Source organism: Meles meles, chromosome 1 (genome assembly GCF_922984935.1).
Source record: "Meles meles chromosome 1, mMelMel3.1 paternal haplotype, whole genome shotgun sequence".
Taxonomy (NCBI): Eukaryota; Metazoa; Chordata; class Mammalia; order Carnivora; family Mustelidae; genus Meles; species Meles meles.
In genome coordinates, this window is record NC_060066.1 from 183,626,071 (window position 1) to 183,696,419 (window position 70,349).

Below are 70,349 nucleotides of genomic sequence, written 5' to 3' on the forward strand. Positions count from 1 at the left end.
GGTACAACCACAGTGACACCTATCATCCTGCACTGTAACTCTGGGTCTATGTACCAGTTTCCTGCACGAAGAAGATGAAGAGAATGAAAGAGGAAATTAGGGAAGTTAACAAAAAAGAAAGTCAGAAAGTGAGTTAAGTGGACTAGTCAGGACTCAAAGGCCTGGACCAACCCAGAAACCCTAGCCTATGAACTTGGTCAAAAAGGGGCAAATGGGGGCGCCTGGGTGGCTCAGTGGGTTAAAGCCTCTGCCTTCCGCTCAGATCATGATGCCAGGGTCCTGGGATCCAGCCCCGCATCGGGCTACCTGCTCAGCAGGGAGCCTGCTTCCTCCTCTCTCTCTGCCTTCCTCTCTGCCTAGTTGTGATTTCTCTCTATCAAATAAATAAAATATTTTTTAAAAGGGGGGGGGCAAATGATGGGGCACCTGGGTGGCTCAGTGGGTTAAAGCCTCTGCCTTCGGCTCAGGTCATGATCCCAGGGTCCTGGGATCGAGCCCCGCATCGGGCTATCTGCTCAGCAGGGAGCCTTCTTCCCTTCCTCTCTCTCTGCCTGCCTCTCTGCCTACTTGTGATCTCTCTGTCAAATAAATAAATAAAATCTTTTAAAAAGGGGGGGGAGGCAAATGAGATTGACCAGCAAGTCATGTCCCAAGATCAAAGCAACTGCCCAGTACATTGGTCCTGGGTCATACTGACAGCAGAGACTCCCAGAAAGTCACAGCAATTGTCACTAAGGCTCTAGGTCTGGAAGGATGGTATCAAGCTCTGCAGACAGGGGACCAGTAGACCTAACTTGGTAGTGGGTATAATGGAGAACATGGCCTTGATATCCCACACACCTAATTTGAATCACAGCTTAACCACTAGGTCAGGTCATTTAACCTCTCAGATTTGTCTTATCTCAAAAATGGGAACACTAGCACCTTACAGGACAGTTATGATATCTGTTATCAGAGAGAACAGATGCATGAGAACTGGTGCTCAGTGGTGTTTGATGGCAACTTTAACTATTAGAGAGTGTTTCAATTCATACATGCAAGTTTGGGTGACTATATGTTTAAAATATCTAGAGGCCCCCGGGTGGCTCAGAGGGTTAAAGCTCTGCCTTTGGCTCAGGTCATGATCTCAGGGTCCTGGGATAGAGCCCTGCATCGGGCTCTCTGCTCAGCAGGGAGCCTGCTTCCCTTCCTCTCTCTCTGCCTGCCTCTCTGACTACTTGTGATCTCTGTCTGTCGAATAAATAAACAAAATCTTAAAAAAAAAATCTTGTGTGCAGATTTTCAAGGAGCAGAAAATGTATATACGATGAAAGTGGCTTGTGGAATAAATACAAAAACATTAATTCCAAGGGATATATGCACCCCTGTTTAGAGCATTATTTACAACAGCCAAATTATGGAAACAGCCCACGTGTCCATCAGTTGATGAACATCAGATGAATCGATAAAGATGTGGTATATATAGACAATGGAACATTATTTGGTCATAAAAAAGAATGAAATCTTGCCATATCCAACAACATGGATGGAGCTAGAGATACTCTGCTAAGTCAGTCAGCTGGAGAAAGACAAATACTGTAGGATTTCACTCGTATGCTGGAAAGAAAAAACACAAATGAGCAAAGCGGAAAGAAAAAAAAGAGAGACAAAGCAATTAACTCTTAATTATGGAGAACTGGTTATCAGAGGGGATGTGTGGGGGGAGGGGGGAAATAGGTTAAGGGAATTAAGGAGTGCACCTGTCAGATGAGCGAGCACCAGGTCATTAAAATAAAAGCTTTTTTTTTTTTTTTTTAAGTGCTTTGTGAACTGTAGTATCCTACCTATGTCAGGGAATTGTTTGGGAAGTCTTTTAGAGCTGCAATGCAGGCTCTGGATTTAGGCAGAAATAGGTTCCATTCCTGACCCTGCCATTTACTTGCCAAGTAATCTCGGGTGAGTCACTTTCTGTCAGCCTACTTCTCCACCTGTCATATGTGGGTGATTCTTACTTCCCAGAGTTATGTGAGAATTCAACATGATGAGTATAAATCTCCTAGCACATCCTTTCCTGGGTGGGTGGCAGGATCCCATGTGATAGGTCAGGCTATGGGTGGTGTCCGAATCATATTCTGGCCATTAGCTCCAAGGAAGAACGCCCCTCCCTCTGGGAAAGCAGGACCAGGTCGGCAAGAGATGTGGAGAGGGGTCTTCTGTGTTTGTTGGAGGAAGTCTGGGTGAACATTAAACCGCCATGCAAAGAACACCAAAATCCGCCACATGGAGCCAGGCCTAAACCAGGAGGGCAGGAAGCTGGGAGGACCCCCGTCAAGCTGTCCCAGCCTTGGGAACTAAACTGTTGCCACTAAAGACAAGGACTCCCATGATGGGTTTATCCCAGCCCTCACCCCTTACTCCCGGACACTATCCTTTTTCCTAAGCACAGGGAAGTGCCAATCAAGAATCTGAAGGAGATAAAGTTCTCTGACTTGGCACTGACTTCCCACAGAGCAAAAAGTCCCAGGCCACATCAAGAGGCCATCCTAGCCCCCACTTCCAGGGACTCACTTGGGCCCGAGGCAGCCCCTAAGGGGCTCCTCCTTCCGAAGCCACTAGGTGCAAGCAGGGGAGAGAGAGCATCAGCTCGGAATCAAGGGAGGCCCAAGTGTGAACTCAGGCTCCACCAAACCCCCACTGTGTGACTCCTCTGAGGGCTGCCGTGCCAGGACACCGAGAAAAAGACTTCAATGTGACCTGCAGAAGCCACAGCAGATGTGGCTGCTCAGTGTTCCTTCCTTCCCGCCTCTTCCTCCTCAGAGGCCCCACAGACTCTGCCTGTTTTCCTCTGCTTTTCAGAGCAGCCACCCATTCTCTGGGCACCCAGCCCCCTTCCAGAGAGGCTGCAGCGCGACCAGCTCCCCAGCTCCCACTTCATTGATGCCCCCAATAAGTACACAGGGCCTTTTCATTGAAGGGTTTTACTGCTAATCACTCTGGGAACAGATGTTGGTTAGGGTGGTGGAACAAGTCACAGACGTGGGGGACTGGGAAGGTCCCTGGATCGTGGCTCCCTGAGGGCTTCCTCTTCATTCCTAAGGCAGGACCAGACCTCTTCTCCAGGCCAAGGAAGCCCCTTCCATCCGGAAGGCCGCTCCTCCCAGCGCAGGCGAGGCACAGCAGACGGGCACTGACAGCCACCACAGCAGGCCCTGTGTGGTTCCTATACGATCTGGAGGACCTTCAGGCGGTGATGCCCACCTCACATGTACGTGCTCAAAGGCCAGGGGATGGTTGCCCTAATGACAAGAGCCTGTGCTAAGCCTACCCTACTTCTCTTTCATCCCAAGGAGATGAAGCCAAGACCGGATCCTCCAAACTTTCCAAGGCAAGAAACTGGCCTGGAAAGAGGCAAAGCTTCTTCTTACTCAAGAGTCCCTTCTCAGATCCTCCCACGGATCTGGCTTCAGAGGCAACAGGAAACCATTCTCCAAAGTGGGATGAGGGTCTTGAGGTTGAGGGGGCAGCCGCAGATCCTGGAGATCTTCCTACACTAGGCTGGCGTCTCTCCGCCTATCTCCCTCTTTGCCCTTCAGCTGGCGTCTCTGGCGGCCTGCTCGCCTGTGTGCGTTTTCTGGTGGCGGATAAGATTCGAGCTCCGGGAGAAGTGTTTCCCGCACAGCGTGCACCAGTAGGGTTTTTCCCCTCTGTGGGTCCTCTGGTGGGCCCCAAAGTTGGAGATGTCGCTGAAGGTCCGCCCGCACTCGGCACACTCGTAGGGCCGCTCGCCGGTGTGCGTGCGGTGGTGCACGCCGAAGCTGGAGCTGTTGCTGAAGCTCTTGCCACACTCGCAGCAGATGTAGGGCGCGGGCTCCAGGTGGGTCCGGTGGTGCACGGCCAGCGTGGCGCTCTGGCTGAAGCTCTTGCCGCAGGTGTCGCAGCGGTACGGCCGCTTGCCCAGGTGGTCCTGCTGGTGTGTGGTGAGGTCCGAGCGCCGCCGGAAGCTCTCCTGACACTTGGGACATTTGTAGTGCTTCTCTTCCAGATGGATCCGCTCATGGCGAATGCGGTTGGAGCTCCTCGAGAAGCTCTTGCCGCATTCGGAGCACTTGTAAGGCTTCTCGCCCGTGTGGATGCGCTGGTGCGTTCTCAGGTTGGAGGTGTTATTGAAGGTTTTCCCACACTGGGCGCATGTGAAGGGCTTCTCATCGGTCTCGGGCCTCGGGTGAGCCGTGGGGCCCCCAGGCTCTCCGGCGGGAACAGTGACTTTCTGCCATGGCTTTTTGGGATGGACCTCTGGCAGACACTCTGAAGGGCTCTCCTGCCTGCGCTCTTTCTCCCCATCTGGGATCTGAAAACCCTCCGAGTCATCCACTCTCCAGGGCTCACCCCAGTCCTCTTCCTCAGGCAGGTGCTGTTCTGGATTCTGCTCCTTCTCACTGCCCATTTCTGAACCCTGAGAATGAACACAAACGGCCAACACCTTTATTCCCGGGCTCAGGCTCAACTGCAGGGAACCTTTGTTCTGGCTGAAGGGGTGTACCCTTCCCCGTGGAACTGTCCATCAGAAATAACCTCAATTCTCGGGAATACTTGGAGAGCATGCCTTTCCTTAATAACTCTCAAGTGACAAACTTCCGCAGATACGACAGCCACCCATCAGAGTAAAATGAAGGCACCACTTTTGTCCACTCCCCACAGATACTTGTCAGTGGGAATAATGTCACTTTTCCTAAGACCACGAAACCATGACAGTCTAGACTCTAATTCCCATGTGGGTAAAGGAGCTTCCAGCTGCAGACAATTCCTTTTCTCTGCCTAACTCTAAGCTAACTGAAACTCCTTTTATGTTTAATTAAAACAAAAACCAACCAAACAAAAAAAACTTCCTTAAAAGTATCCATTTGCCTGCTTTCAAAATGAACAGAACCTCTTATTCCTGAGGCTCTCCCAGCTGTTCAGAGGCCCAGCCATGAATTCTCTTACCTGTTCCTCCACCCTTCCCCTCCCTGGACCGCAGCCTAGCTAGCAACTAAAGGTTAACATCGGAGCCCTCCAAGACCGATTGCAGGGCCCAGGCTATGTCTGCTCTGATTGGTCAGTGCCCACTTCTGCTCTCCAACACCATACACAGCCATATACACACTGCATCTCTCTCTCTCTCTCTCTCACACACACACACACCCCAAACACACGGCCATCCTCACGTACCAGCCACACTCAACCACAGTTCTCACACCGTACACACAAACCACAGTCACACATACACAGTTACACACAGACACATACACACACACAACATACACTCATACATACCTGTAGCCACATATGGCCACACACATCACATACACAGCCCTTCTAAATATATAGCCACGCACGTGCCTACCCAATCACAAGTACAGCTATATTCGTGCCCCACACAAAACCACGCACACACACTCTCACATGCCACCTACAAAGACACAGACACAAACCGCATTCTCTCCCCCCCACACAACTACACATACACACTGCCAACTCAGGCAGGCAGCAATAAACGTTTGCCAGACCGCATGGGCTCTGAGCTCCTACAGCCCGGGCCAGGCCAGGAGGGGATGAAGTACTGCCCAGTGTGGGGTTTCCTCTGGGTCCTGAGGCCACCATGGCACTTTGGAAGGCCCAGTGCGGATACTGTGCGGTGGCACGAGCAAGGGACAAGGGGCAGAAGCACAGGCTATGACAGGACAGTGAGGGGAGAAGAATGACAGAACTCCTTCAGGTCAGCAAGTTTTTCTGAACACCCAGCAGTAGTCATGGAAGGGCCACAGACTACATTTAGGGCTGAATCCTGATGGTGAAACACACTATAGAACTGTGCAAATGATTCAAGTCTGAGCCTCGACTCCCACATCGCTAACACGCTAACACAATGATACCCGCCTACACTACAGGACCGTATGGCAGAGGAAACGTCTCCAGTGCTCTTGGGAACTGCGGGGCGGGTACCAGCGACGCAGCCAGTGACAGCTACTAGGACCATTGTGGAGGACGCTATCTTCTAGCCCTGCACAGATCACAGGAATGAAAAAGATTCCTTACGTGATCTTGTTAGGAAAGAAAAAAAATTTTTTAATTAAAAAACAGTACAAGAAAATAAATGGTATGAGGCTCTATATAATCTAAAAGGTGAAATACAGACAGAGCCTCGAATCTTTGAATGGAGGCCAGCAGATTTTTCTGGAAAGGGCCAGACGGTAAATATTTAGTGAATATTTGGGACCACAGGATCTCTGTTGCAACCACTCAACTCTGCTATTGTATCATAAAAGCAGCCACAGACAATTCCTTAAAGAAAGGAGTGTGGCTGTGTTCCAATAAAGCTTTATTTAAGACAAAGGGAGGTGAACCAGTTTACCAATCCCTGATAGAGAGTGTTTCTTGAAGAATCTAGAGACGTGAAGGAGGCTTGCTTCATTTTCAAAAATGCAAGTAAACACCAGAAACAATTTATTCCTTGATACTTACCCACTGTTTCCTGACAATCCTTTTAAAAATCACAACCCCTTTTCCACACTCCCAGTCCTCCTGCCCCACAACACTTCTCACCCACTAACATTCTATTTATTTCTTCTGTCTCTTATTTAGTGTCTGCCCTCCCTCTGCTAAACCATATGTCCCCTGAGGGACAGGGCCTTTGTTTTCTAATGTAACCCAAATTCCTCAAGTAGTGACAGTCATATATAGTAGATCTTTAATAAATATTCGTTGAAAGAGCTGAGTGAAGGCCAGGCCTGGCTCCAGAACCCATTTCATGCTTACCTGTATCTGTCTCACCCACTGTTCTCAGGAATCTGCCCACTCTTCCATCTTTATGCACCCGCAGAACCTCATACGTACTTGCTTTTACACTGATTTGCAATGATCTTTTAACATAATCTGTTTCCACTAGAAGTTAATAAGCAATTTAAGGACAGAGACTGGGTCATTTTGGCAATCTCTCCCCAGCACGAGGCACTGCTTAATGTCTTCTGATGTATGAATCAATGGATATGATCTGAATTCAGTCCCCAGTCCTGCCCACCCTACCTGGGGCTCCGGTACCACAGGGGGGCTACCTGGCCCCCACTCACATTCAATCCTGCTATTCTAAGAACCTGTAATGTACCAGGCTCTGACTCTACTCAGGACTGAATGCTGGATCAATATAAGAGCAACAAGATTTAGGATTATGATACTACCCTAAGTTTATGGCACAGCACAGGGAAATAGGCCATGACCTCCAGAAACTGGCATACAGTGTAGAAGGTTCAGTTCTGGGGGGTCAGGAACTGTGCCTTGGTCACCTTTGTATTGACTCCTCAATGCTTCACACAGCACCTGCCATTATATGGAAACCAATAATAATAAACATCCTGGAAGCTCATACCAAGTGCGAGGCCCTGGACTGAACACAATATGCAAATCATGTCATTTCATTTTCACAATCTGTTTTAGAGATGAGGAAACGGAGGCTCAGAGAAATTGTTAACTTGCTCCAGGGCACACAGCAAGTGCGTGGCTGAACAGGGACCTATGCCCATCACTCCAAAGCCAGTGCTTTAAGGCATGCCACTAGTAATGGAGAGAAGCAGGAAGGAAGACAGGGAGGGAGAGGGGAAGGGAGATGGGGTGGAGAGGGAAGGAAAAAGAACAGTGCCAAAGGAGTTCCGAAGAAGACACAGGCGTGTCTCCCTGAAGAGATCGGGGATGAGCAGCTGCATGGAAAAGGCGGTATCTGAGTTAGGACTTCCAAAACGGGTGAGCAAAATTGGAACTTGCAGAGCTGAGGAGCCCCCTATCTACCCACTGAGAATACAGCGGCAGGTAAGGTAGAGACGCACATTTCAAAGATTTGGGGAGAGGAGGGCCCATAGGGCTTGCCCTCCTACGAGGCTCAGACGTACAGGGAGGACCGAAGGTAGAAAGGACTGGGACACTGGAGAAGCGGCCAGGACTAAGGAGTGAGAGCCAAGAAGACAGGGCTGGTGATCACAGATGCTGAAGGTCAAGGGACTGGGTTTAGAGTGAAGGCGCCAAGGTGGAAAGTGGTTCGAAGGGCCGAAGTCCCGGTTCTTTAGGGTCAAGTCAAGGCGTAGGGGGTGAGGATGATGCGGAGCGAGGAGCTTACAAAGACCAGGAACAAGGCGTTTAAGAACAGGGAACTGTACTGGAGAGCTGCATAACAGGTCAGATAGAGGGGGCCAAAGGGGTCAGAGGGTCCGGAGGAGATGGGCAGGGGATTGGAGAGGAGGAACAGGCTGCAATCATAGGTGTCAGGAGACAGAAGCCCAGTAGGCTGGGTTGGGAGTGGCGGGTAGAAGCCGATCGCGAAGTCGAGGATACGGGCGTCCTAGGGCATAGGTCTGGGTTTTGAGTAGCCGGATGGCTTCGGAAGGGTAGGGGCTGGCCCCCAAAGTATGGTCTGTGCCAGGGGGGTGGACTGAAAAGCCAACAGGAGGGCTTGTGGGGAGGGCTGGGGTGGCTGCCTAGCCGCACGGGCCAGGGGCGGGGGCCAGGGGACCACCGGGTCCCATTTGCTCCCCACCGGGTCCAGGGAGCAAAGCCACAGCCTCTAACTCCCTGGAGGAAGAGAGGCGGCCATGCTCAGAGTTCCCCGCGAAGTCGTGCCCACTACCACCCCCGCGACCTCGGGCCCAAACCGGACCCACCTCGCTCCCGCCGCTCTGTCAGGGACAGCGCCGCCTCAGAGGGCCCGGGGGAGGAGCCGGAGCCGGAACCCAGAGAGGACCCGCCCTACCTCTCCAGGATTGGTTCCTGAGGAGGACCCTTTCTTCCCACTGGCTGTACTGGCTGCCACAACGCGAGAAACCCAGGCGGTACCGCCAATAAGCTTTGGCCTCGGGCAAGGCCTGCTGGGAGTTGTAGTCCTGAGGAAGAGCACAGACTCGGAGAAGGAATTTGCGAAGTTTAGAATTGAGCAGCTGGGACTGAGTTCCCTCCCGAGGTTCTCGGATTTCTTTCTACGTTCACGCGTTAAAAGCCCAATGTGTGAGGCCACCGGTCTGGCCAGTAGTAGAATACGTAGGGGTCATGAACTCAGTTTCTTCTTTACTGTGAGTTGGTGGCACTTGACGGTCCGGTAGACATCCCGGTAGACGTCCGCGCTTTCCTCGAGGTTTGTATTTTAAAGTCAAAGGATTGTAGAGCTAGAAGGGGGAGTAAAGATCAACTAACCCAGAACGTTTGTCAGAGAACTAAACGTTCCCTGTGTGAGGAGTTGCCTCTGGGTCCCCCAATGGGTCCTACCTCGGTAAACCTGACTGCCATTCATAAAGCCGGCGCAATAAGACTTCCAAGGTATTTCCAGGATGAAGATATTCCCCCCAGGTTTTAGTTTAAAAAAAAAAAAAAAGGTCTAACAATATTCTCATATCTGCAACGGTATTTCAGTGCAAAGAGCAAAGAATAGTGTCTTTAGAGCTAGATAAACTAGATTTATAATCCCAGTTCTACCGCCTAGTCATTGGGAGCACCATCCCCCCCTCCCCCCATAAAATCCCTGGCAGAATTATTTTAAAGATTAAATGAGTTAAAGCTTCTGTTTCTACAAATACCAGTTCTCTTTCCTGCTGGTAAATTTCTCTTGGGTGCAGCCAGTGTGAACAATGGGAATTAGTTTTAGGATTAAGATATTCAGGAAAGTATGTTTGAAACTGAGTATGAATGAGTGAAACATAAATCCCCCACATACACTATTGCTTATAAATTGATTAAAATGCTGAGAAGGCAAATCAGAAATAAAACTGTGGCTTTGTTTCTAACTGTGGTTAAAGTGTGCTTGGATGGATTCAAGGCTGTTCAAAAACCAATCCCGTAAGATGTTTTCCTGTTACCAGTGCAAAGCCCTTCCCCACAACATCTCATTCATGATGAAAATAACATCATGCCAAACAACAAATATCAAACTTTTATTTAAGAACTGTACAAAAGCAAATAAAAAATTTCACCCATGCATTGTGATGATTAAATGTATATATCAACTTGACCAGGCTACAGGGTGCCCAGACATTTGGTCAAACATTATTCTGTTTCTGTGAAAGGTGTTTTCCAATGAGATTAACATTTAAATTGGTAGAATGAATAAAGCAGATTTCTCTCCTGGATGTGGGTGGGCCCCATCCAATCAACTGAAGGCTTGAATAGAACCAGAAACCAACCTAACCCCTAATATGAGTTAATTCTTCTTGCCTGAGGGTCTTTAGCCGGGGACATTGACTTTTTTTTTCCCTCTACCTTCAGATTCAAATGGAAATATTGATTCTTCCTGGGTCTCAAGCCTGTCAGCCATCAAACGAACTATGCCAATAGCTCCCCTATGTCTCCAGTTTGCTGACTAACCCTGCAGATCTTGGGACATGCCAGCCTCCATAATCATCCAAGCCAATCCCTTACAGTAAATCTCTATACATATAAATATAACAAATATATATTGCCCTGGAGGACCCTGACTATGACAAGCGCTAACAGAGAACTTCCGACAGAAAGATCCAGTTTCCATCGGGTAGAACTGTGTACTCATCTGCGAACTGGTATCAGCCAGTATCTCTACAAAGAGGCCAGATCACATATGTGGAATGACTTGAAAGTGAGGATGTAAGGGCCTATTTAGCCAGAGCGGCCCCACCTCGGTTGAACAGCCATTTTGTTGTTTATGCAGTAAAATTTAAATTGACCCTGCCTCCCCTCCACCCCAAGGGAACTTACTTAAAAGCAAGTCCGGGAAACCAGTCCCAGGTAACAAAGCCCAAATACAAGGGTGGGTCAGGTCAGGTAGAGATAACAGTCCAAATGCAGGGATGAGTCGGGTCAGGTGGAGACATCCAATCAGTAGAGTACGCCTACTGTCTCCCTAGCTACCAAGGAAGGAGTGTGGGCCCCGCCTTTTGGGCGCCAATTCTCACCAAGATGATAGGCTAGTTCAAATGTCTACTATAGGGTAAATTGTAATTCAATTGGTCACTTATTTGTGACCTAGCATGACAGTGCAGCTTTCTCTGTGTGTTACAATCTCATTCGCCACCTGTGTGTGGCCAGGCCCAACCGCATGGTCTTTGCTCTATAAAAGTTAGTCTGTGAGGCAGGGAGGGGTCGTGCTCCCTGCAAGAGGCATGACCCTGGTAAGTCAGTTTGATTCTCGATGCTCAGCGGGGGAAATAAAACTTTGCTTGACCTTCGCTTAGTATCAGTCTCGCTCCTTTAATCATGGACCCATTATTGGGGGATCCAACAAGGAAGCTTCATTTTGCAAGCCACACTAACAAAGGAGGTTCATGGTTTTAACCTCACACATGAGCTACCGACTTCCTATTTGAAATCAGTACCCAAACCTAAGAGGCTGTTTGCTACACAAGTACTCAAGTCTTCTAAGATAATGGTCTTATGGGGGAAAATAGCCTCTACACTGGTGGTCAGAACTGCCACTTTTCTAGCTGGACCTCTCTAAATCCTGGGAGGAGATTCAAAACGACCAGAGTACAGACAGACTCATCCATGGCTGTCTTTCCAAGGCCACGCACAGCTGGGCTGCTGTGTTTGAAGCTCTGCATCCCAGCTCCCTGTCTGAGTTCTTGAGGCTTTTTGGGATTATTGCTACCACACTTAAAATCCCTGTACCTGGTTAGCATCAATAGGTAAGGTAGCTTTGAAAACGTGTACATTAGCTCTGGATGGCAGGAAACTATACTGTAAACAAGCATCAAGGAAACAGAAAGGGAGGGCATGTTTACTCTTCCAACTTCTCCATCCCATATTCCAGAAGAAGAAGGAAGAGCATGTGACCCAAAGGAGTTAGAGGCCTGCACTGAGAGAAGGAAAAAAGCCATTCTGGAGGAAATAAGAGACAAGTCAGGGACCAGGCACCATAACCTCATGACTAAAAGGTCAAGTGCAGGATGAGGCAGGGTGAAGTTCCTTTAACTAGCTCCTCCAGTAGAGAACCCCTGTATCTTGGGGACACACATTCACCATCCCATCATCCACTAAACCTAACCTGATGGTTGGTTTTCAAGAATTCTTCCAGAGCAATGGGAGCTTTAAGTCCCGGAAGGATGACAAAGTTTAGAACTGAGCCCTGGGTGGAAGGTGGTGTGATTTGAAATCACAAAGTCTAAGTCTGGGGAAATGAGATGGGATGTTTCAGAATCAGGTGTTGGGCCAGCAGATTGAAATCCAGGGCAGGGCGCTGGACCATCAGGGGAGAAGGTAATGAGGTACAGCCCTAAAAAGAAGGAACCTTGAGCCCTTGAAGTGCTGGGGCAAGGTCAGAGGGCCAGGGCAGGATCATATCCCTGGGTGGGAAAAGCTCCTGTGCCTGAGGGGGGAATAAGGAAGGGTTCACGTTCATGGTCACATCTCCATTCGCGTGACCTTTTTCTTCTGGCTTGCGGCCAGTTGGTGGCTCTGATTTCTGGAGTTCTGAGCAGATGATTAGAGGTGCTGTGTTTTTCCCACCGTCATGAAGGCAGGGCTCAAAGAAAGGGCGAAGGGGGCCAGAGAACGTGTGGGTGAAAGTAAAGATGTGGGATCTGCTGGTCACATCGTAGAAGGAAATGATGCCTGCCTCATAGTCCAGGAAAATTCCCACGCACCTCGGGGGCTCCCTGAGGCGCAGTGTGGTCTGCGGGGATGTGAGAGCTTCGTACTCCTTCTCACTACTCTGGCGAACAAGCCAGTGTCCATTGGCAGGCGTGGCAGTGATCTTCCCCTTCCTGCTCACAGACTCACTACACACCCCCAGGGCCCATTTAGTCTTGTCTCCGACGTCCACCTCCCAGTAGTGACAGCCTGCCGTGAAGTACTCAGCGCCCAAGACACTGACAACAAAGTCAAATCGCTGCGGGCCGTCGGGCACAGGCTGCCTTCTGTCTCCAAGCTTCACACGTCGCCGGTCCTCAGACAGGATGAGTTTGGGATGTGCTGTGTCCGGGTCCAGGGTCACTGCCACTGCAGAGAGTCACTGACAGGTGAGGCTGGGGAAGGCAAGGTCTTAGGGGATCTTTGGGTAGCTTTGGAGGGAAAGATAATCTCTAGGTCTGTGATCACTGTCTATTTGAGTTCATGTTTCCCCCTCCCCTATATGTATGGGAGTCGAAGAAAACTGTCTTCCAGTCTCCTAGATCTGCTGGGAGTGTATTAAGTTGAAAGAGGAAAAAGTATTTCATCTGTCTGTGAAGCTGCCTTTCCTTAGGAAACACTGCCTTCATCTTCGATGGTCCCAAGGAATGTAATGTATGATAATAAACATAGGCTTTGATGTTAGACCCCGTAGCCAGCAAGGATATGTGAGTCCCAGCTCTGCCACTTGCTGGTTATGTGACCTTGGGCTTGTTACTTATCTCCCAGCTTCAGTTCTTTCTTCTCTAAAATGGAAGTAAGGGCTCCCATTTGTACAAATTTTGCTAATACATGAGATGGTGCCTAATTCCCACAGTGAGTGTGTGATGCTCATTTTGTAGTTAAAGTCATTGCTTATAATTATCATTTTTAAAGGGTAATATAGATAGAAGGATTCTTCTTTAAAATTGTGGATCATGAGGGTCACAGTGAGTCTCCCCCTTTTGCCAAGCATAGAAAACAGGCTCTTCTTGGAGAGAGAACCCATGAAGTCTGTACTCAGTCAAGGTGGTGGGAGTGAGCCAGACCATGAGTGTCAGAAGGGTTTATGAGCTCCTTGAATGCCAACCAAGGTGATCTGGTGTTTTCTCAAGTGCCAACTCCTCAATTCTATTGTACCTGCCTGAAGGAAGCCACGTGAACAGAAGGGGGATGAGTAGCTGGAAAATTGATAAGGACTGCCAGTAGGTGAAAATAATAGGTCTCATTAAAATAGCAGCAAAAAAGGGGCACCTAGGTGGCTCAGTTGTTAGGCATCTGCCTTTGGCTCAGGTCATGATCCCAGGGTCCTGGGATTGGGACCCCGCATTGGGCTCCCTGCTCGGCAGGGAGCCTGCTTCTCCCTCTCCCACTCCCCCTGCTTGTGTTCCCTCTCTCGCTGTCTCTCTCTCTGTCAAATACATAAATAAAATCTTTAAAAAAATAGCAGCAAAAAAATTGCCAACTATTTAGGAATAAAATGAAAAGAGATATGCAAATCTTCTAGAATAAAACTAGGAAACCTTTTTGTAGTCTCTGCTGTGGGAGTGTGAGCCTCACACACTCTCTTCTCTGAGAATCTTAGTCACCACCCCCCAAGAAAACTGATCTTGGAAGAAGGACATGGCAGGTGTGTAGACAGAAATAAGAGCACTGGCTGTTGGTCCAACTGTGGGATAGGAAGAACTTCCCAAACTTGAAAGCATGGAAGAGACTACACAGGAAAAGACAAATAAATTTGACTACATAAAAACAAAACAATCAGGGGCACCTGGGTGGTTCAGTGGGTTAAGCCGCTGCCTTCGGCTCAGGTCATGATCTCAGGGTCCTGGGATCAAGTCCCACATCGGGCTCTCTGCTTGGCAGGGAGCCTGCTTCCCTCTCTCTCTCTCTCTCTCTCTCTCTGCCTGCCTCTCTGCCTAGTTGTGATCTCTCTCTCTCGCTGTCAAATAAATAAAAATCTTTTAAAAAAAATAAAAAAAACAAAAAAAAAACCAAAAAACAATCATACATCAAAAAATATATACCATAAGGAAAGTAAAATGAAAATGAAAAACTTGGAAAAATAAGTTGTGAAAAATATGACAAAGAACTAGTATACTTTATATAGAAAGAACCCTTACAAATCAAAAAGTAGTCAGGACAGGAGCAGACCAGTCACAAAGATGACATCCAAATAACCAACACACTTATGATAAATCTCAAAAATCATAGAGAACCCATAAGAAGATCATGAGATATATATATATATATATATATAATATATCAGTGTTTTAAATGAGGGGAGACGTTCCAAATCTAAATGTGACCCCCCCAAATCACAAAGATTTTTTTTAATTTGATAAGCAGATAAACAGATTTGATTTTAAAAAGCTTTAAATGACAGTCTGCAGTCCACAGGACCAGAGCTATGGGCTCTGACATGTGGATGCCCTGACTGGTATAACTTACCAAAGTGCAGCCTCGCCCGCCTCCAGCCTGAAAGACAGAAAGGGGATGCTTGAATTAAAAGTTAGGAAAACAGAGAACTCCTGGGGCATGGGGGCCAAATGCAGGGGAAGGTGTACCTCACCTGAGTTCGCCGCAGCTCTTTTCAACTCTATAAGAGAAGAAAGAAGGGGATGAGTTATTGCTGGAAATACAGATATCTCTCAACGGGAGATCAGGTGGTACGGGAGTTAGAAGAACATGGACACTTACTCAGTTCACTCCGGAGTTTCTCTGAAGAATAAAAACAGTTGGACCAATCAGAACAAGGACTTCCAGAGTGCTGCAGTCCCATCCCAACCACATTCCCACATCAGACCCTCAGTAGCAGTACGCTGAGCTTTCCCATGATGGGGCTTGCCACAGCCATGGCTCCCAGCCGTGACCAGAGCTCCCCGGGGACAAGGCGGAGGAGAGTCAGCCAGTTTCTGTGCCTGCCAGAACTTTCTGGCAGACCAAGTCAACAACACATCTTCTGCATCTAGGTCACCACAACGTAAACATTTGTAGGATGTTGTGGGAGAAGAATAAAGTCCAAGTTCATTTAAAACCATCACCCAATGTCCATTGGATTTCCTTAGGTATATTTTCTCAATGTAAAATAAAAGAGACATGTCATCACATGTCTGAAGGTTTTTGTGGTTATAAAGAGGTTCTCATACGTGAAGTGGTGGAGAAACACTCCTCCACACACTCACTTTAATGAGGATCCGAAAGGGAATGTCACACCTAGGGAATAAAAAGGGTCTCCCAGGAAACTTCACCCATGGGAGGTGAGCGCTTCCCAGTAAAATCTTTCCCACGTAGAGACCAGATAACAGTTCTATGGGAAAGAGGAACAGGATATATTTGAGAAGAGAGGACTTTGAGAGCCAATACATCTCCAAGCCCCATGACCTCAAGTACCCTTGCCCCCATCTTCTGCCCCAAGAAGCAAAACTGAGACACTCATCCTAAAGCAAAGACGTCAGCAGAAGGAGGCTTGTGCCATGGATGAGTGGTGGAACTTACTGAGGGCTTTATGGAGCCTTCCTAAAAAACAGAAAAAGGCACCAGTGAATAGATGGGATGCAGGAAAGCTCATCACTCCATTCCCCCCCACCTGACCAGTGGAAGGGGCGATGAACCAGCCTGTGGGCCCTGAAATCAGTCGCATCTCTCAAAGCTTGGACTGGAGAACCTGGTGGTACCAATGCCACCTTCCCGAGGACCTGGACTGCCTGGAACTTTGGGTTTGCCTTTCTTGGCCCTCCCTTTTTGTCCGGCTCTTTTTCTGTGGTCCCTGTTGAGTGTTTCTGTGTGTTTGTAACTGTGTGATCACGGACATGTGTCTTATTGTCCTTTTTTTTTTTACACAGAGAGATTGAGAGAGCACTAGCGGGGGGGACAATGGGGAGAGAGAGGGAGAAGCAGACTCCCCGCTTAAGCAGGGAGCCAGATGTGGGGCTCGATCCCAGGACCATGGGATCATGACCTGAGCCGAAGGCAGATGCCTAACCATCTGAGGCACCCAGGTGCCCCTCTTGTTGTCCTTTAATAACCTACTGTTGCTAATAGTGATACTGTGAGACTCCCAGTCGGAGATAGCCCCACCACACCACACCGTGCCTTCCGCCCCTGGACAGAATGGCCATAGTATCCCTGAGGTGGGCGCGCCCACACTTTCACCACCTTGAAGGAGATGGGATGCAGAAATTGGGGCAGACAGAGCCATTTCAAGCCAGGGATTTGTCTTCCCAACAAGACCTTCCAAGGGCAGAGCCCCGTTTTTTTTGTACCCCGGATGTGTCTGACTTCTACTCTCAGTGGTCCAGGGCAAACACTCAATTAACGAAGATGACAGGTGGGAAGGGAAAGGTGTACCAGGCTTTGTAATAAGAACTTTTGAAGTTGTCTATTTTAATCCTGAAAACAATCAGGTGAGGGGACTCACTGTCCCCAATTTACAGATAGGGAAACCAAAGCTCAGAGCAGAGAAGTGCCTTGTCCAAGGCCAGTAAGGGGCACACTGGTGATCTGAGCCGAGTGTCACTGAACCAGCCCTTTTCTGTAGAATCTGGGATCCTCCCATCATAGCACACTGCCTCTCTCAATGCAAAAGCTGTATGGAGTTCTGAGATGCTCATATACCCCATATGACCATAATGATACCTTTTCAAATAATAAGTAAACCTTCTTTTTAAGTGATTGGTGGAAAGGGTAATGAAGGGACCTCAGGACAATTCAGACCTGTGAATGTTAGCCAAGGGCATCCCCTCACCATGGTTGCTCTATAGCCCCTTGATATGGGAAAGGAAATTCCAATAATATTAATGGAAGGGGTGTGTGTGTGTGGGTGTGTGTGTGTGTGTGTGTGTACGACAGACTGTCAACATTCATGTAGAAGTCGAAAGAATATGTTCTTTGTTATTTGTTCCCTACTCTTTATTCAGTGCATATAATTACCTTTTTCTTTTGCGTGGTCTGAGAGAAGATTTTCTAGAGGAAGAAAAGTAAATGAGATTCTGTACCATTACTTTGAGGGTCCCCAACTCCTATTGAGTTCACCCGCCTTTGAGGGTCCCTATCTCCACCTCCTTGACCCAGGCCCTCACCATCTCTCATCTGGATGACAGAAATGGTGCCCACCACCAGCCCCCCTTATCCTGTCTTGCTTCCTCTGGTCCCTTCTTCTTTTTTTTTTTTTTTCAAAGATTTTATTTTATTTATTTGACAGTGAGAGAGAGAGATCACAAGTAGGCAGAGAGGCAGGCAGAGAGAGAGGAGGAAGCAGGCTCCCTGCGGAGCAGAGAGCCCGATGCGGGGCTCGATGCCAGGACCCTGAGATCATGACCCGAGCCGAAGGCAGCGGCTCAATCCACTGAGCCACCCAGGCGCCCCTCTCTGGTCCCTTCTTAACACTGCAGCCAGAGAGCTTCTCGAAGCACAATTCTGGTCAGGACTGCCCTGTTCACTGCTTTACCACTGCTCCGAGAAGAAAAACGAAAGCCCTTCACATGATCTACAAAGCCTCCCCTAGCCTGACACCTGCTAAGTCCACAGCCTCGTCCCCCGTCACCTTTCCCCTCACTTCTGCACTGTGTGTCTTTTGCATGTTGTTCTTTCTGCTGTGGAAAGTTTTCCGTTCCCTCTTCCTCCAAGTCTGCCCATCTTCCAGATCAAACATCCTCTGGGGACTCCACTCCTGTCCCTCAAGTTTGGTTGGTTGGTTCCTCCTGGATCTAGTCTTTACGGCCCGCAGAACTTCCTCTCATGGGATCTGTGCACATTTGTCTATGTAATTACTTCACTCATGTCTGCTTCCCTGACTGGACTGAAAGCTCCAAGAAGGCACAGACTGTATCTGCTTTTACTTGCCATTGTGACCCAGCGTCTAGTATAGTCCGGGGCACTTAGTAGACAATCACCAATTGTTTGTTGAACAAATAAAAGCTCCCCCCATGTTAGACCTACATGACTCCCACAGATCAAGCAGCGAGTTCGCATACAAAAATCACCAAACATACTAGAAGGCAAGCTCTGACAAGTAAATGTCTGTGAAAACTGGAAATGTCGGTAAAGATGTCCCACCACCCCTGCCTGTAAGGACAGCAGATACTGGGATTTTCAGCTAATCTAAAACTAACAAAATGAACAGTAACATCTCCATCCAACTCAGGACACTTACCTACCTCCATCACCTGTTCATAGAGAAGCTTCTCTAGAAGACAGAAAGAGAGAGATATGAGCTCAGTTTAAGGAAGGGCTTTTTTCTAATAGGCAGCGTTGTCCAAATATGGCCCAAGCTGCCCAGGAGGACTTTGCTCCTTGTCACTCTGGGCGTGTGACTATTTGAAAGGATTAGAGGGTCTTCAAGCCATCAGATAGAGAAGGAATATTGGATTCCCTGACTCTCAGGGTCATGTGCAACCCTGCAATCCTCTGAAATTCAACCGTATTTATGGGGTTTTATCTCATGGCTAGAATTGCGTTTCTTAATTAACTAACAGGCTGGCAAGATCAGTTCTTTCCTAATTTATCAAAAGATAAGGATTCACAGCTCTGCCCAGGATTTTTCTGCAGTTTCTCTGACCTTCTCTGCATTGGGAGTCCCCAAGCAAGGCTCTACCAGTTCTCTCTCTGCCATTTTGCAGGGTCTCCAACCTACAGGTAATTCACATCCATGTCTACTTCTTCCTGGACATTTCCTAGAGAAGCCCATCCCACTTCTTGTCAGCCGGGGCTCCCTTACCACTTAATTACCTTTTGATCTTCTTTGCTTCCAGATGAGGTAAATGCCCAAGATGATGAGAATCCCCAGGACAGGCAGGATGACAGCAAGAGCCACTGCTGAGGAGGAGATCCTCCCTGGAGAAGGGGCTAAAACAGAAACCACCAATGGCCACCCTCAAAGAGACATCCAACAGCTTCTCCCATGCCACAGACCCCGCTTCAGATGGCAGATGGCTCAAGCACATCCCAACCCTCTCTATTGGGTCTAGGGAGAGAGAGACTTCTCGCCAAAACTGCTAGGGGAATGACCCAGGGATGACTTTATAGTGAGATGTTCATTTCTTAGGGGTAGTTCTGATGGTCCTGCCTAAAGACAACAGGTTAAACTCCACTTTTCAACCACAACCTTGTCCTGCCCTAGATGGAGCCGGGGACTTTGGAGGATAGGAGGGGCTTCCTCAGGGCTCCTCTCTAGTCTTCTCATGAGCACCCACTTGTCTCCCCATCAAGTCCTCACTCTGTTGTGAAACAATAGTCAGTGAGTGACATCTTGGCCTTGAGCCCTACCAGCAGGGGCAGAACTATTTCTGTGGTGCTACAGCAGGAGACCTAAAGCCTGGGCAAGAAGAAAGGAGAAAGGAAAAGAAGAGAAAAAGAGCAGAAGCAGCTCTGTGACCTGTGGGAAGAGTCTCAGCTGGATGCGAGACTTCACTCAGCAGTGTGTGACCCTGGGCAAGAGACTGAGCCTCCCCAAGCCTAGCTGACCACCTAGGAAATAGAGATGATGTAATTCCTGTCCCGTTGGGTTGTTGGGAGACTTAAAGAGGTCAGGAGAGTAAAGCACTTAGCACTTCATGAGAGGCAGTGGCAGTAGTAAGGGAAGGGAGGGGGACAGAGAGAGAAAAAAAGAAGGGATTCACAGAAGTCCTGACCCCTTCTGATCTGGGACCCCAGGCCACAGTCTGTCTTTCCTGGCTCCCAAACCACTCTGCTTTATCACATGACTCCATGTTTAAAGGGTCTTTAAAAGATTCACACCCTTTGGATCCCTTAATTTTACTTCCAGAAATGCATTCTAAGAAAATAATCAGAATCACGTCCCAAAATATGTGCAAAGATGTTCACTAAATCATTCGTTATAATAGGAGGAAAAATTGGAGTCCACCCAGATGTCCAGAAATAGGGTTCTGATTAATTTTATTATGCTATAACCACACAACGAAGTACTGTGTAGCTCTTAAAAATCATGTTGCAGAGGACTACTTAAGGACATGGGCAGAAAATGCTCAGGACGTTGTAACTAAAGGAAAAAAGACCCAGCAGAATACATATATGAAAACACACACGCTCAAGAGATGGAGACATACAAGAATGTCTTGAAAGAAATATCCCCAGAGGTTAGCAGCAGTTCTAATTTATGACGTAATAGGCCATTTTCGGTTTCTTTACAATGTTCATCACTTTTTCAACTTTTCTACCACAAACATGTGTTCCTCTTAGAATTTAAAAAATCTGAAAATTCTTTATGAAGTTTCCACTCAGGTAGGAGTTTTCGGGCAGGGGCTTCGAGCCCGTTTATTGACCCGGCTTTTACCTGCTATGAGCATGGCTGTGGTCTTCTCTTGGCCGAGGGCCACATTGTGGACGGTGCAGGACACGTTCCCCAGCGTGCTGTCCCTGACTCTGCTGGACACCGCGATCCGGAAGAGCCCAGCTTCCAGGACATGGACATCGGACAGGGGTCGAAGCACTCTGCCTTGAGGGTCTTTCCACTGGGCCAAAGGCTGTGGAAACCATCCCGCGGACCTGCACACCAGCTGGATCCATCCAGCGTCGTAGCCCTTCACGTGGATGTAAGGGTCGGAGCCTAGAACTGGAGGGGGACGGGGAACAGAGCCGCCTGACAGTGGGGGCGCGGTCCCCGCCAGAGCCCTGGCCCCCTTCCCGCAGCCTCCCCGGGGGTGGCTGGGCTGTCCGCGCCACTTGCGGGCCCGCCCTCTCCGCAGCCCCGTGCTCCTCCCAACCCGGTGAGAGAGTCTCCGGCTTCATCCTCACACTTCGCAAATGCACCCCTGGGGTAACTGCATCCCACGATTCAGGTCTTGGGGGTACCTCTGTCCCCACTTTGAAAATGACTAACCTGCCACCTGCAGGGTCACGGTGCCGTCCCGAGTCAGGTTTCCGATCTGGACCTCGCATTGGTACAGCCCTCGGTCCTCCAGCCGGACTTGGCGGATCTCCAGGGACACGCTCCCCTCTCCCGGGTCCCTCCGCAGCGCAGTCCGCCCCTTGTATTCCGGCATCACGCCTTCCTCCCGGTCTCTCCCGTCCCGGAACACGTGCACGACCTGGGAGCGGTCCGGGCTTGGGGACCGCAGCCAAGTCACCGCGGTGGGCACGGTGACCGGCCACAGGGGGATGGGGCAGAGCAGTTCGGCTGTGCCCCCTAGCGGGGTCAGGTGGTAGTCGTCGGCGTCCCCTGTGTGGTGCGGACAGAAAACGGACGAGGGCGTGTGGGTGGGACCAGAGAACAGCAGCGCAGCAGGGGGTGAAAAGGTTGTCTTGGCGAAGAGCAGGGGAGCGGGGTTGGAATAGAACGCGGGAAGAAATAAGGCCTCTTGTTCTTGGAACTCGTTTGGCAGAGGTCCCAGGCAGGGAAAGAGGCTCACCAACTCCTACCTGACAACGGCAGGGGCAGCGGGAGGAACATAAGTGCCATGAGGCAGCTGGAGAGCCAGGAGCCAGAGGAACTTGCCATCTCCGTGGGAACTAGGAGGACAGACACAGGGAGACACCAGAGAGGGCTGGTGAGCTTGATGTGGGTGCTGGGACAGTGTAAGGAGGTGGGGTGCCGGTGAGCGCTGCTCAGCCAACGCTCTGGAATCACACAGCCCAGAGTTGGAATCCTAGCTCTGCTACTTATCTCCATGTCAACTTGTAACTTAACTTCTCTGGGTAACCTTGTAACTGAGACTCTGTTTCTCTGTCTTTAAAATGGGTATAGTAACTGTGCCTTCTGGCAGGATTATTGTGAGGGTTGAAGGACGGATGTGCTCAATGTGGAGACCAGGGTCATGGGTGTCTATGAATGCCATGACTGAGGACCATGGTGATACCGAGGGTGAGGCACTACGTGTGATTTGGAAGGCTGAGGGAGGAGTCTGGAAGAAAAAGAACTTACACCGGGGACTAAACAGGTGCACATCAAGATACTGGCTTCTTCTAGCACTTAGTGTCCCAAGACAGACTTGGAATGGGCCTGTGGTTAGCCTGTCTTCTACCCACAGTGGATTCAAGTCTTGGCTCCACTCATGTGCTAGTTCCATGGCCCTGGGAACATTCTTAATATCTGTGGGCCTCCAGTGCTTAATCTATAAAGTTGGAAACTTCTTCCTGGGTTCAAGGAGGCAATGCATGGAAAGATCTTGCCACAAAGGCCTCGCAGAACAAGTGCTCAGTAAATGTGCTATAGTCGTTATTACTGAATCAATGAGTGCATGAACCACAAGCACACCCCAGAGGATTCCCTACTAGAAAACTCTCTTCCAAGTCAAACTCTCACTCTTTGCAGATGAAATGATACTTTATGTGGAAAACCCAAAAGACTCCACTACAAAACTGCTAGAACTCATACAGGTATTCAGTAAAGTATCTGGATATAAAATCAATGCACAGAAATCAGTTGCATGTCTATACGCCAACAAGAAGACTGAAGAAAGAGAAATTAAGAAGTCTGTCCCATTTACAATTGCCCTCAAAACCATGAGATACCTAGGAATAAACCTAACCAAAGAGGCAAAAAATATGTACTTGGAAAACTAATAAAGTGCTCATGAAAGAAATTGAGGAAGACACAAAGAAATGGAAAAATGTTCCATGTTCATGGATTGGATGAACAAATATTGTGAAAATATGCTACCCAAAGCAATTTACACATTTAACGCAATCCCTATGAAAATACCATCAATTTTTTTCAAAGAAATGGAACAAATAATCCTAAAATTTAACCAGAAAAGACCTAGAATAGCCAGAGGAATGTTGAAAAAGAAAGCCAAAGTTGGTGGTATCACAATCCCAGACTTCAAGCTCTATTACAAAGCTGTCATCATCAAGACAGCATGGTACTGGCACAAAAACAGACACATAGATCAATGGAACAGAATACAGAGCCCAGAAATGGGCTCTATGGCCAACTAATCTTCAACAAAGCAGGAAAGAATGTCCAACTGAAAAAAGACAATCTCTTCAACAAATGGTGCTGGGAAAATTGGACAGCCACAGGCAGAAGAATGGAACGGGACCATTTCCTTACACCACACACAAAAATAGACTCAAAATGGATGAAAGACCTCAATGTCAGACAGGAATCCATCAAAATCCTTGAGGAGAACACAGGCAACAATCTCTTCAACCTCAGCCACAGGAACTTCTTCCTGGAAACATCGCCAAAGGCAAGGGAAGCAGGGGCAAAAAGGAACTATTGGGACTTCATCAAGATCAAAAGCTTTTGCATAGCAAAGGAAACAGTCAAAACCAAAAGACAACTGACAGAATGGGAGAAGATATTTGCAAATGACATATCAGATAAAGGGCTAGTATCCAAAATTTATAAAGAACTTATCAAACTCAACACCCAAAGAACAAATAATCCAATCAAGAAATGCGCAGAATGAACAGACATTTCTGCAAAGAAGATATCCAGATGGCCAACAGACACATCAAAAAGTGCTCAAAATCACTCAGCATCAGGGAAATACAAATCAACCATAATGAGATACCACCTCACACCAGTCAGGATGGCTAAATTAACAAGTCAGGGAATGACAGATGCTGGTGTGGATGCGGAGAAAGGGGAACCCTCCTATGCCATTGGTGGGAATGCGAGCTGGTGCAGCCACTCTGGAAAACAGTGTGGAGGTTCCTCAAAAAGTTGAAAATAGAGTTACCCTATGACCCAGCAATCACACTACTGGGTATTTACCCTAAAGATACAAAGGTAGTCCCCCCCCCACCCCCCACCTGTCTCTCTGTCTAATTGTGATCTCTGTCAAATAAATAAATAAAATCTTTTTAAAAAAAGATACAAATGTAGTGATCTGCAGGGGCATGTGTACTCAAATGTTTATAGCAGCAATGTCCACAATAGCCAAACTATGGAAAGAACCTAAATGTCCATCAACAGATAATGGATAAAGAAGATGTGGTGCATATATACAATGGAATACTATGCAGCCATCAAAAGAAATGAAATCTTGCCGTTTGCAATGGTGTGGATGGAACTAGAGGGTATTATGCTGAGTGAAATAAGCCAATCAGAGAAAGATAATTATCATGTGATCTCTCTGATATGAGGAATTTGAGAGGCAGGGCAGGGAGGTGTGTGGGGTAGGGAAGGAAAAAAATGAAACAAGATGGAATTGGGAGGGAGACAAACCATAAGAGACTCTTAATCTCAGGAAACAAAATGAGGTTTCGCGGGGGGGGGGGGTTAGGGAGAGGGTGGTTGGATTATGGACATTGGGGAAGGTATGTGCTATGGTGAGTGTTGTGAAATGTGTAAGCCTGATGGTTCATAGACCTGTACCCCTGGGGCAAATAATACATTATATGTTAATTTTTTAAAAATAAATTAAAAAAAAAAAAGAAGAAAACTCTCTTCCACTTACTTGCTACTGCCAGAAATTCCTCTAGTAGGAAACAAATCTTTCATGCCACAACTGGGGATGAAGTTTAATTGTAAAAATTCTGGAAAAGTGGGGCAACTGGGTGGCTCAATCAGTTAAGCATCAGTCACACTCTTGGTTTCAGCTCAGGTCACGATCTCAGGGTCATGAAGTTGAGCCCCTCACTGAGCCCCACGTTGGGCATGGAGCCTGCTTGGGAGATTCTCCCTCTCCCTCTGTCTGTCTCCCCAGCCCCAGTTGACCTCTCTCTCTCTAAAAAACAAATAAACAAAAAAATCCCCAAAGAGATAGTGTCTCTTGAATTCTCCTCAATATTTCAATCCTCTTCAAAGAGGAGGGTTTTTGTAGAAGTCATCAGGCCAGGACCCCGAAGGTTTTGGAATTGAGCAAAACAGGATTTGGAGGAGGTGGAACTGTCAAAGGGAGTTTGGGAAACTGAAGATGGACTTAAGCTTTGAACAAATGTCCAGTTGTTTCTCTCGTGGCAAACAGCACACTGCTTTAGGGTTGTTTTTGTTTTTCAATCATGATGCACGTAACATCCATCTCTAATCCCCTGGGGTTACAATTGGCAACACAACAGCAGGACACAGTGTGGTTAGGACTGTGTTACAGTCAAGACTTCCCCCCGCCCGCCCCGGCCCCATGCCACCCATTTTTCCCACAGGTTACCAGCTACTCAGAAATTGAACAAGAGAAGTTAGGTAAAGGAGAAAAGCTCTCTGCCTTATCAGTTATCATCCAAGGTGGAGCATCTTGGTGGCTCAGTCAGTTAAGCGTCCACCTTCAGCTCAGGTCATGATCTCAGGGTCCTGGGATCAAGCCCCACATCGGTCTCCCTGCTCAGTGGGGAGCCTGCTTCTCCCTCTCCTCCCCTATTTGTGCTCTCTGCTGCTATCTCTCTCTCTCTCTCTCAAATAAATAAATGAAATCTTTTTAAAAAAATTATAGTCCACGGTGGAAGTAGGCAGGGCCTGGGATCCCCAGCAGTTACCCTAATCCCCAAAACCCTCAACCAGAAGGTGCTTTGTGACATGCCCAGAGTGACACAGAGCTCCACGCTGAACCAGGGCTACTTGAAGTCAAGGGAGAGGAGACACCCACAGTCCCATCTTCCGAGATTCAGATAGATTATTAAGTGATTAAGAGGATGGGCTCTAGAGTCAGCTTGGGTTCCAGCTCTGGCTCTGCCATTACCTGGCTGTATGAGCTTAGACAGGTTAGTTATTTAGTTAGTTAGATAGTTGGTTGGTTTCTCCGAGTCTCCTTTTAATTCACACATGAAATGAAGCTAATAATAGTACCTATCTCATAGCTAGGGTTATAGTGAGGATAATACATGTGAAATCATTTGCACCAGATTCAAAAAATAAAAAAGCAAATGAAGTCCTTCCATCACTCTGTCACTCCGTAAGAGGACAGCTGAGGTGGCCTGAGGAGGGGAGTCTCCCTGAAGCACATTACCAAGTTACTGATGAACATAAAGTGGCTGTGGGAGCAGACTAACCCCGGGGAGGATGACATCAGAAGTAGGACATTCACTCTCTAGTCAAAAAGAGAAATGCAAACGAAGACCATGGTTAGATATGTTTTGTCTTCCTTTCAAATTATCTAATATTAAAAAAAAAAACAGAATTATCACACATGTGGGCAAACCAACTCTCTTGTTCATTGCAAAACAACCGTCACAAGGATGAGTTAGTCATAAGTATCAAACAATTTGTAAATACGCAAAAGTTTTAACCCAGGAATTCCACTTCCAGAAAAGAATCGTATAGGAATCAGTAAGGATGTGTATAAGGATTTACTGGTCAGGATGCTCATCACAAAGTAATTTTTTATTAAAGATTTTATTTATTTATTTGACAGAGAGAGACACAGCGAGAGAGGGAACACAAGCAGGGGGAGTGGGAGAGGGAGAAACCGGCTTCCTTCGGAGCAAGGAGCCCTAGGCAGAGCTTGATCCCAGGACCCTGAGATCATGACCTGAGCTGAAGGCAGACGCCTAATGACTGAGCCACCCAGGCATCCCACAAAATTATTTTTGAAGAGGAAAAACTGAAAGAAACCCAAAAGTCCATTAAAATGAAGATAGTGAACTATGTATGATACGCTCTTGGAATGAAATACTATGCAGCATTACATAATCATGTCAAAGAACAATCTTTAATAGCACTGGGAAATTTTTACTATAATCCAAGCCAATAACTTTAAATACAATATGCATAGTATGATACCATTTAGGGAGAAGGTGCTCAGGAAAAAAAGGGAAGAATGTAGATACTGAAAAAAAAAATGACTACTTCTAGGCGTAGCAGTGAGGATTAAAGGTGACCTTATATTCCTCTATATTTTCCCAGTTTTCTACCTTGAATACATATAACTTTGATGATCAGAAAACAAATACAATGAATATTAAAAGAAGGAGGAGGAAGATGGTGAGGAAGGAAGGAGGAGGAGGAGAAACAGAGTAAATTTTGAGCAAAGGCACACACAGTGCAGGAGGCAAAGAAGAACAGCTGGAAGTGCCCCCCCATCCCACCACTAACCCCCATCCCCCACCCCCCCCCAACCCCCCACTGCCCCGGTCAGGGTCCACAGCCAGAAGCTGCAGCCATAGCTGCTCAGCGGGCCCTCTTCTCAGAGCTTGGAATGGAAAATTAACAAGGGCTGCTAGGTTTTTTATTTCATATACTCTTACACTGATGTAATGACCATCGGGTCACCATACTGATCTCCAGGATCTATCCTTCTGATCTGGTTAGCCAGGATGGCCCCTCCCTCCATCATGTTCTCAGTTAACATGTATCAATATTATGATAATCAACATTGTATTAATGTAGGACTGAATGAATCCAAAATCCTAAATATATTTTTGGATTGCTAATATTGTTCTCTATTAACAGTAGCTCCCATTTACTATACCTATAGGTATTCTGCATATATTGTCTATGGTATTGATAATAACCCTGAGAAGTGGGTATTATATTCCTCATTTTACACTTGGAATAGGAAAGGCAATCATGCACACATCAGGGTATTATGCAAGCAAACTGACAGTAGAATGTCGAACAGGGATAAATAAATGAAAGAATGAATGAAGGCATACACCTGTAGCATGAGATACAAAATGGGCAAATGACTTCCTCACTTTTCTGGGTGATTATCATGGAAGTCCTTTATGAAGAAAGTCCCCCTAATAAATATAAAATATGATTTCACCTTCTAAAGTTCAATATGCATACACAATTCAAGGACCATTCACATCTTAACCACATCGAGTGTTTTGGCCAATGAATACAGTTTATCTCCCTGCTTCTTTCTCTCAGAATTCTCACTGAGAATTTTATGGTTCTCAGTGTATAAATCTTACATATGTTTTGTCAGCTTCATTCCCAAATATTTAATATTTGATGGTATTGTTATTAATTTTAATTTCTGGTTTTTCATTACTAGCATGTAAAAACACACTTGATTTTTGTATGTTGGTCTTATATCCATGACCTTGCTAGATTCACTTGTTAGTTCTCAGAGTTTTTCTGTAGCTTCCGTAGGATTTTCTACATAGGTGGTCACATCACCTGTGAATAAAGAAAGTCTTACTTCTTCCTCTGTAATCTGGAGTCTTGTATTTCCTTATATTGCCTTATTGCATTGGTTCCTTGCCTTGTTCCTGATCCTAGCAGAAAACATTCCTTCCTCACCATTGAGTGTAATAAAAGCTTTTCATGGATGTCATTTATCAAGTCAAGCAAATTCCTTTCTATTCCTAGTTTACTGAGAGTTTTTATCAGGAATGGACGTTAAGTTTTGTCAAATTATATTTTTTTATCTATTGAGATGATCAGATAATTTTTAATTTTTAGTTTGTTAACATAGTAAATTACATTGGTTGATTTTTAAAATATTAACCAACCCTTTCTGGGGATAAACCCCAGTCAATCATGAAGTAGTAGCCTTTTTTCTATAACTTTGGATGAAATTTTTTAAAATGCTAAGAATTTTTGCCTCTATGTCCATGAAAGATAGGGTCAGTATTTCTCTTGCACTATCTTTTTCTGATTTTGGTAATTAAGAGTAATGCTGTTGACATAGAATGAGAAGAGAAGTATTCTCTCCTCTTCAATTTTCTAAAAGAGTTTATGGAGCACTGATAGTATGTCTCCCTCAAATGTTTGACAGAAATCATCAGTGAAGCCATCTGGGCCTAGAGTTTTCTTTTTTTTTTTTTTTTTTTTGGGCCTAGAGTTTTCTTTATGAGAAGGTTTGTAACTACACATTCAATTTCTTTAATAAACGTAGGCCCATTCAGATTCTCCACTTCTTTTTTTTTTTTTTTTTTAAGATTTTATTTATTTGACAGAGAGAGAGCTGGCAGAGAGGCAGTCAGAGAGAGAGAGGAGAAAGCAGGCTCCCTGCTGAGCAGAGAGCCCGATGTGGGGCTCAATCCCAGGACCCTGGGATCATGACCTGAGCGGAAGGCAGAGGCTGTAACCCACTGAGCCACCCAGGCGCCCCCCTCCACTTTTTCTTGAGTGAGTTTGGTAGTTCTGGTCTTTCAAGAATTTGCTTCATTAATTAATTAATGTAGTAATGTCACCTCTCTCATTCCTGACATTGGTTTTGTGTCTCTTTTTTCTTAATCAGTCTGGCTAGAGCTTTATAATTTTTATTGATCTTCTCAAAGAACCACCAGCTCTTGGTTTCACTGATTTTCTCTAATGTTTTCCTGGTTTCTACTATATCAATTTCTGCTTGAATTGTTATTACTTCCTTTCTTCTGCTTCCTTTGAGTTTGTCTTTTTCCTGTTGTTTAGGTCATTGATTTAAGAACTTTTCTAATACATTCATGTAGTACTATAAATTTCTCCATAGTTATTGCTTTAGTGACATCCTACAAATTTTAATATGTGGTGGTTTTTATTTTCATTATGTTCAAAATATTTTCTAATTTCCCTTTTGATCTCTTCTTTGACCTGTGGGTTATTCAGAAGTGTGTTATCTAGTTTCTAAATATTTGGAAACTTTCAAGATGCTTTTCTGTTATCAATTTCTTTTTCTTAAGGATTATTTATTTTAGAGAGAAAGAGCATGTGCACAAGCATGGGGGTAGGGAGGGACAAAGAAAAAGAATCTCTTGGATTCTCTTGGAGAGCAGACTCTCCACTTGATCAAGCCAGACCCGGGACTGGATCCCACAACCCATGAGATCATGACCTGAGTTGAAACCAAGAGTTGGGTGCTAAGCCAACTGAGCCACCCAGGTACCCCTCTGTTATTAATTTTTAATTTAATTTCATTGTAGGCAAAAAACCTACACTGTATGATTTGAATCCTTTTAAACTTACTGACTTGTTTCACGTGCTAGCGTATGGTCTATTTTGGTAAATGTTTCATGTGTGTGTGTTTTTTTTTTTTTTTAAAGATTTTATTTATTTATTTGATAGAGAGAGATCACAAGTAGATAGAGAGGCAGGCAGAGAGAGAGAGAGGGAAGCAGGCTCCCTGCCGAGCAGAGAGCCCGATGCGGGACTTGATCCCAGGACCCTGAGATCATGACCCGAGCCTTCTTAAGGTGTATTCTGTTGTTGGGTAGAGTGTGAGTTGTGTGATGTTAGATCTTAGCTTTTTTTTTTTTTTTTTTAGATTTTATTTATTTGAGAGAGAGTGAGCATGAGAGCAGTGGAAGGTCGGAAGGAGAAGCAGACTCCCCATGGAGTTGGGAGCCCAATGCAGGACTTGATCCCAGGACTCTGGAACCATGACCTGAGTCGAAGGCAGTTGCTTAACCAACTGAGCCACCCAGGTGCCCCAGATCTTAGCTTTTTTTTTTTTTTAAGATTTTATTTATTTATTTGACAGAGAGAGAGAGATCACAAGTAGGCAGAGTCAGGCGGGGGGGGGGGGGGCAGGCTCCCCGCTGAGCAGAGAGCCTGATGAGGGTCTCGATCCCAGTACCCTGAGATCATGACCTGAGCCGAAGGCAGCGGCTTAATCCACTGAGCCACCCAGGCGCCCCAGATCTTAGCTTTTTAATTAACGATGAATTTCACGGGGCGCCTGGGTGGCTCAGTGGGTTAAAGTCTCTGCCTTCAGCTCAGGTCATGATCTCAGGGTCCTGGGATCAAGCCCCGCATCGGGCTCTCTGCTCAGCAGGGAGCCTGCTTCGCCCCCTCTCTCTCTCTGCCTGCCTCTCTGCCTACTTGTGATCTGTCAAATAAACAAATAAAATCTTAAAAAAAAAATGTGAATTTCACTCATGATGTCATCTGAAAAAAGCAAAGAGTAAGTCAGTGAGAAAATTCCAAAGAATCGAATACTAAATAAAACCAAATGGTAAAGGAAAAGCTAGTATCTTTGGTGAATGGAAGGCTAGAATCAGATGGCTTGGTTTTAGTCTTGTCTTAGTCCCTAACTTACTATGTGACTTTGTAACTTTGAGCAAATCACTTAAGGTCTTAGGCCTTGGGTTTCCCATCTTTAAAATGGGAGATTCACTTACATTTGTTGAGTTCATTGTAAATTGGGAAGTATCAAGAGGTAAACAAATGTATTTGCCTTTCAATCCAGTAGCAAATATTCTGAAACTCTACTCTAAGAAAGGAATCTGAAAGAAAAAATGTTACATGACCTCAGCAGTATTATTATAATAGTGAAAAACTGGGCTATCTACAAACACATCAATAAAGAAGATGACTAAATAAGTTATGGTTCATCAAGCCTATGTTTCAAGTGAAAACTAATAATAATGTGTTAAAATCAAAATACAAAATAACATATTTACAATGATTATAACTAGACTAAAGAGCATTTAAGAAAGGAGTTGAGAGTAAGTCCCATAAAATAGGAATGGTTAATAATTAAGGTGTTGGAAATACAATTTTTTCTCATCTCTATTTCCTAAATTATTAATAAAGCATACTATAACAATAAAAATATGTATCACAAAACTAAATTCAGCAAAAAGTAAATTCGTGTAATTAAGGAGTTTTGATAAGATGGAGCAGTAATCTTCCTTTCCAGTTCTAATATAATTCTGCTTCATTGAAAAGGAAAAGTTTTCAGTTCTTTGCTAGAAATAACTTAATTAGGAAATGTGATGCTCAAGTTTACAAAATTATTGAGTTAGAGGAAGATTAGTCAGAGTCTAATGTTGAGAACCTTCAGAGGGCAGAGCAGTGGTGAAGGAGAACCATGGTATTCAGTGCGCATTTCCAAGTCCGAAGGGGAGAAGAAACCTAAGAACAGGGAGGAAACTACAAGATGGTAGAGGGGAGACAGGATAGAAGAAAATGACTGGAAACAGAAAAGGGTGAACAGATAGTGTGCGGGAGTCCTCATCATTGGCTGTCAAGATGCCACCTCTCATATAAGTCCCCCATAGGACAGCATGTCCCCCAAGTACACTGTTATATGTAAATATGTATTTTTTCATTGTTATATCAGAATTCTAATTTTTTTTCTTTGTACTCATCCAACTTCAAGGAACTAAAATCTCTCTTTTCTCACTATGTCCCCAGTTGTGGCCTCAAATTCCCTCAGACTTTGTGAGCTTCTCACTTGCCCTCTGAGATAGGTTTTTCCTGCCCTGACAGGCACCCACCAGTCGGTCAGCTCCAACTCACCTCCAGGATAGCCCCATAGTATTTCAGCCATTTAAAAAAAGTTTTTAGGGGCAGCTGGGTGGCTCAGGCTATTAGGTGTCTGGCTTCAGCTCAGGTCATGATCCCAGGATACTGGGATAGAGCCCCACATAGGGAATCCCTGCTCAGCGGGGAGTCTGCCTCTCTCTCTCTCTCTCTCTCCCTCTGCCACTCCCCCTGCTTGTGTTCTCCCACTCTCTCTCCCTCTCTCTCACTCAAATAAATAAATAAAATCTTTTTAAAAGAGGTTTTTATTAAATAAAATATATTGTTTTTCTATCCTTATTGTAGAAAATCTGGAAATTACCCCCCAAAATGGTTAAAATTTTAAAAATCATTTGTAATCCCTCCACCCAGAGATATGTTTCTTCAAATATTTTTTCTGTGCCTGTGTTTTGTTTTTTTTTTTTTTTTAAATTGGACCACACTGTTGATATTTGCCAGTTTTCCTAAGTACTACATTATGTACATTTTCCTATACCATCAAATATTCTTTTAATGATTTAAGCATTCCATCATGGATATCAGAGAATTTTAAAAATGATTCTATATTCGTAGGATATTTAGGTTTTCCAACACGTTGTTATTACAAGCATTGCTACAATTGATAATGCATTGAGGATTAGAGTTAGAAGTCTTAGCTCTAATCTTGGTTTAGTTCCTAACTGTTGACTCTGTAACTTTAAGCAAGTCACTTAAACTCTTGGGCTTTGAGTTTCCCATCTTCAAAAGAGGCTCTTAATGTGCACTACCAAATTGCCTTCTAGAAAGGTCAGATCAAAGTTAGGAAATTGCTTGTTTCCCACAATCTTGCCATCACAGGATTTTATGTTTTTAAAAAAATCATTGTCATTTTAATGAGTAACAAAATGTATCTATTTTAAAAGAATTAATGGTGTTTTATTTTTATTTATATTTCTTGATTACTTAATTGTTATTTGGACTTTGTCAATTACCTGTCTAAACACTGTCCATTTTTTTTATGTGGTCATTTGCCTCTTTAAGGGCTTACAAAATTCTTCATACGGTAACAATTTTTTTCTGCTACACATGTTGGAAACATTTTGTCCCCAGGCACTCATTTACATTTGGGTTTTAAAAAGTTTAATTTCAAGCTTTGCGCAGTGGCAGTATCGTAGCCAATGAGGTTTATCCGAGGCGCGATTATTGCTAATTGAAAAAGTTTAATTTCAAAACTTTTAAGTCAGAAAAAAACACACAATGGAAGTTCCCTTGACAACTTCAAGCAGACTAAGACTAGATCCTGAAAATCTGCAGATGATCAGTGTAAATGCACACAATACAGGAGCCAGCTAATAATACGGGCTAAATAAATGATAGCTTTCATAATTAAGATTGATAACAATATTACTTCAATAAGAGTCTTTCGTCAAAACCCCCTTGTCCAGCCCCCTGGTCACTCATCCTTTTGTGCCGGTTTCCCCTTCCCCCATTTCATCCTCTAAAATGTGAGTGACGACAAGGAGGACAGTTTCTCCAACAAATTGGAGGATCCTCAGACAGCCAAAGACAAAAGAATGAAGAGAAGAGAGAAGGAGGAGGACTCACCACCTTTGGAATCGAGGGCCCTCTGTCCCTCACCAGCAGAGCTGGAGTCTCCAAGCTGGGAACGCTCCCTCTGGCCATTCAGGGAGATGAGGCCCCAGGCAGGGACATCAGGAAGGCCACGGAGATGAGCCTGGGAAGATTTCACCTTTTTATTCGAAGCCCGAAGCCAGGGGCTCCCCAAGCTGTCTCCTATACACCAACAAGCCACACCCTGCCTGTCTGCTCCTGATAAAGGAACAGAGCAAAGAGGAGGCTAAAAGCGAGGGAACATTCCCAGTGCCACCCAGCGTAAGGGAACTTTGCCCCTCAGCCCCCCTTTCCCTCCCAAGCTAACTGCTTAATGATTCCCTGCAATAGGTCTTGATCCTATCATACTCCTTCAGACAAGCTTGCTCCCCTTTACTTCCCATATTAGAGTAAAATTGAAGGTTGGTTTCAAAGACACCCACCAATTAGCTGCCTTCTTTAACCTACTACCTTTATCTCCAGCTGCACCCCGATGTGTGTTTTCTGACAAACGGACTTGCTTACTGTCTCCCAACATGTGATAAACCCTTTCCTGCCTGGCTTGCTTTCATAATATCCATACCTCTATATTCATAATATCCATAATTGTATCCTTAACAATGCGTTATGTATTTTTGAACTTTATACAGATGGAACACATTGTACTTAATTCCCTGTGATTTTCCTTTTTTCACTCAACCTTAGTTCCTGAGTCTAGCAGACACCTGTGCAGGCCCACACTATATGCCCTCAGCCCCGCCCCCCACCCTTGCCCCACTGTGGCGGGAGGGGGTAGCTGAAACTTGTAGGTGAGCTGCCAGCAAGCCACCTCAAAGGCCACAGTGTCTCTTTGCTTATCTGAATCTGGCCTCTACAAAGGCTGGGAAGGCTGTTAAACCTGTATGCAGCCCAGGAGTTCAGGAACCTTAATACCCCAGGGGATAAGCTGGGCAGTGACAGGCATCAGCGGAAAACGCTCCAGCCTCACACCTCTGGAGGGACAGTTCTGAGCTGTATTCTACACGACACCTCCGAGAGTTCCTAGAGGGAATGAGCTCAGTAACCCACAGACACCAGTAGTTCAATAATGCACATTTTCACACTTTTTCTTCCTTTTCTTCTCACTTACCATTTCTGATTCCTGGGATCACCTTTTTTTTTTTTTTAAGATTCTATTTATTTATTCAACACAGAGAGAGACAGCAAGAGAGGGAACACAAGCAGTGGGAGTGGGAGAGGGAGAAGCAGGCTCCCTGCTGAACAGGGAGCCCAATGCGGGGCTCGATCCCAGGACCCTGGGATCATGACCTGGGTCGCTTATCGACTGAGCCACCCAGGCACACCCTGATTCCTGGGATCACCTCCTAAGTAAACTCTTGCACAGAAGGACTCAATTCATACTCTCCTTTTTGGTGGAGTACAGATTAAGATACCAAATTTCATCCAGCTGGATTCACAGAGCTCTGGTACATTCATTCTCCACTGTGTGGTAGACACTGTAGGAATATGCCAACATTTTGTCCATTTCCTCATTGATAAAAATGTGTTTGTGTCTGGGCTTTGGCTTCTACAAACAGTGCTGCTAGGAACATTTTTTTTTAATTAACATATAATGTATTATTTGCCCCAGGGGTACTGGTCTGTGAATCATCAGGCTTACACACTTCACAGCACTCACCATAGCACATACCCTTCCCAATGTCCATCACCCAGCCACTCCATCCCTACCCCCCTCCACCCCCCAGAAACCCTTAGTTTGTTTCCTGAGATTAAGAGTCTCTGATGGTTTGTCTCCCTCCTGATCTGATCTTGTTTCATTTTTTTGCTAGGAACATTCTTTCCCGGTTCACGTGTGCAAGAGTTTCTTTAAGACAGCCATGTGTGGCGTCTGTGGGGTCCATGAACTCCAGAAGCCCCTGAGACCCTTTCATGAGGTCCCCCGGTATTCCTATGTTCATAATAATACTAAGCTGTTATTTAGTTTTTCATTGTGTTGACATTTCATCTGCTCCTGTGGGCTTGAGAGATCCCAATAACAACAGATCGTTCTCATGAGATTGGTAGTGACATTAAGGATTAGTGATTTTTTTTGATGTTGTGTAATGAAGTGTGTCAACATTTGAAACACCTGCATAAGTCCGTGAACCAATAACTTGCAAATGGTTAATGCATATCTTGACAAAATCATGCAAAGGTAAAAGATCTATTCAATATGCAAGATACACCAGTGGGTTTAACTGTGGCAGAGCATGAGAAGTTCGCTGGTGTATTATACATTTGAAAGTTGCTAAGAAAGTACATCTTAAATGTTCCCACCACAACAAAGGTAATTTTGTGACAAGATGGAGAAGTATCAGCTAATTTTATGGTGGCAATCATTTCCCAGTGTAAGCGTATCAAGTTTACAAGTTGTACGCCTATCTGTCAATTACATCTCAATCAAGCCAAGAGGGGAAAAAGACAAGAAATGTTTGCTGGTATGATTTTAGATCCTATGCTGCAGTAACCTTTCAGAGACTACCACTTGCCAAGTTTGGCTATATTATCAAAGAATATCCACAGTTATCTGAGGAGGTGATTGAAATGCCTCTTTTCCAGGTACATCCACTTCAACCACACAGCCTATTGCCACAGACCAAATGCAAGAGCCAGTATGAGAATCCAGTGGACTTCTAACCAGCCAAACACTTAAGAGATGCAGAAATATGTTGAACAGTGCCACTCCTCTCACTAATTGTTTTGTTTCGGAACATAGCTGTTTCTCATATAACATGTTGTTTATGCTAACATGTGTATATGTTATGTTTATGTCATGTTTATGTTAACATATCTATGTTAACAGAAGTGTTTATGTTAACGTGTGTATTGTTATTGTCTTCTTAAAATTTTTTAATTTAAATTCAATTAATTAACATAGAATATATTATTAGTTTCAGAGGTAGAGGTCAAGTGACTCACCAGTTTTCTGTAACACCCACTGCTCATTACATCACGTGCCTCCTTAATACCCGACACTCCGTTACCCCATCCCCACCCCCCTATAATTGTCTTTAAGTGAAGTAATAATTATATCGAAAACTTCTTCCTTTAATTTCTACTATGGCAAATTGCAAAAAAATATAACCCATATAAGCTGAAGCTCTTTAAGGTCCTCAATAATTTTTAAGGTACACACAAATACACACACAACTACACACATCATGCTATCACTACACCTACCAAAACTGGCAATAATCCCTTGATATTATTTGATATGCAGTCTACGTTCACACATTGTCAATGATGTCAAACATGTCTTTTTACACGTGGTTTGTTCAAATCTGGATCTAAGCAAGATACACATATTACATTTTCTGGTTAAGTTTCTAAAGGGTCTTTATTCTATAATGATCCCCCTGTCTTCTTTTAATTTTAAGATTTTATTTATTTATTTGAGAGAGAGAGAGAGAGTGCATCAAAAAGGGAGAGGAAGAAGTAGGTTCGCCACTAAGCAGGGAACCTGATGCGGGACTCGATCCCAGGACTCTGGGATTATGACCTGACCTGAAGGCAGCGGCTTAAACGATTAAGCCACCCAGGTGCCCCCTTTGCTCTTCTTTTAAAATTTTTCTTTATACTCTTGATTGTTGGTAAAACAGAAATTTGCTGGGGCGCCTGGGTGTTTCAGTGTAGCCTCTGCCTTCGGCTCAGGTCATGGTCTCAGGGTCCTGGGATGGAGCCCCGCATTGGGCTCTCTTCTCGGCAGGGAGCCTGCTTCTCCCTCTCTCTCTGCCTGCCTCTCTGCCTCCTTGTGGTCTCTCTCTCTGTCAAATAAATGAATACATTTTTTTAAAAAAGATTTTTTAAAAACTTAGAAATTTGCCTTGTACAATGTCCTACGTTCTGGATTTGGCTGATTGCTTTCAAGTGGTATCATTTAATTTATTTCTCTATCCCTCATATTTCCTGTGAATTGGAAACCTAGAGGTTTGATTAGATTCAGTTCATTCCTAAGCTCTGTGACCTGGGTGAGAGGCTAACTTCCTGTGTCTCAGTTTCCTTACCAGTAAGAATAGTTAACTACCTCACTGGGATGGATTAAGGATTAAATTAGTTAAAACATGTAAAATATGCAGAATAGTGCTTGACACCCAATATATGGTAATTATTATCATTACTTGAGGAAAGCCTCCAACTTCAAAGCCAAAGCCAGGGACCAAAATAAACAACAAAGACAATCTAGGAAGTAAAAGAAAATGGCAGAGACAATTGATGTCCTCAGAAATATGAAATAAGAGAAGATCCTGAATCCACAACATAGAGCAAGAGGTTTACCTAAAGGAAAGCTAGGGAACCAGGAAAAACTCTTGGAAATTAAAACCTTATAGCAGAAACTAAAACATTCAAGAGAAGAGCAAGGGGATAAAGTTCAGGAAAATCTCTTAAAAAGTAGAATAAGCGGGGTGCCTGGGTGGCTCAGTGGGTTAAGCCTCTGCCTTCGGCTCAGGTCATGATCTCAGGGTCCTGGGATCGAGTCCCGCATCAGGCTCTCTGCTTGGCAGGGAGCCTGCTTCCTCCTCTCTCTCTCTGCCTGCCTCTCTGCCACTTGTAATTTCTCTCTGTCAAATAAATAAATAAAATCCTTAAAAAACATTTAAAAAAAAAGTAGAATAAGCAAAACCAAGAGATTGAAAATGAGAAAGAAAAGATTTTTAAAACAAGGAAATCTATCATAGAGAACATCTCCCCAGAGGCTACACATTTCCTGAGTGCCTAGCACAATGAACGAAAAACTTACCTTAGCATATCATTATGAAGGTTCGGAGCACCAAAGATGAAGGAAAAACATATATTCTAAAAAATTCCAGTAAATAAAAATTACAGAGGATGTGGTGGAAATCAGATTAATCAGACTTCTTCAGAGTCTAGCCACATGAGAAGCTAAAGAACAATGGATCGATGCCTTTAAAATTCTGAGTATGATTTCCAATCTGGAAATCTATATCCTGTCAAACTGCCAAGTGTGAGAGTAAAATAAAGCCATTTTTAGACAAGCAAAGTTTCAAAAATTTACCTCCCATGAACTCCTTCTGGGGAAGTTACTGGAGAATGTGCTCTTCTAACATGAGAGAATAAATCACAAATGGAAGATCAGGAGATTTGGCACCAGAGAGTAAGATGGGAATCCCCAGAATGTGGTTAGGGGAAATCCTAGGACAACAGTTGGACAGTGAGGCCAGGATGGAGAGAGGAGGACGGGCCCAAGGAAGGATGTCTCCAAGAAAAAAAAAAAAAGACCCTGAAAGATCACCAGATTCACGTGACCAGATCAAGAGGTGTTTTACAGTCCAGATGGAAAATTTGGGGGCAGAATTAACAGAAGGATTAACAATAGATGCATAATTCAGGAATGGAAAAAAAGGAATTTTGGACTCTAGGAGGGAAAAGTTGTTCAATAAAGTGAAAGTAATCTTACTCTGGTATACAGCTCACGTGTAAAAATATTCCATAGTCATACTAATGGAAACTCTGACTCAGCCAAGTAGGGAATTGTGCACACTGGCCAAGTCTGTTGATGGTCATGGAAAGATAGATACAGAGATAGATAGATGATAGATAGATAGATAGATAGATAGATAGATACCATAAACTCATAGAGGAAGAACAAGGAGGGGACTTTCACTCCCTCCAGACTCCAACCTCACTTTCCTGATGAAGAATCCAAACCAGTGTCTCCACACCTGTACCTTTCTGGAGTTAGACAACTTCTTGCCACCTCTAAGTGTAAACTAACTCTCTCTATGGACACACGCACTCTCTACCTCAATCCTTTCCCAAGCCAACACAGCATACCTTCATTCCTAAAAGTGTCTCCACTATTTTTCCAAATATTCTCCTTTGGCTTTTCCACTCCTTCATACCCTATATCCAGTCTGTTTTAGTTGGCTTTCTAAAGCCTTCCAAAGGTTCCTGCCCTGTTTCCAGCCATAACATAGTATAATCTAATCTGACCATTTTTAGTGTTAACAATAATCCAATCGACATTAATACAGAAGCTTAAAATAATATTTGTTAGACGTTCCTCAATTAAAAGAAAGTATAAATCTTGCTAAAGTGTAAGTATTCTTTGTAGAAATTTTGTAAAATACAGAATGGCACAAAGAAGATAAAAATCCCCTCTGCTAAAAAAAAAAAAAAAAATCCCCTCTGCTCTTAGGGTGCCTGGGTGGCTCAGTCAGTTAAGGCATTCGACTCTCAATTTTGGCTCAGGTCATGATCTCAGGGTTGTGAGATGGAGCCCTTCTTTGGGCTCCACCTTGGGTGTGGCCTGCTTAAGATTCTGTCTCTCAGGGCACCTGGGTGGCTCAGTGGATTAAGCCTCTGCCTTTGGCTCAAGCCATCATCTCAGAGTCCTGGGATCGAGCCCCGAATTGGGCTCTCTGCTCAGCAAGGAGCCTGCTTTCCCCTCTTTCTCTGCCTCCTTGTGATCTCTGTCTGTCAAATAAATAAATAAAATCTTAAAAAAAAAAAAAAGATTCTCTCTCTCCCTCTTCCTCTGTGCCTGCCCCTGCTCGTTCACTCTCCCTCTCTCTCTCAAAAAAAAAAAAAAAAAAGAAAATACCCTCTGCCCTCAAAATAATCTGGATTTATGTTTTCATACAGCCTCTTTTCTCTATGTATAGAATACTTTTTTTGAGACAAATACTGTGATTATGTTGTATGTTCCTCTTTGTAACTTTTTCATTTAATAAAAATGTTTTATTATGTCAATAAATATTCTTCTATGTCATTTTAATGGGTGCATAGAATCCCATGTCAGCTATCCTATTGATTATTTAATCAACCCCTGTTACAATTATTTTGGTTGTTTGCAGTTTTTTTTTTACGCTTAAGAATAGTGCTACCTCTGGGGCGCCTGGGTAGCTCAGTGAGTTAAGCCGCTGCCTTCAGCTCAGGTCATGGTCTCAGGGTCCTGGGATCGAGCCCCACATCTGGCAATCTGCTCGGTGGAAGTCTGCTTTCCACTCTTTCTCTGCCTACTTGTGATCTTTCTCTCTCTGTCAAATAAATAAATAAAATCTTAAAAAAAAAAAAAAAGAACAGTGCTATCATTGATACTTAGGATAACCTAGAAGTGGAATTGTGGAATAAAGGTTGCGCTTTTTCAATTTTTGTGGTTAAAAAAAAACCCCGTAATATAAAATTTCCCACCTTATTTAAGTATAAAGTACAGTGGTATTAAATAAATGCATATTCTTATGCAAAAGAGCTTTAGTACTTTTTCATCTTACAAAACAGAAACTCCATATCCATTGAACAACCTCCTGCTTAGCATCCATCAATTGTTTCAATTCTTGCCTGATTCTTAGAGGAACAGAAGTAGGGGATCTGGAGGACATGTCCTCTCCTGGATAGGCCATTGTCCTAGCCTGAAACCTGGCAGAAGTACTTGCCCTGATACTTACTAGCTATGTAACCATGGACAAGTCATTTAACTTCTCCATGCCTCTGTTCCCTTATCTGTAAGATGGGGATAATAACATGCTATTACACATGTACATTACTGGATACATTTATCAAAAGGAATAAATGAGTTAATAAATGTGAAGCTCTAAGAACTGTGCTTGCAATGTCATAGGCTCTGTAAAGAGGCAGCTATTGTTTTTATTTTTTAAAGATTTTATTTATTTATTTGACAGACAGATCACAAGCAGGCAGAAAGGGAGGCAGAGAAAAGGGAAGGGGGCTCGATCCCAGGACCTCGAGATCATGACCTGAGCCGAAGGCAGAGGCTTAACTCACTGAGCCACCTAGAGGTCCCTGTTATTATTATTATATCATTATTATTAAACTGAACAAGATTTCTGTTGTCAAAGCATTTACATTTACCATTTTCTTCAATCCTGTTCTAATGAAAAACGATAGCCAACCATTTTAATTTGATTCTTTAAAAATAATTGCAAAATTCTAATTGTAAAACAACTGTAACTGTAAAATGATGTATTATCTGTGAGCTTGAATGTCTCTCTATACTTATACTGGTTATTTACATTTGTCCTGACATCCTTCTTCAAAATCCCGGCAGGACTTCACCTGGTGCTCCTAACAAGCTCGTAGATCCAGAAGGCGCAAATCACCATCCCTACTTTTCGAATTAAGAAACTGAGGCCCAGAATGTTACAAATCTCATCCCAGGTTTCCCATCTCACTCTTCAAAGCCTAGCAGCTGCCCCAGAAAATACTCCCGAGAAATGCACTGCTAAAACTCGCCAGTCCCAAGGCCCAGATCGGGAAAGACAGACTTCCAGATATGTTTTCTGCGCACGCGCAGCCCCCGGGGGCGGGGCCTCAGAGAGCGCCTTTCCCTCCCGCCGCCCCGCCTCCCTGCCCCGCCCCCGGGTCTCCGCCCCTGCCCCGCCCAATCCCAGGCGCGGTGGGCTCGCGACTCCAGACCCGGAGGTAGGGGAAGGCCGGGTTGTCCCACGTGGGGCCTTGCCGGCGACACGGCGGAATCCCGGATTACCGAGACGGGGAGGGCCGGCGCCGACTCCCGACTGTCGTCCGCCGCCATCTTGCACCCGGAGGGGGCAGCGGCGGGCGGGGGAACGTCCCCTGGGGCCGGGCTTGGGCCCAGGGCGGGCTGTGGCGGAGGGCGGGCCCGGGCGGGGGGAGGCGGGGGCCCTGCGGCCGAGCGGGGCGTAACTGTCCGGCCACCGGGAGGTGGGAGGGCCTGGCCCTGAGGCCGGAGAGGGCGCGAGACCCGGGCCTCCCCGCTGCCCCGCTCCGGGGCTGGGACTGGCTCGCCCCGCGGGGCCGCGGTGTCCTCACGGTTAGAACAGCTAGGCCCTGTCGCTTGGTCCTCACGCGAATGGGTTGTTGTCCCATTTTGCAGACACGAAACTAAGGCTCAGAGTGGAGAGAGCATTCTAGTTTAGGATTTAAGTATCTTAGTATTTAATATCAGGAGAAAGTTTGCCGCACTGCCTTCCGTCTATTAGTTTTATTCATTTCTTTTTCTTTCCTTAGAAATTAAAAATACAGAAAAAAATATTTAAATTTAAGAAAAATAGGCATTAAAACAATTTGCCCAGGGACACCCAGCGAGATCATGGCGGTGGGTTCAGTCCTAGTCCACCGAATCCAGCGCCCTTTCCACGAGGCCACTCTGCCTCACGTGTCAAGGGAGGAAGCTGAACTCTGGGATTAGTGAAGGGAGTGACTGGAAATTCTTTTTCTTTGCTTGCTTGCTTGCTTTCTTTTGTTAATCAGTCAGTCTCTTCTGCACCATCCAGGTCAGAGCTAACAAGTGTTCAGAAGTAAAGTCATGGATCAACCTACACGGAAAGAAAAATCCAAAGTTAAAGAACCTGTCAGCAGAGTTGAGAAGGCCAAGCAGAAATCAGCCCAGCAGGAGCTGAAGCAAAGACAAAGAGCAGAGGTGAGATTAAGGAGGAGGCCTGTACATCTGTAGTCTGCTGGAGATGATGCTGGAATAGAGAAAGAGGAGAGGGGAGAGCTGGGGGTGGGGAGTGCTACCTGCCTCCCGGCATAACAGCTTTTCTCCCAGGAGATCAGTGAGGTTCAGGATGATGAAGTGACAGCCCAGAGTCACATGCCAGGTTAGTGTCAGAACCCTGACCAACTCCAGATGACTCCTGGTGCAGAGCTTTCGTGGAAGAAAGAAAGGAAAAAGAGAAGGGGCATGGAAAGGAGGATTCAGAGTGAGACAACCAAGTGTTGGACACCCCCTAGCGCAGATGTTCAGGTGTTGGCCTGGAGAGTAGCTGCTCATAACCAGAAGTAGAGGCCCAAGCTCTACACACACCAAACCTGTTTCTTTGTGCAGTCAACACTTGGGATCAACTTCAGAATGAAAGCTAAACTGCTCACGCTACCCGTGTGGCACCACATACAGACATGTATTTTCATGTTAGTATTTATTATCAGAAGAAAGCTTGCTGCAAATTTTTCCCTCTTTCTAGGCATTGTATTTGTTTCTTTTTTGAGAAATTTAAAAATACAGAAAAACAAAATATTAGAACAAACACCAGGGTACTCAGCACGTCAGATTGGTAGTGGTTACTATTTTGTCATAGTCACCTGGAGCCTTTTAGATAAATAAAAATTACATATGGATTTGAAGTCCTCTTTGTCCATTTCCTGTCTTACACCCTTTTTCCCTCTCTATGGACATCCACTATAATTTTTTATGCTTTTTTATGCTTTACACTCAGATATATTATTAGATATCCTTGAGTAACATATAATATTCTTTTTCAAATTTTACATTAATAAAATTCTGTTTTATTTTACATTTTGCTTACATTATGTTTTTTAGAACTATTCATGTTAATCTATTGTATTATATTATATATTATATATTATTATATTATATATTATACTATTATTCCTCATCACTGCGTATAGTAGTTTTATTTTTATTTATTTATTTTTAAAGATTTTATTTATTTGAGAGAGAGAGAGAGCACAAGCAGGGGAGGGGCAGAGGGAGAAGCAGACTCCCCCCCGCCGAGTAGGGAGCCCCACGTAGGCTTCCATCCCAGGACCCCAAGATCATGACTCAAGCTGAAGTCAGACATTTAACTTACTGAGCTCCCAGGTGCCCCAGTTTTATTTTTATTTTCTAGGTTTTCATTTAAATTCCAGTTAGTTAACATACAGTGTAATATTAGTTTCAGGTGTACAAGACAGTGACTCGGGTCGGCACTTGCATACAGCACCCAGTGCTCATCACCCATCACACCCATCCCTCCCACCCTCTGGTAACCATCAGTTTGTTCTCTGTATTCAAGAGTCTGTTTCTTGATTTAAGAAACAAAACAAATAAGAGGCGCCTGGGTGGCTCAGACCGGAAGTGTCTGCCTTCAGCTCAGGTCATGATCCCAGAATTCTGGGATCAAGCCCCACATCGGGCTCTCCGCTTGGTGGGAAGCCTGCTTCTCTCTCTCCCACTCCCCCTGCTTGTTTCCCTCTCTCGCTGTCTCTCTCTGTCAAATAAATAAAAATTTTCAGGGAAAAAAAAAAAGAAACAAAACAAATGAGCATAGAGGAAAAGAGAGAGAGATACAGTCGTCCATTTTATGAATCTACTTTAGCATATTTACCCCTTCCTCCAGTGATGAACATTTAAATTATTTACAGTTTCTTCGCTACTACAAACATTGCTGTAGTGAAAAACGTAGATGTCTCCTTTGGCACTGTGCTAGCATTTCTGTGGAGCGTACATGACTAGAAGTAGATTTACCGTGTGTATTTCACTTTTACTAAACATTGCCAAATTGCTGTCAAATGGATTGTACAAGTGTGCAGTCTCATCAGCGGTGCAAGAGGGTTCTTATTCCTCACTTCTCCACCTTGATAGTGGCCGACTTTAAGTTTATGTTGATCTGATCCACCTGTTAAAAACTGAGCCACTGTGCACCCGGCGCTGTTGCCCAGCCTGAGATACACGAGTGGACAAGGCAGAGAAGAATCCCCGCCGTCGTGGAGCTTGCGTTCAGTGCGAAAGGCAGACTGTCGGTATAATAGTGTATTCAATCGAATAGTGTATTCAAAGTTAATCCATAAACTGAAATCCACCTTTGGATTAAGACAGACCATCTGAGAACTGTGGACATGGATCCTAACAAATTATTCTCCCCTTTCCTTCACCTTCTCCTCGCCATCTGGATCCAGGCCCCCAAATAATTGTACTGCATTGCACTTTGGGGAGCAGTTGGAGGGTTGTTGTAAGAAACAGCCTGAAGGAACCGTCCTTTGCGCACACTGTAGGGATAAATGTGGAGGACATTCTCCGTGTCCTTATGGCATCCTTCTGATGACATTCCACAGGTTAGAGATCTTAGTCTGACTCCAAATTCCAGCTTGTCATGAGCCCCAGTTCTTCCCATGGGACCTTGGTCAGGTGCTTCACCTCTCTGCACCTCAGTGCCTCAGTTCCCCCTTGCAAAACAAGGGCAATGATATCTACCTCACAAGACTGTTAGGAGGAACAGAGATGCTGTGTGTAAAGCACTCAGCAAATGGCAGCAGTCCTCAGCAGGAACCATGGGCTTCCCAGCATTTGGCCTGCTTTGATTGCACGGACTCTGGGTGGAAGGACTAATCGTGTTGATGGTGACGTGCCAAAATGGAATACTGGAACCCAATATTGGAATATTGCCATGTAATACTGCCTGGCACAGGGCCCGCTTGCATGTGCTTGACCACAGGTGTCCTCACACCAAAACTGATTGTTGCTACTCCCATCCCGACCTTTGTAAGTTGTGCCTGGCATAAGGCAGGGCAATATAAAATAGGTGACTTTGTGACGTAGAAGATCCTATCCTCACTTGGAAGCACAGAACCCCTAGCCCCTCAGGGATGGAGGGGCAGACTGCGAGCGAAACACATCTGACCTTGGGCTGCTGCTGTTGGCTTTATCTGTGCTGCTGGAATGTAATCTCCTAAGATAGGAATGTGACAAGACCTTTGTGGGGAGGAAGACACATGGTTTCCATTCAGTTCTACGTAGATGCCGTAGATGCCGCAGTCCAGAAAGTTAGATCATCTTGAGGAGTAAATGGAACAGAGGGCACATGTGGCCTGCATTTGATGCAGCTGAACACCCTTTCCTTCCTGAAAGTCTTTCATTCCTTGGCTCAGACCTGCTGACCCATTTTAAGTCTCTTTTTTCTCTGCTTATTCTGTTTTCCCTTCCACCAGCCTGCCTTCTGGATCTAAAGGTCTTCAAGAAGCTACTTAATTTCCCTCTCAGTCCCCAGTTCAGTCACATGCAGATTAAAATGCTCAGTAAAGCATGAATGGATGGCGCAGAGGTTCTAATGCATATATATTAGAAATATATTCACATATATATGATGTTTACAGCTTAAGGAAGATGAACAAAACCAACACCCTGTGTACCACCCAACTAAAGAAATAGAATGTGACCAGTAACTTGGAAGCTCCTTGGGCCCCACTGTGGTCCTGTCCCCAACCCTTCCCACCAGCAGTGTCCTCGTTCCTTGATTTTATGCTGATTATACCCTTGCTGTTCTGCACTAATTTAGTATTTCTCTGTGTACTCCCAAGTAATATTTTGCAGCCTAACAATATACTGTCTAGTCAGGCATGTTTCTGAATTTTATATATGTTACTGTATTCCGTGACTGGCTGTCTTCACTCAGCTTCTTTTCTTTTTTAAACTACTCAGATCTATTTATTTATGTGTTTTCATTATGGTAAAATGTACATAACAGAAAAGCTAACCATTTTAACCATCAGTATTACGCTTTTTGAGAATCATTTGTGTTGTTTTTGGTACTGTTTCCATCACTGTGGAATTCACCTTTTCTTTAAAGATTATAGGATCTTACCACAGTAAGAAAAAAAATGGCGGCGGGGATTATAGGATCATTCAAACTTTCTATTTAGTCAGTTTTGATCATTTTACTCTTTCTAGCAATTCATTTCATTTTGGTTTTCAAACTTATTGACACAAAGTTCATAATATTTTTATTTAATCCTCATTATATCAGTAATTATGCTTCCTTTTTGATTATAATAATGTCCGCTTATGTGAACCTTTTTGTCTTGATGAATCATGTCAGAGATTTGCAGGATTTTCTTTTTAGTATTTTTGAAGAACCATCTCGCAGTGTTGGTTCTCGCATATTCAGTTGCCTTTTCTGCTCTTTATTTTGTGTTTTTTTTAAATTAATTAATTAATTTGACAGACAGAGATCACAAATAGGCAGAGAGGCAGGCAGAGAGAGAGAGAAGAGGAAGCAGGCTCCCCAAAGAGCCTGATGTGGGGCTCGATCCCAAGATCCCGGGATCATGACCCGAGCTGAAGGCAGAGGCTTAACCAACTGAGCCACTCAAGAGCCCCTATTTTGTGTTTTCTATTTGTCTCACTTCTCGGGTTCTTCCCCCCTCCCTTTTTTTTTAAGCATTTTATTTATTTATTTGACAGAGAGAGAGACAGCACAAGTAGGCAGAGAGGCAGGCAGAGAGAGAGGGGGAAGCAGGCTCCCCGCCAGAGCAGAGACCCGGATGCGGGACTCAATCCCAGGACTCTGAGATCATGACCTGAGCTGAAGGCAGAGGCTTTAACCCACTGAGCCACCCAGGCACCCCCTTTCCCCCCTTTCTTGTCTTTTCTTAAACGAATCAAGTTATATCACCTACACAGAAACACACTCCTTCGTTTTTCCCTTCTACAAATTGGAAAGTTTTCTGATGTTTCTGCTCATTAGTGGGCAGACTGATAACCACAAGGATACAGAAAGGTGAGGAATGACGTAGATACCCTACCTTTCACCTGAGAATGTCTCTTGCAGTTTTCATTCCATCCCTGCTGCCTACCCTGCGTCATATTCTTGCCGCCTCCTCTTAGGACTCTTGTAATGATGCCTGTAGGTGGCCTACAATCTCTTCTTCCACTTTATCCCTCACATGGTCTCCAGTTATCTCTCCCCAAGCAGAGATCCCATCAGGTTGTCCCCAGCACACTAATCTTGCTGGCTCTCCAGAGTCTGGCCAAAGTCCAGAGGTCATAGAATGGCATTTAAGGCTCCTAACACACTTGTCACTTTCTCCAGCTCCCCAAACTCCTTAATATCCTTCATATTGGCATCATTGAAGTTTCCAGAACGAATCCTGTACTTTTCCATTTTATTTGTCTCATCATACTACCCCCTGCCTGTCACCTCCCATGTCCCTTCCACAGTCTCTTTGTTTGTTCAAATCCTCCTGACCCTTTAAAAGCCAGATCAAGCCACCGCATCTCTCCTGATTCTCCAGATGGAATTAGCATCTGCCCTTCTCCCTCGCCTGCATCACTGCTGCATTACTGGTATTTCCAAACACCACAGCCTGTGGCGTCTGCGGACAGGTGGAGCAGCTGCCGCTCCCGCTAACGGATCTTTTTCTCTGCTTCAGATCTATGCCCTCAACAGAGTCATGACAGAACTGGAGCAGCAGCAGTTCGATGAGTTCTGTAAACAGATGCAGCCTCCTGGAGAGTGAGCCGCGCCCGCGCACAGAACCAGACAGGGCCCCCCTCCGAGGCTGGGTTTTTCCACGTGGTTCCCGTTTCCCTGAGATGGTCCGCTTGGAACCTTACAGAACTAGACAAGAAGATGTTTGCATTATTCCGGAACTGGGATAAATCTGAACTTCCCGTATGTCACTTCTGCTTCACTGGTTCCTTCAGTCTGAATTGACCCAGTGCTTGCTGAAGAGACTTGTTTTGTTCTTCTAAGACAACAGATTCTTTTTTTTTTTTTTTACTTTTTTCTATTGCTTGAGAAAAATCAGCATTTCTCGTGAAACTGTAGATCTTCTCCAAAAATATAAATAAAAAACTAATAAAATGTCTGTTTGCTCCTACTTTAGCTTGGGGTGCCTAGCCACAGAAAGTGGCGTCAGAAAGAATTTAATAGGTAAGACAAGTTGAGGTGAGCGGAGGGAACCCTTTCTCCTTCAGGAGGGAGTGGAAAGGAGGAGGTAAGAGAAAGAACGTGAGTGTTTCCAGTTCTCATTCTTTCTGGGGCCAAAGCTCGGCAAACCCAGCAGCTCCTAAGTTTTTAGCCACACAGGTATAAATATGTGAGCCTCGATTCCCCAGTGGGCCACAGCCAGGATTCCTCTCACCTTGTGGCGGACAGCTCACAGCAGGCGAGTACCAGCGGGGAGACGCGTGCAGGTGCTTTTCATTTTTCACTCCAGGAGTTACTTCATCACGCCTAGAAGAGGGTTTATGATGGGAATATCCAGACTGGTTCCTCAAGAACCATTCACCTCCCCATCCACCCACCTACCATCTTTAAGTATCAAAGTGTAAACTTTCTGCCTGAGACACTTGTGTCAGGAATGGTGGTTCCTACTTGAGTTTTCATGATGCAAAGAGTTATTTTAATTCTGAGCAAAAGCAGAGCTTGTTCCTTCAGGTTCAGATATTCCTGAGTAGGGAGAAGGGAGAAGGGTGTCAGAACGCAGAATATGTATGGAAATGAGGTAGACCTCTCAGGGCAAAGGAGCCAGACATCGCTACCTCCTTTACTCTCCACCCCAGAAGTGCCTGTATTTTCCCTGCTGGTGTTGGGAACACCTCAAGCCATCCCCCTCTCCTCTTTATCTCCCTGATACCCCAGAAGTCACTGAGAATTCTGTTCCCATTGCTATGGCTTGTTTTCGGAGGAAACTGGACCACTAATGGGGTATAAGGAACTTGCTACGAGTGAGAAGAATGTGTTCTTGGGAGCCTACATTATAACCAAGGGTAATCTCTACAAAGATTATCCCCATAAATTAATTTATGGGTCTATGGTGTCCTGCTGAATTTGGACTGAATGGGAATTACTCGTTTTGTTTTTTTGAGGAGTTGGGATTTGAAGTGAGCTATTGTAAACCTATAAAAATACTACAAAGAACACAGTTTTTGGATTCAAATGACGTGGGGTCAAGTAGCAATTCTACTCCATTAGATAAGTTATTAGCCTCTGAGCCTCACTCTTCCCATCTATGTCGTGGAACATTTTCTTCCTGTCAGGATCATTTGTTGGAATAATAAATGAGATAATGTATGTAATAGATCCTCAGTAAATGTTATTTCCCTTCCCAAACACCTTGTCTCATGGGAGATGTTCCAAATTTCAAATAACCAAGTAATACAGGAGCATCAGTTGGAAAGATTCTAACCCTTAGTTGAGAACTGCCTGTATAACACATTTCAGCCCTGGAGCTATTCCAACCTAGAGACATCCTCTAGGATTGCAGTTTTTTAAATTGCAGGTTGTGAAATCAGTTTAAGAAATTATGACCAGCTTTTCTTTATAATGAAACAACAGATTAAAAATTATTGTATGTGGTAAAGATAGTCCATGAAGCTTTTGTTTCAGACTCATGTATACTTATGAAAGTGTCTACCGCATTGGAGGTAAAAGTTCCTTATTTCTATGGGTTGTGGCAAAAAAAAAAAAAAAAGCTTGGGATGTGAGGGATGTCTGAACAAGGCAGCACTGGGTCATCTTTTTACTCACAATTTAAAGGCAAAGAAGTTTCATCTGCCTCAGGGAAGGACTACAGGGGCCTTTGTGTCCACAACTGGAATAGCATTGAATTTCAAAGTTCTTGCAAGCATCATCAGGGAAAACTAGGAGCACGTCTCTCTGCTTCCCCACCTGGAATTCCCTTGTGATCAGTTTCTCAGAGGTAAAAAAAACATTTTTTGCGACTCCTTGAGGTGTAAGGTTAGGTTGTGTATTTGAGATCTTTCTTGTTTCTTTTTTTTTTTTAAGATTTTATTTATTTTTTGACAGCGATCACAAGTAGGTAGAAAGGCAGGCAGAGAGAGAGGGGGAAGCAGGCTTCCCGCTAAGCAGAGAGTCTGATGCGGAGCTCGATCCCAGGACCCCAAGATCATGACCTGAGCCAAAGGCAGAGGCTTAACCCACTAAGCCACCCAGGTTCCCCTGATCTTTCTTGTTTCTTGAGAAAGGCTTATATTGCTATATACTTCCCTCTTTGGATTGCCTTTGCTGCATCCCAAAAGTTTTGAACTGTTGTGTTTTCAATTTCATTTGTTTCCATGAATTTTTTTTTTAAGATTTTATTTATTTATTTGACAGACAGAATCACAAGTAGGCAGAGAGGCAGACAGAGAGAGAGAGGAGGGAGTAGGCTCCCTGTTGAGCAGACAGCCCGATGCGGGGCTCAATCCCAGGACCCTGGGATCATCACCTGAGCCAAAGGCAGAGGCTTTAACCCACTGAGCCACCCAGGCGCCCCTGTTTCCATGAATTTTTTAAATTTTTCTTTCATTTCCTGGTTGACCTTTCATTCTTTATAGTACGATGCTCTTTAACCTCCATGTATTTGAATTCTTTCCAAATTTCCTCTTGTGACTGGGTTCAAGTTTCAAAGCATGTGGTTTGAAAATATGCAGGGAATGATCCCAAGCTTTTGGTACCAGTTGAGACCTGATTTGTGACCCATATGTAACTTATTCTGGAGAATGGTCCATGTGCACTGGAGAAGAATGAGTATTCTGTGCTTTAGGATGGAATGCTCTGAATATATCTGTGAAGTCCATCTGGTCCAGTGTGTCAAAGCCCTTGTTTTCTTGTTGATCTTCTGCTTAGATGATCTATCCATTGCAGTGAGGTGGGTGTTAAAGTCCCCTACAATTACTGTATTATTATTGATGTATTTCTTTAATTTTGTTATTAATCAGTTTATATAATTGGCTGTTCCCATGTTAGGGATATAAATATTTACAATTGTTAGACCTTCTTGTTGGATAGACCCTTTAATTATGATATAGTGTCCTTCCTCATCTCTTATTACAGTCTTGGGTTTAAAATCTTTTCTGATAAAAAAAATAATAATAAAATAAAATAAAATCTTTTCTGATATAAGGATTGCTACCCCAGCTGCTTTTTGATGTCCATTAGCATGATAAATGGTTTTCCATCCCCTCATTTTAAATATGGAGGTGTCTTTGGGTCTAACATGAGTCTCTTGGGACACCTGGGTGGCTCAGGCAGTTAAGTGTCTGCATTCGGCTCAATTCATAATCTCAGGGTCCTGAGATTGAGCCCACATCGGGCTCCCTGCTCTGCAGGAGCCTGCTTCTTCCTCTCCCTACCTCTCTCCCTGATTATGTTCTCTCTCTGTCAAATAAATAAATAAGATCTTTTAAAAGTAAAATAAAATTAAATGAGTCTCTTCCAGACAATGTAGCCATGGGTCTTGTTTTTTATCCAGTCTGATACTCTATGTCTTTTGCTTGGGGCATTTAGTCCATTTTCATTCAGAGTTAAGTATTGAAAGATATGAATTTAGTGCCATTGTATTACCTGTGAAATCACTTGTTCTATATATTGTCTCTGTTCCCTTTCTGGTCTTTGTTACTTTTGGGCTCTCTCTTCACTTAAAGGATCCCGTTTAATGTTTCTTGCACGGCTAGTTTAGTGTTCACAAATTCTTTTAGTTTCTGTTCGTCCTGGAAGCTTTTTATCTCTCCTTCTATTTTTACTGACAGCCTTGCTGGATAAAATATTCTTGGCCACATTTTTTTTTCATTTATCATCCACAATGTATCATGCCAGTCATTTCTGGCCTGCCAAGTCTCTGGCTAGATCTGCCAATCTAATGTTTCTACCCTTGTAGGTTATATACCTCTTGTCACTAGCTGCTTTCAGGATTTTCTCTTTGTATTTGAGATTTTCAAGCTTTCTATTATATATCAAGGTGTTGACTGATATTTTTATTGATTTGGGGGGGGGAGGGTTCTGTCCCTCCTGGACTTGAATACCTGTTTCCTTCCTCAGATTAGGAAGTTCTCTGCTGTAATTCACTCCAATATACTCTCTTTCCTCTTCTTCTGTTATCCCAATTATTCTAATATAGTTTTGCTTTATGGTATCACTTCTCTCTCAAGTTCTCTCCTCATGATCCAATATTGTTTATCTCTCTTTTTCTCACCTTCTTTGTTCTCCATCATTTTGTCTTCTATATCACTAATTCTCTCTTCTGCCTCATTTATCCTAGCAATTAGAGCCTCCATTTTTTATTGTGACTCATTAAAAGCCTTTTGATTTTGACTTGATTAGATTTTAGTTCTTTTATTTCTCCAGAAAGGGATTCTCTAGTCTCTTCTATGCTTTTTTCAAGCCCAGCTAGTTCCTCTATGATTGTTCCTCTGAACTCTAGTTCCAATGTCTTATTCCTATCCATACTGATTAGATCCCTGGCAGTCAGTACTACCTTTTGTTCTCTTTTTTGAGGTGAGTTTTTCTGTCTTGTCATTCTTGCAGAAAGTGGTCACTTTTCTATTTGTAGAATTGCAGCAATTCTTTTCTTAGATCTCTGGTTGAGTTCACAGATACTCAGAATGATTTGATAGCTATCTAGCTGAATTCCTGGAACCAGACAAAACTAAGGTCTTGTACTCCTCTGCTATCTTGGAAAGTTTTTTAAAAAAATAATTTTAAAAAAGTAGGGGAACCTGGTGGCTTAGTCAGATAAGTGTCTGACTCTTAATTTCAGCTTAGGTCATGATCTCAGGGTCCTGAGGTTAACCCTACATAGGGTTCTGCTCTGGGTATAGAGCCTGCTTAAGATTCTCTCTCTCCCTCTCCCTCTGCTCCCCCCTCTAAAATAAATAAACATTTTAAAAAAAGAAACAAAATAAAGAATCATTGGTGAGAGTAGCACTGTTTTACATTTTTGCAAATCTAACATCTATCTTTTAAAAAAGTAGCTAGTTTCTCATACTTATGCATTCTGTATTCTCATAGTATTTTATTTTATTTTTAAAATTTATTTGACAGAGAGAGCAATCACAAGTGTGCAGAGAGGCAGGCAGAGAGAGAAGGGGAAGCAGTCTTCCCACTGAGCAGGGAGCCCGATGTGGGGTTCGATCCCAGGACTCTGAGACCATGACCTGAGCTGAAGGCAGAGGCTTAACCCACTGAGCCACCTAGGTGCCTCTGTATTCTCATATTATTTTACACTATATGAAGAAAATCTGGCCTCACTTTGATATGTGGTTGATAAAGAGGAGGGTATTTTAATGATTATTTTAGATGTTCTTCTTTGACACTATACCAATATTTAGCAGGTAGTAGATTTTAAAGGTTAGTTGCAGCTTGAAATCTGATGCCACATTAATGAACTTTTTGTACTCTATTACATTAAAATCCACTGGTCTTTCCTCTTGCCCTTTGAATGGATCATTTATCTATGCATGATCTTACAACATCATGCTTCACTGAGTTATACAGATCTTCCAAATGTTTACACATTTTATTATACATTGTAAAAAATAAATTTTTCATTAATATCCCCCGTGATCTCATCAGAAAAGTCTTTGAGTATTGCAAAGCTGTCAAGCTCAAGGTAGTAGAGGTAAGTTTTCCCAAATTCACTGGGAAGCTCAAACTTTATTCTTGGTAACAAAACTTTTTTCATGAGTGATGGTCTCAGCTCATATTTCGAGAAAACCAAGTCTGAACAGCCCTAATTTTTCAGTTATTCTTTGGTATTTCATAAGAAAAACAGTTAATTCAGCTCAAACTCAGAACAGTACTTTTCCTTGAGACAACTATCTTAACTCCAGTAGGCAGAAGTTCTTCATACATGCTTTCCACTGTTGCACAGAATATTGAAAAGATGTATCCTCGAGGTCTAATAAAATGAATAATTTTTGCTACTTTGTCAAGGACAGTCGTAAGTGAAACATTTTTTGTTTTGTTTTGTTTACTGTGAACATATGATAGTGAAAAGTACATTTGAATACCCAGACCATTTAGACCATTGCTTTGCACCATTAGGGGAATGACAGCAGTGATTTTCAGTCCCTGTTTTAGGATTTAAAAAAAAAAGATTTCTTTATTTTTATGAAAGAGGGAGAGAGTGTGCACACATGAACAGGGGGAGGAGCAGAGGGAAAAGGAGAGTGAGAACCTCAAGCAGACTCCCCACTGAGCAGGGAACCTGAAGTGGCCCGATCCAAGGACACTGAGACCACGATCAGAGCTGAAATGAAGGTCGGACGCTTAACTGACTGAGCCACCCGGGTGCCCCCTTATTTTAAGATTATTAAGAAAATAGTTTTAACCCTGAAAAGTTCTCAGGAACTCCAGGGGTTGTAGACCACACTTTGTGAACTGCTGACCTTAAGCCTATAGTCACCATGTCATTGGATTGTGTGAGGGGTTGAGTGAAAGAATACAGTGCAAGAAACACTTCCTACACGTAGAAAAGACTAAATAAATGATAACTATTATTTTTTTAAAGATTTTATTTATTTATTTGACAGACAGAGATCACAAGTAGGCAGAGAGCAGGCAGAGGAGGGAGGGAGCAGGCTCCCTGCTGAGCAGAGAGCCCAATGCGGGGCTCGATCCCAGGACCCTGGGATCAAGACCTGAGCAGAAGGCAGAGGCTTAACCCACTGAGCCACCCAAGCGCCCTGATAACTATTATTATTACTATTATTTTAAATGGAAAGTTATATAATGGGAAGGGAGGAAGTTTAGAAGTTTAGAAGCAGAGGAGCAATCTAACTTTTTACAGTCATTCCCTATTCTAGTTATTTATGTGTCATCATATTTAATTCACAAAGCAACCCAGAGAGGAAGTAAATAATCCATTTTACAGTTAAGGAAATGGGTTTAGAGAGATTAAACCTTTCACTCACGTTCACAGAGCTAAAAAAAAAAAAAAAAAAAAAAAAGACAGAATCCTCAGTCACTTGACTCTGTTCACTGGGCACAGGTTCACCAAGAGGGGGCTGGAAGGGAAATCTATACTCCATCTCAAGCTGAGAAGTAGCAGAACTGCTCTGAATTAAGAAAGAATCCCTCGGACTTCATGCATTCATCTGAGAAGTATATTTTTAAAGCCCCAGAGTTCCCACTTGTTCCTGAGAGCTATTCTACATTAGAATAGTTTATATTTTATTTTATTTTATTTTATTTTTTATATTTTATTTTATTTTATTACATGTCCTGTTTTAGCTGTTCTGTTTTTTAAGTTGTATTGCTAACTGGGGGAGTAAAGCTCTTCACCGCTAATGCATCCTCAGTCCCTGGAACCACGTAGAAGGGCAGCCTTCCTTCCATGGAGTTGGAAGGAAGCACATATCCCTACACTTTCTATCCTTGCATCACTAACCTAAACTTCTGTTTGAAGCAATGAAGTATGAATTATTATTGTTACAAACAAAGTGCAAACAAGTATCCAAATGGGTATTTCCCTTTTCAAAGCAGTCCCCTTAGGGGGTCTACATATTTCTTTTAACTCTGACACTGTGGCTCAAAAGCAACAAGGAAATCCTCTTTCGGAATTGCTTCTTCTTCTTTGAATGTATTTTCAAGTTTTAGAAGTAGCCGGAATCCTTTGACCCCAAATCTGATAATTAATGTGGCTCAAAAGAGGCCGCCGTTGGCTAATCTTCAGTAGCCTAGTAGACCAGGTTTGGTTGGTTCAGAAGACAGTATTTATTTTTTCTTTTTTTTTTTAAGATTTTATTTATTTATTTGACACAGAGAGAGAGATCACAAGTAGGCAGAGCAGCAGGCAGAGAGATAGGGGGAAGCAGGCTCCCTAGTGAGAAGAGAGCCTGATGCGGGGCTCAATCCCAGGACCCTGAGATCATGACCTGAGCCGAAGGCAGAGGCTTTAACCCACTGAGCCACCCAGGTGGCCCAGAAGAAAGTATTTCTTGAGCACCTGCTATGTCTAGGCACGACACTAGGAGCTGGCCTCCAAGAGCTTATGTGAACACAGTTCTCCAGCCACATTTCCTAAATATTTTGATGAAGTGTGGCATCTCTGAAATGAGGGTGATGAGGGAGCAGGAGGCTGGCTGAGGACAAAGCAAAAGCTGCACCCTGCACCCCGTCTCCACCCGCTCCCCTCCGTATCTGTGTGACATTCCTCAGGCACCCTGACCGCCATAAATGAGAAACAAAGAGTTAACTTGCAGAGATCACAATCCTGCAAGACAGGAGTCTCCCTTGGGTTACCAATGTCCTGGAGATTGACAACAAAGAAGCTATTTTAACAACAGCACAATTTCCAGAGGCAAATAACTCAGTTCCTCAAGCCCTAAATAAAGTTAAGTTTCTTCTAAACCCAAATCTCACTAACAAGGACACTTGATGGGAGAAATGTGAAACTTTGTCTCTAGATCTCCAAGACAGTGTTGAGAATCATTCCCAAGCATATGGCCCACTGATATACATCTAAAGGGTCTCACAAGAAGATTTTTATTATTGGTAATGAATAACCTTTTCCCCAAACAAGAGCTAGCCCCTCGAGGTCCTGGAGACCTTGCTTCCAAAATTCCTTAGAGACTAACATCATCCCCTTTGTTCTCACCTACCCAACTCCTGTGTATATAACCAATCACTCTTCACATCCCCGGGGCAGCAGTTCTTTCTGCCCATGGGTCCTGTCCCCGTGCTTTAATAAACCACCATTTTGCACCAAAGGTGTCTCAAGAATTCTTTCTTTGTCATCGGCTCCAGACCTCAGCCCACCGAATCTCACCTAGGTTCTAGAACTTCATCAAGGGGACGGTACCAAAGGACATTATGTATCTGTATGTGTATTTGGGTATATATTCGTAAGATTCTTACCACATTATAGTAATCTTGCACCTAACCTGCTAGAACGCACAAGGAAATCTATTTGTCTACAAAACAAACATTTTTGAGTACCAGGGACCGTGGTAAGCAGCAGACATTGTAAAAAACATAGACTGAAGGAGCCTGAAATCTGGTGGGATGCAGACATAGTCATCCACCCATAAAAACATAAATGATGGGGCGTCTGGGTGGCTCAGTGGGTTAAGCCTCTGCCTTTGGCTCAGGTCATGATCCCAGGGTCCTGGGATCGAGGCCCGCATCAGGCTCTCTACTCCTCAGGGAGCCTGCTTCCTCCTCTACCTCTGCCTGCCTCTGCCTACTTGTGATCTCTCTCTCTGTCAAATAAATAAATAAAATCTTTAAATTAAACACACACACACACACACACACACACACACACACACACAAAACACTGTAAGGGCCTATTTAGCCAGAGCACTTACATCCGGCTAAACAATAACTTTGTTGTTTAAAACTTAAACTCTCTCTGCCCCCCTTCCCCCAGGGGACTTACTTAAAAACAAGTCCCAGAAACCAGTCCCAGGTAACAAAGCCCAAATACAAGGGTGGGTCGGGCCAGGTGGAGACATCCAATCAGTGGGGGCACATACCGTCTCCCTAGTTACCAAGGAGTATGGGACCTGCCCTTTGGGCACCTTTTGGGCACCAATTCTGACCAAGATGATAGGCTGGTTCAAATATCTACAAGGGTAAATTGTAGTTCAATTGGTCACTTATGTGTGACCTAACATGGCTGTGCAGATTTCTCTGTGTGTTACAATTTCATTGGCCACCTGTGCGTGGCCAGGCCCAAACACATGGCCTTTGTCCTTAAAAGCTAGTCTGTGAAGCGGAGAGAGGTCACCCTCTCTTTAAGAGGCACGGCCCCGAACGCTCGGTTTAATTCTTGATGCTTGGCGCGAAATAAAACTTTGCTTGACCTTCACTTTGTATCAGTCTCGCTCATTTAATCACAGACCAATTATTGGGACACCTAACAAACATAAATAATATAACAGACACATGGACAGAGAGCTGTGGGGACCAGGACCAGGACGGCACTACCCATTCCTGGAAAGCCAGGCTGTAGCCTCCTGATTCACTGGATTGTTATTTTTAAAAATCTAATTTTAGACTTAATGCAAACTTCAAGAACTTAGGTAAAAAGTGTTCTGGCTCCATAGCTGAGGAAGGGGCTGAACTAGCCAACAATCTTTGGGTACACGTTCTGGAGGTGGGAGGTACAGAGGCCATGCTGGCTTGGGGGGGTGGTCACTGCCTTTAGCCAGCCTAAATTCTCTGTGAGGGGCAACTGCAAGGTTCCATACAATACTCTTTATTTTTATTCAATTTGGATTTTAGAATACAAAGTGGCATTTGAACATCGAGAGTTTAGTGTTTTACAATTTAGGAAAAAACCAGAAGGAAGGAAGCCAGGTGGTGCCCTCAAGCTGCTAGGGTGTCTAATCTCTTCACTGAAACAAAAGGCAAAAGTTGTGACTGCTCAAATACAGAATTTTAAGTCACAAAAGGCTATGCACATTGACACTGGGCAACACCATTGTCCCGTGACCAGCTCTACCGAGCCAGAGCCGGCAAGTTTAAGAACCACTTTAGTAACCTGCCCCCGGAGCCTTAACGAACAGACCAAGGTGAAGACCAATTCCAAAGGTTTTCCCTCATTTCCAAGGGACTGACTTGAGTGCACCAGGACCCCCATCTGGTAACAGGGCTGGAAGTCAGCCAGGCCCAACTTCAGCTTGGAAAACCTTCTGTTCTTTAGGACATAAACCACTGTTGTCCCCAAAGGATTCAGAACGCTAAGCAGGAGGAGAAAGTGAAAGCCGCTGGCCCGATGGTGGGTTGCTCTGGTTCAAGCCCACACATTATCCAGCACACAGGAGACATGGAGTCAGGAAAAGGTTTAGTGAGGCTATGGCAAGGCTTGGCTCGATGTGCCGGCACAAAGACTGCAGAGGCCAGCAGCAGTGGGTAAAGCTGTTCAGTTTTCTCGGCACTGTAGCCTGAGACACGCTGCTTTGCCCCAAAGAGCATCTGGAAAGAAGATGTAGGAGAGTGACCACAGCAGGCAGTAAAAGGCCGTTAGGGAGAACGGAGACAAAAGCAGCATGATGATACCTGGAAGAAAAAAGGCAAACACTCCATTTTTATGAAGCTCTCTTTTGTGTATTTTCTGACCTCTTCTCTCTCCTCCCCATCCTCTCACCCTTTGGTCTGTACTCGTGGGGCTGAAGAGACAAAAACCAATGAGACATGAGCCCTGCCTTTGAGAGGTATTGTGTGTTTGTAATGAGATGATTATAATTGATCGCAAGCTCAGGTTCCATTTTGGCAAATTCAGATCAGAAATCAGTCTTAGCTGAGAATACATTTGAGTTGCCCAGTCGCCTTGTTAGAAATATATATACAATTGTGTCAAGTTCAGCACATGACAATGGCCAATACGATGTTACCCCCCAGGCAGAAGAGTGCAGCAGACCGGAGACAGCTCTCCCTAGAATGGCCCGCTTCTGCTTTTACCCAGTTAGTCCTTGGCTGGAGTCTAGGAACATGGTTAGTAAACAGTTCTCTATACCAATATAGAACTTTCCCTAGTGGGCAAGAGTGGCTCACTGTGCTTAGATGGTGCTGAGATGGATTTCCTTCAGTGCAAAGCTAGAATTTTGGTACTGCTAGGCCAAGAGTGCCAATGTGGCCAGCCCCCAAGAAAACCTTGGGTACTGAGGCTCCACAGAGCTTCCAGGTAGACAAGAGTTCATGAGTGTTTTTTTGTGCTGGGTAGCTAGCTCCACAGGAAGGGTGCTGGGGGGCCTACACATTGTTCCCTCCAGATTTTGCCCCTTTCACCTTCCCCCTTCTTTTTTTTTTAAAGATTTTATTTATTTATTTGGCAGAGAGAGATCACAAGTAGGCAGAGAGACAGGCAGAGAGAGAGGAGGAAGCAAGCTCCCTGCCGAGCAGAGCGCCCGATGTGGGGCTCGATCCCAGGACCCCGGGATCATGACCTGAGCCGAAGGCAGAGGCTTAACCCACTGAGCCACCCAGGCACCCTCAGCTTCCCTTTGCTACTCTTATTCTGTGTCCTCTTGCTGTGACAAATCTTAGCCATGAGTACAACTATATGCATCCTATGAGTCCTTAGAGAATCAGTGACTCTGGGGGTGATCTTGGGGGACCCCCAACACATTTGAATTTCAGATTCACCACTGAAAGGCAAAAGGGCACCAACACTTGTGGAATATCTTCTTGGCACTAGACATTCTGCTCGGTATGTGACAAAGATTGTTCCACTTACATTTCACAATGATCCTGTGATTCGGAATCAAGTCTGTTTTTCAGATGAGGAGACTGAGGGAATGTGACCTTTACAAGGTCTTGATTCAAACCCATGTCTACTTTGTACAAAGTAGACACTCAGCTTCAGAGAGCTCAAAACAAGGGTGGGAGAGTAGGGGGCACGTCCATGGGGATCACCACCACGCATTCCTCAAGAAAAACCAGAACATCTGATCGGACAGAAGACCATTTCTAACGGTGAGAAGCCGTTACAGAGATGGATCGGAACTTGGGGAAATTTAATATTTAAGAGTAGTTATTGATCTGTTGAGGCAATGAGACAATATTTTAGTTGTCCTGGGAAATATGTGACATAAGGTCTCAGTAGTCACAGGCCAACTTCTCAGAAGCTCTGTGGAGGAGATGGAAACTCAGTCTAGAAAGGTGATTGGTGGGGCGCCCTGTTTGGCTCAGTGGGTGGAGCGTGCAAGTCTTGAACTCGGGGTTGTGAGTTTGAGCCCCACAGTGGATGCAGAGATTACTTAAAAATAAAATCTTTAAAAGAATAAAATAGGAGCGTCTGGGTGGCTCAGTCAGTTAAGTGTGCGACTGTTGATTTTGGCTCAGGTTTTGAGACCAAGCCTTGCACTGGGCTCTACACTGGGCATGGAGCCTGGTTAAGACTCTCTCTCCCTCCCTATGTCCCTCTCCCACGCTCGCTCTCTCTCTCAAAAATTTAATCAATCATGGGGCACCTGGGTGGCTCAGTGGGTTAAAGCCTCTGCCTTCAGCTCAGGTCATGATCCCAGGGTCATGGGATCGAGCCCCACATTGGACTCTCTGCTCAGCTGGGAGCCTGCTTCCCCTCTCTCTCTCTGCCTGCCTCTCTGCCTACTTGTGATCTCTATCTGTCAAATAAATAAATAAAATCTTTAAAAAAAAAAACCAAAACTGCCACTCAGAAATCTGTTCAGAGACTTCCCATTTGCTGTTAGGATCAGTTCCCAAAACCTGCCCACCTCACGGCCTCAGCTTCTGTCCCTAGCGCCTCTCAGCATGTTCCAGCCACACGGCGGCAAGAATGATTCCAGCACCTTCTAGCCTACGGCCTTCACAAAATACCTTTCTCTCTTCTGAACTACCCCCTCACCCACTGAGCCAGTTGTCTTGCTGGTTTCTTTTCTTTTCTTTTTTCCCAGTTCCATTGAGATGTCACGGACATAGGACACGGTATTAGTCCAAGGCATACAACATGAGGATTCGATATCCGTGTGTGACACGATTAGCTCAGAAAGTCTACCACACAGAGTTACACATTTTCCTTTCTTGTGATGAGAACTTTTAAGCTCTCCTCTCTTAGCTACTTTCAACTATACAATATGGTGTCATTAACTGGGGTCACCCTGCTATCCCTTATGTCCCCAGGACTAACTTACAACTGAAAGTTTGTACCTTTTGACCACCTCCACCCAGTTTCCATTTAAATGTCACCTCCTGAAGCATCGTTTCCGCCTTCAGGTCATTTCCATTTAACTAGGTCCCTCTCCAACACCCTGTCAGAGTGCCCGGTGCTTCCACAACACATCAAAACTATGCATTTCTAGTTATTTCTGCCATTAGTTGGTTTGGCATCTGTCTCCCCAATCAGACTGTAAAGCCTGAAGTGGGAAGGGTTTGTCTAGTTTACGGATTTGGTTCCCAGCACCTGGTAAGGCAGGTGTTCCCGAATGAACTTGATAACGTTCAACAAATGCTCCGTGAGCATCTACCCCATGGTTGGCCCAATCCTGGGTCCAGGGAGGACTGCCTGAACAAGAGAGAGTTCTCTATCCGGGGGCAGGTGTAGTGTGTACAAATAGTAAACCGGTAAATGCATGCAGGATGACGATAAACCCCGCAGAGGAGGATAGAGCAGGGTCCGGGAGCTCGGAGCAGCAGGGCCAATAAACAGCCAATGGTGACATGTGAGAGCAGCCCTTCTCACTCACCTCCCAGATACACCATTTTTTTCCAGTTCTCCGACTCCAGGATTTCATCATGTGGGTAGTAACTCTGGTCCATCATGAATAGAATCATAAGTGAGGCCATGCAAGAGAGAATGAATGTGTTGCCTTTGGTCAGAAGGGAGGTGGAGGCCAAGACACAGGAAGCGTAGCGGCAGGGGAGACCCTTGTAGGTGAGCTGAGCGCCTGCTGGAGAAAGAAGAGGGGGACATGGGCGGCTTCCCGCTGCTCCAAAGCAATCGAAACCGAAGCCAGCACCTCTCATTGGGTCCTCCTTGCCCCAGGCCCCAAATCCTCTTCCTTGCAGGGCAGCAGGAGGCTGTCAAGCATTTAGTTATTCACAGAGATGAGGGGCGGGCTCTTCCCTGGATCCCCCACGGCTCCGTAGAAGGGTCTCCTGAAGTTGTCTGGTCTGCACCTGCCCTCCCTTGGCTTGTGATCTTGGGCAAGGCAACTGCCCGTGGTAGAGCTTCGTTTTCCCCATCTGTTGTGGAAAACTGGAGGATGACCTCTAGTTCTGGATTCTGAGAATCTCTGTGCACCACCCGAAGGGCACACAATGAGAAAAAGGCACAGCTGGTCAGAGAACCATAGGCCTCTGCCCTCTACCAGGGCTCTGCCACGGCAGCCTGCAGCCTTCAGTGGGCCTGGGGCACAGGCGAAGGAAGGAAGGGGGACCCCACAAAGCAGTGGGAGGAGTCAGTTACGCCCCCCCAACCCCCCCGCCAGGCTTCTGGTTCCCGACGCTCAGCTACAAAGCTGGGGTTCACTCACCAGTTGAATAGAAACACAGGCGGAAGGTAGCAGCTAACACATAGATGATGCCCAGGAACCCGCTCAGAGGCCCGTCCATGCCAAGGAGCATGGCTGAGGCCAGGCCGAAGGTGGTGAAGACTGCAAAGTCATTCAGCTCCACTCCTGCTCCAGAAGGCCAAGGTTAGTAGAACTCACACTCATTTGTCTCGCACCTTAGCCCACTCTGGTGCACTCCCCCTGGCTCTGCCTCATGCTGATCGTGTGACCTTAGACAACTCTTCCCCGCTCAGGTCTTACTTTCCCACCCTTCAGCATCCAGCACTGGACTCTAACAGGATGCAAACTGGCAAGCTATGGAATCCTTTTTGCAAGCACAATCTTCCACGAAAACATTTTCTTGTATTTTGAACCAGCTGCTCTGCTGGGGGGATTGTTCATTTCCCCACTCCTTACCACCACCACAGCCACCCGATCCCTGGATCTGTCCCAACTGGGGGGCGGGGCAGAGAAGGAAACTGCAAGGCCAGGGCAAGGATGGCTGAAGCTAACAAGTGAGCCAGCAGAGGGTTAGCTCTAGACCGTGGGGCTCCCGGACAGCTCTAGGGCTGCTTCTGCCATTCTTGGAGGACTGGGAACAGGACTGGTGAATGACGGAGGCGGGCTGGATGTGAGATGGGGGAGGGGTGACCTGAGATGGGGGCTCCTGGGGTCAGGGATCAGGGGTCTGAAGCCTGGACTCACCTGAGTTGGAGCAGAAGCTGAGGTGTCTGGTTATCGCCCTGACTGCCATGTCTAACAGGAAGCTGATGAGAAGCATCCAGGAGGCACAGTGGCATCTCCTAGAGTGTATGGCAGCAGGCCCAAATAGGATGGCTCTTTCATGGTCTCCACTGGCCAGCCCCTCCACGTCCCCCCAGTACACCAACACACTTCCTACACTTGCACACAGGCACACATCCCTGCCTTGCCTGTTCCCTCTCTCCCCTGCCATACTCTCAAGCCCCCATCTGAAAGGGGTGCTTGGAGCCCCCTAGATAATCATTAAGGTTCCTTCCAGCTCTAAGTCCCAGGCATATCTGAAGGCCCAGGGGTCCTATGTTCTAGCCCAGCCTTTGCAACCATCTCACTATGGATTCTCAGATAAATCACTCCCTACATCTCTAAGTCTCTCTTCCTCCATCTATAAAATGAGGGTTTTGTGCCAAATGACTTAATAGATACAGGCCTATTTAGATGATCTATTTCTCCTAGTGCAAGTTTTGGTAACTTATGACTTAGGGAATTGGTCCATTTCATTTAGGCTATCAAATTTATAGAGTTGTTCATGATTCCTTTATTATACTTTTAATGTCCATGGGATCAGTAGTGATGACTCCTCTTTCATTTCTGATATTGGTATTTTGTGTCTTCTCTTCTTTTCTTTATTTTTCCTGGTTAGCCTGCTTAGAGGCTTGTCAATTTTATTGATCTTTCCAAAGAATCAGCTTTTGGTTTCATTGATTTTCTCTATGGATTTTTTTTTTCAATTTCATTGATGGCTGTTCTCATTTTTATTGTTTCTTCTCTTCTGCTTACTTTGGATTTTTTTTAAAGATTTTATTTATTTATTTGATAGACAGAAATCACAAGCAGGCAGAGAGGCAGGCAGTGAGAGATGGGGGGGAAGCAGGCTCCCTGCGGAGCAGAGAGCCCGATGCGGGGCTCGATCCCAGGACCCTGAGATCATGACCTGAGCCGAAGGCAGAGGCTTTAACCCACTGAGCCACCCAGGCGCCCCTTACTTTGGATTTAATTTGCATTATCCCCTCTAGTTTGCTAAGTTGGAAACCTTGCATTATTGATTTTACATCTCCCTTTTTTTCAGTTCTTCTAGGCTTTTTTTTTTTTTAGAGAAGTTTTTAGGTTTAGAACAAAATTGAAAGGAAGCTACAGAAATTTCCCATATGCCCCCTGCCCCCACACATGAATAGCCTCTCACATTAGCAATACCACTCACCAGATGGTACATTTAGCTTCTTGGTACATACGAAGGATGAACCTCCACCGACACATCATAATCACCCAAAGTCCGTAGATAACCTTAGGGTTCACTCTTGGTGTTGTACATTCTATAGTTTTGGACTAATGTGTGATGACATGTATCCATCATTATAGTATCACACTGAGCATTTCCACTGTCCTAAAAATCCTCTAGGCTCTACCTGTTCATTTTCCCCATTCACCCCTGTCAACTACTGATCTTTTTATTAGCTTCAGAGTTTTGTCTTTCCAAGTATCATGTCATATTCTTGTAATCATACAGTAAGTAGTATTTTCAGGTTAGCTTCTTTCACTTAGTAATATGTGCTAAAGATTCCTCCATGTCTTCCCATGGCTTGATAGTTCACTTTTTTTTTTTTTAGCACTAAATAACACTTTTTTGAAATACCAGTTTATTCATCTGTTCACTTACTAGAAGAGATCTTGGTTGCCTGCAAGTTTTGGCAATTATACATAAAACATCATAAACGTCCAACTGCAGGTTTTCATGTGGACATAGCTTTTAACTCATTTGGATAAATACCAAACAGTGTGATTGCTGGATCATATGATAAGAGTGTGTTTAGTTTTGGAATAAACTGCCAAATTGTCTTCCAAAGAGGATGCACCATGTCGTACTCCCACTCTCACTCCACATCCTCGCCAGCCTTTGGTGTTATCAGTGTTCTGGACAATTGGTTTGGCTGATGAGTGTGAAGTGGTATCCCATCGTTATTTTAATTTGCATCTCCCTGATAACATATGGTGTGGAGCATCTTTTCCCATGCTTACTTGCCATCTGTAGATTTTCTTTGGTGAGGTGTCTGTTAAGGTCATTGGTCCATTTTTTAATTGTTTGGTTTTTTACTGATGAGTTTTTAAGATTTGTCTATTTTAGATTATAGTCCTTCATCAGATGTACCTTTTGAAAATAATTTCTCCCAGCTTGCAGCTTGTCTTTTAATTCTCCTGACATTGTCTTTCACAGAGCAGTTTTCTTTTCCAGTATATGCATTCGATGCTATACATTTCCCTCTAACTACTGCTTTTTCTGCATCTCACAAAGTCTGATAAGTTGTCCTTTCATTTTCTTTTGGTTCAAAATACTTTTCTTCTTTAAGCCATGTATTATTTAAAATTTTGTTCTTTAACTTCCACGTATTTGGGGATTTTCTAGTTATCTTTCTGTTACTGATTTCTACTTTAATTCTATGTGGTCTAAGGGCATACTTTGTATGATTTCTATTCTTTTAAATTTAAATTCAGTCTTATAGCCTGAATGTGTGAAGAGAAGAATGTGTATTCTGCTGTTACTGGATAAAATATTCTATAAACATCAATTAGATCCAGTTGATTGATGGTGCAGTTCAGTTCAACTATCTCCTTCCTGATTTTCTGCCAACCGGATCTGTCAATTTCTGATACAGGGGTGTTGAAATATCTAACTATGATAGTGGATTTGTCAAGTTCTCCTTGCCATTCTATCCATTTTCAGCTCACATATTTTGATGCTCTAAAAGATTTCCAAGATCTCTTGCAGACCCTACATTCGAGGGTTCTGTGCTGCAATCCAGCACATGCTCCCAGACCGCTCTGAAAGCAGCCACCGCAGTCTCAGGCAAGGCTGACCTAGGCTGCCATTCCTGAGTCTACACCCTGATTGCAGTGCTCAGATTGTCAAGCAGAAGCAGAGAGCGAGGGGCGCCTGGGTGGCTCAGTGGGTTAAGCCGCTGCCTTCTGCTCGGGTCATGATCCCAGGGTCCTGGGATCGAGCCCCGCATCGGGCTCTCCGCTCAGCGGGAGCCTGCTTCCCTCTCTCTCTGCCTGCCTCTCTGCCTGCTTGTGATCTCTCTCTGTCAAATAAATAAAAAATCTTTAAAAAAAAAAAAAAAAAAAAAGAAGCAGAGAGCGAGACCCCAGACTTCAGCAGTCTCTAAACAACCTCAGGACTACCTTCCTTTAGATCCATACCTATGTGTCTACAGGGAGCTGGGTTTACCAACCTGCCATAAAAACTACACTCCTTGGCTTAGTCATTTAAATGTCCGCCTTTGGCTCAAGTCATGATCCCGGGGTCCTGGGATTGAGTCCCGCATCGGGCTCCTTGCTCAGCGGGGAGCCTGCTTCTCCCTCTGCCTGTGGTTCCCCCTACTTGTGCTCTCTCTCTCTCTCTCTGGCAAATAAATAAATAAATACTTTAAAAAATATATACTCCCAGAAGATTAGACTAGAAGAAGATAGAAATTTTCTGTTGCAGTTATGATCTACTTTATAAGACTCCACAAATCCAGACTTAGAGAATCATAACATTTTCAAACTGGAAGGGAACTCAAACATCATCAGATAAGATCATCCTATTTTATGGATGAGAAATGGATCCAGAAAAGTCATGTGCTGATGGTTACAGAGAAGCAAACAGTTAGGAGAAGGATATCTGCATTATAAAAGATTTCTCTTTAAAGAACTGATTTGCCAAGGCATTGAAATATGATTCAATTTAGTGAAATAGAATTTCCCTATAAAATATAATTTGCTTTGCTTTGTAGGGGCCCATATACATGTCTCAGATTTTCCATAATAGTGCTAATTATAAATATTCCCCCCATCATAGGTTCAGATTTAAGAATCAAAAATTTCAAATGGTAGCCTGCCTACCCGAGGATTCTGCAAGGGCCACCAGAACAGAACCTCTGATTTTCTCACAAAAACCATTCTAGACTGCCATAGCCTGAAAGCACTACAGAGATCACAGTGCAAGCTCCTTGTTTTAGCGATGGGGAAACCAAGGCTCGGGATGTGACCTAGCCAAAGTCATATATCAGGATAGCGGTAGAACTGAGGCCAGGATCTTGGCCCCATGACTCCCAACTCACTCCACTTTCTCCTGCCCCTGGTTGATTCTGTGCCTCAGGGCCTGGCTCCCTAGGCTTCCCACTCATTCCATCATGCCGTTGGCTCTAGCTCTTGACTAGGAGCCTGCTGGGCCCCAGACCTACTTGCAGAAGCTGCAGAAGATGGAGAAGAGCCCCAGGATCAGGTTGGCCAGGGACAAGGCATTGGTGACATCCTTCCAGGAAAATTCATTCATCTGGAGAAAGCTCTGGTCGTTGGTCAGGAAGAAACTGGTGCACAGATCTGGGGCTCAGAGGAGAGGGGTAAAGGGTTCCCAAGGTCAAAGAGTCCCAAAAGAGGCTCCCAGGGACCAGGCAGTTCCTGTTCACCGGACCTCATCCCCGAACCGCACCCTCCCAACACTGTTTCACTGACTGTAGTGAGAGAGACAGGAGGCAGATGGCAGAGACCAGGAGGTAAAGACAAAGCTGCTGAGGACGAGTGTCTCGGGGAAGGGCAACAGCCAAGCAAGTAAGCCCGCAGACCAGTTTCCACACTCTCTGTCTGTACCTCTTGCCTATATATAGTGCAGACCTCCCTCCAGCCCACGTGGTGAATTCTATTCTATTCTTTTTGAATAAAAAAGAACGCTGGGGGAAAGGTAACCCTCTCATCCCCCAGGAGTAGCCCAGGGGGAGAGGGTCCCTGAGGGGTAGAAAGCCCAGAAGAGACGGCTATGGAGTCAGCCTCCTTTGCCCCTCTGGCTGCGCTCACTCCCTCAGGACAGAGCTGCTGTTGGGGTACCCCAAGGTCCTGTTCTGACAGGCCTCAATCAGAACAAGCAGGCCCAGCTCCCGCAGAGGAAGAGGTGAGAAACAAAAAAATGAACGTGGACAGTATAGAATGTGGACACCACACAACGTGGACCCCACAGTGGATAGTTCACAAGCCCCTTCCACTGTGTTCTTCCTCCTGATCCTGACGACCTCAGAAGATGGTGCTGTCATGATTTTATGGATGAGAAAACTGAGGTTCAGGGAACTGAGACATTGGCTCAAAGTCACCATCTAGGTGCGTAGAAGGTAATCC

The 70,349-nt window shown here is 44.7% G+C and overlaps 4 protein-coding genes and 1 pseudogene across 6 annotated transcripts in view; 2 read left to right on the forward strand and 3 right to left on the reverse strand.

Moving 5' to 3' along the window:
• Positions 1–2,960: 2,960 nt before the first annotated feature.
• ZNF691 (zinc finger protein 691) lies at positions 2,961–8,700 on the reverse strand. Its single transcript, XM_046018066.1, has 2 exons — positions 8,664–8,700; positions 2,961–4,432 (listed from the first exon to the last, which is right to left on the reverse strand). The coding sequence occupies exon 2, from the start codon at positions 4,421–4,423 to the stop codon at positions 3,569–3,571; it is 855 nt and encodes a 284-aa protein (XP_045874022.1). The 5' UTR covers positions 4,424–4,432; positions 8,664–8,700; the 3' UTR covers positions 2,961–3,568.
• Positions 8,701–11,051: 2,351 nt separating this feature from the next.
• LOC123949850 (erythroblast membrane associated protein (Scianna blood group)) lies at positions 11,052–34,328 on the reverse strand. The gene is made up of 12 exons (XM_046017527.1): positions 34,205–34,328; positions 21,985–22,074; positions 21,446–21,784; positions 20,900–21,178; positions 19,336–19,452; positions 18,761–18,793; positions 17,539–17,571; positions 16,105–16,125; positions 15,307–15,327; positions 15,179–15,205; positions 15,058–15,084; positions 11,052–12,957 (listed from the first exon to the last, which is right to left on the reverse strand). The coding sequence occupies exons 2-12, from the start codon at positions 22,061–22,063 to the stop codon at positions 12,233–12,235; spliced, it is 1,701 nt and encodes a 566-aa protein (XP_045873483.1). The 5' UTR covers positions 22,064–22,074; positions 34,205–34,328; the 3' UTR covers positions 11,052–12,232.
• On the forward strand, positions 33,746–33,894 carry LOC123927798 (annotated as a pseudogene).
• Positions 34,329–42,588: 8,260 nt separating the features above from the next.
• Positions 42,589–49,556, forward strand: LOC123948953 (small vasohibin binding protein). 2 transcript variants are annotated; one of them, XM_046016186.1, is made up of 3 exons: positions 42,589–42,646; positions 43,480–43,625; positions 49,133–49,556. In XM_046016186.1, the coding sequence occupies exons 2-3, from the start codon at positions 43,512–43,514 to the stop codon at positions 49,217–49,219; spliced, it is 201 nt and encodes a 66-aa protein (XP_045872142.1). In that variant the 5' UTR covers positions 42,589–42,646; positions 43,480–43,511; the 3' UTR covers positions 49,220–49,556. The 2 variants fall into 2 exon arrangements, with proteins under 2 accessions (XP_045872142.1, XP_045872134.1); XM_046016178.1 differs by lacking the exon at positions 42,589–42,646 and adding an exon at positions 42,731–43,016.
• Positions 49,557–59,500: 9,944 nt separating this feature from the next.
• The window catches only part of TMEM269 (transmembrane protein 269), a 14,016-nt gene continuing 3,167 nt past the window's right edge, over positions 59,501–70,349 (reverse strand). Inside the window, exons 1-5 of one of the 2 annotated variants that reach the window (XM_046001203.1) lie at positions 69,425–70,349; positions 65,151–65,248; positions 64,428–64,571; positions 63,639–63,839; positions 59,501–60,492 (exon numbers count right to left, since the gene is read on the reverse strand). The exon at positions 69,425–70,349 is cut by the window's right edge and continues 3,167 nt beyond it. In XM_046001203.1, the coding sequence (XP_045857159.1) occupies positions 60,356–60,492; positions 63,639–63,839; positions 64,428–64,571; positions 65,151–65,248; positions 69,425–69,516 (672 nt within the window). In that variant the 5' untranslated portion in view covers positions 69,517–70,349 and the 3' untranslated portion in view covers positions 59,501–60,355. Of the gene's footprint in view, positions 60,493–63,638; positions 63,843–64,427; positions 64,572–65,150; positions 65,249–69,424 lie in introns of both variants that reach the window. The other variant, XM_046001170.1, reaches the window with a different exon arrangement.

Bases quoted from the DNA above. Each gene is read 5' to 3' on its own strand.
- ZNF691 (XM_046018066.1), bottom strand. From the start codon at position 4,423: ATGGGCAGTGAGAAGGAGCAGAATCCAGAACAGCACCTGCCTGAGGAA.
- LOC123949850 (XM_046017527.1), bottom strand. From the start codon at position 22,063: ATGGCAAGTTCCTCTGGCTCCTGGCTCTCCAGCTGCCTCATGGCACTT. The intron at 21,785-21,984 runs GTAGGAGTTGGT...CGCACCACACAG, and splicing joins GCTGCCCCTGCCGTTGTCAG to GGGACGCCGACGACTACCAC. The intron at 15,085-15,178 runs GTGAGGTACACC...TCTGTCTTTCAG, and splicing joins AAGAGCTGCGGCGAACTCAG to GCTGGAGGCGGGCGAGGCTG.
- LOC123948953 (XM_046016186.1), top strand. From the start codon at position 43,512: ATGGATCAACCTACACGGAAAGAAAAATCCAAAGTTAAAGAACCTGTC. The intron at 43,626-49,132 runs GTGAGATTAAGG...TCTCTGCTTCAG, and splicing joins AGCAAAGACAAAGAGCAGAG to ATCTATGCCCTCAACAGAGT.